The sequence below is a fragment of the Pterocles gutturalis genome, unplaced genomic scaffold, assembly GCF_000699245.1.
Source record: "Pterocles gutturalis isolate BGI_N339 unplaced genomic scaffold, ASM69924v1 scaffold17788, whole genome shotgun sequence".
Classification (NCBI taxonomy): domain Eukaryota; kingdom Metazoa; phylum Chordata; class Aves; order Pterocliformes; family Pteroclidae; genus Pterocles; species Pterocles gutturalis.
Window position 1 is genome coordinate 53,777 of NW_010126043.1, and position 51,903 is coordinate 105,679.

The following is a 51,903-nucleotide window of genomic DNA, read 5'->3' on the forward strand; positions in this document are numbered from 1 at the left end:
ACTCTGTCCTCATGTTGTAACACAGCACTCATTTTCCTCACTTTATTCTGCTTGCTAAATATCTTTGTTCGTTGAAGACAATGCTGTTAGCTTTCACAGAGAGTAAAACTGGAGAGATAAAAAGAGCCCATTTTCCTCCACTGTGGGCACAACAATAAAAGAGAAGATGGAGAGGGGAAAATAAGAAACAGCATCCAAAACAGAAGAATTGTATAAGCGGGATTAGTTTTTCTTTCATGGAGAGTATAAGAAAGCATTTTCAGGACCTACTGATAGCTATGTATGCTCTGCTGTAAAATCCCTTCAGCTGCAAAACCAACCCTCTGATACCCTTGGTTTCACGAAACCAACTGCTGCTTTTTAAGAAAGGGCAAAGAAGGTGGGATACAAGTTTAGTAAATGCTATACTGCACATGAAAGAATGATTTTTGAACAGCAGTTTCTGAAGCACTTTCAGCAACACCAGTCTGCACCCCCAGAAAACCTTCCTGCAACTGAACTGGTTCAGCCTCAGAAGGCAAATGGGCATGCAGTGGAGGCAGGCAAGTAAAGAGGAGTTTTTGGAGAAACCAACGTCCCAGGAAAGCAGCAGGGCAGGGAGGGAGGGAAATGAGAGAAGAGGCAATCTGTCTAGGGAAAAGCAGTTAACTTATTTTATGGCACGTTGTATCTTCCAAACACAATGTAAGTATTTAATTATGCTATCAGCCCATGAGTAGAGGGATGTATTGCATCCACCCACTCATTTTAGCGATAGCCAAACTGAATTAGAATGGCTGCTTGCTAATTCTCCATAACTAGAAGCTGAGCGGTCCTAGGTCGTACTACTTTGGGGCTTTTCTCACAAGCTTCGGAGATGCTGCTGAAACCCAGTGGAGTCCTGATCTGCAGTGTGAAGCGCTGGGTCTGTTTCAGAGTTGCCAGCTCAGCACACACATGGCTTGTCCCAGTCTGTGTAGCTTATTTGGCTGTTCAAGGTCTAGTGCCGATCAATCTAAACCTCCCTTTAGATATGGTGCTTTTGTATCTCTTGAAGAGAAGGCAAAAATACACTGCCACCGGCACATGGGGAATGTTGATCTATGTTTGTACAGGGAGTGATTTACTTATTACATTGTTGTCTATAAGGGAGCATGCACATCATGTGAAGTTACCATATAGCTTTGTCTGTGTCGGCCTAATTTTCCCGCGGATGTTTTGTTTTGTTGCGTGCCTCATCTTGTGAAGTCTGCATCAGAACTCCAGTTAGATTTCCACAACAGTGCTCCTTTGAGCTTACTTGCATGGCATGGCAAAAGGGGAGGCAAAAGAAACCACGCATAAGCATTTCAAGTGCTCCTCAGATGGTCTTTTAAACCCTTTCGTACGTTGTGGTCTGGCTGCATCACGTCTGACTTCTTTCTCTTTCAGCTGCAGTCAGTGTGCATGCTGCCCAGCAGCAGCCTGTGGTCTGGAGTGTGTTTTCTGCAGGAATAGCCCCGTATGCAGCAAAAGATGAGCCTCACTCTGGCATTTCAGATGACAGTTTCCATGTCTCTGAGCAGATCTACACGTCACCCCAGTCCCTTCAAGAAGAAAGGTCCTACAGAAAACTCTGACCCCAGTAATTAGACCCTAATTCAATAGGGGGAAGGGAATTTAAGTCCTTCATAAATAAATAAATGCTAATTCTTGTTTCTGTGTGGCACATAATACAGTGCGACTTGGGCAGTTGAAATTGCTGCTGCCATGCAGATGTCCCTTCCTTAGGTCAGCTCTGACCCTTTCTCAGGCTCGATCTCAATTCCTTTTCTGACTGAGATTCAGTTCTGTATGCAGCTGTGGCTCTGGGACTTTCCAAAGCTGCTCTCTGGGAATCTGGCATACCAGCAGAATGCAATTCACTGCATGTGACCTCTTGCTAAAACAGAAAAAGGGGTTGCCTATCTGTTAAAGAAGTAAAAACCAAAAACAAGACAAAGCGGTACAACTCTCCCAGGTTTCTTTTAGTGCTTGGTAGGAGGAGGGTAATCAGATCTCAGAGAATGATGTGCCAGGAAGGAAATTTCTTCCCATGCACAGCATACAATCAGCCAGGTGCAATATGAGGAAGGGAGGTTCGTCTTCCACTGAAGCATGAGGTATTAGCCCCTGCCAGAGGCTGCGTACCAGAAATCTGATCAGATACGGCAAATTTTATGTTCCTATGCACAGTGTGAAGCTTTAATTTCTATGCAACACATTGTAGCAAGTCAAACAATGAGTCATCCCACGAGGGGGAAAAGGAAAGAAAGCTTTTATGTCCCATTGGATTGGAGATAATCTCTCTACTTGGGTATAAACAGCTCTTCACTGTGCTGCCTTCTCTCCAGGGAAAGGAAGCTATTTTAAATTTGTCTGTAAAACAGACAAATCTGCACACCTCCCAAGCCTCTCTGCCTGGGCACATAAGGTAACAGGCCAAAGGTCTTTGACTTTCATGGCAACTTGGTTGGGCCTCTGTGAGTAAACACAGTAGTCTAGGCTGTGGATGCTATACAAGCTGGCTGGGAGAAAGGGAGTGCCGGATTCTCCTTGGAGCTCTGGAAAATCTGTGCCCAAACCAAACATACCTGCTATTTTACTATAAAATGGCATACCACCCTTATATGGACAGAGTTACACTGATAATATTTTATTGCTGTACAGGAAGCAGAAGCTCAAGCAGTGCTAAAGGTGCCACAGCCTCCGTGCTTATTTTCCTCTCCCGTGTGGGACTACCATCAGCTAGTGTGGCGGCATCTGCAGGAGGGGTGGGCCAGTCTGAATATACCTTTCTCAACCATAGCTGCACTGATAACCACTTATAGACACACTGTCACAGAAGCTGTGTGAAGCAGCCCTTCTTTACAGACCCCAGCCACCATGGTCATAGCTCTCTTTCATTTGTCTGCTTTTCGTTATTCTTGATTGATGACTTTACAAGAGGCATGAAGAGAGAGCACGCCTCTCTTCTGTGAAAGGATACACACCAAGGATGGATGAGGCCAAGGACTTTGCCTCCTGCCTGCTCTGTACCTCGGAAGAAACAGATGGAGGAAAATCCCATTTCACAGTGGAAATCAAATGAAATAACGTTCTAGAAGGTTTTTTCAGAATACTGAGGCATTTCTCAGCATGTCACAGATAAGCCAAGGTACCTAAGCTAATGAGGTATTTCACAGTCCAGTGCTTAGAGTAATTCTGCATCAACGTGACGTTCCTCTCCTATACCTTCCCGTGAGACTTTGCACATCATGGTGTGCAGAGAAAGGGGGACTCACTGATGTTTGCCTATATTCCTACGCCTTGTCTCAATTTGGTGACACAATCATGGTCTCTTCCTGCCACAGGTTTGCAGCCCGTTTACTGGAGCAGGGATGATGTGGCACAGTGGCTCAGGTGGGCGGAGAAGGAGTTTTCCTTGAGGCCGATTGAGAGCAACACTTTTGAGATGAACGGCAAGGCTCTGCTGCTCCTGACCAAAGAGGACTTTCGATACAGGTCTCCTCATTCAGGTGAGGATTGCTTACAGAAGCTGTGATTGAAAAGAGAGAGGGAGCTGTAGGAAAAAGAGAAGGCAGCAAGTCACATTTGTTGGGGTGGACTGGGCAAGAAAGAGAGGACAGAGACACTTGTATGAGGCAAGGACGAAAAGGACAAAGAGGGAATTAAATTCTGATAAACCTAAGTTGTAGGCAAATTTGAATGCAAATCAAAAGCCAAACCCAAACATCCAACTTGTTTCTAGTTAAAACTCCCTGCAGAACTCCCAGAAAGCAAGCTTCTCTGGCACCACTTCTTGACTTCCAGCTCTTCCCTGTAAAGACTTATCTTTTCACAGACCCAATTACAGTAGCAAGTTGATCAAGTGGTCCAGCGTCTCAAAAAGACCATATTAGTATTCTGCCTCACAGTTGGCTTGGCTGACATGCCACTAAAAGTGACTGCAAAACTTCTCCCTGGGGGACGTTTCCTCTATTTCAGAGCCCCTGTGGGCTTTGCTTGACTTTAACATATTCTCTCACGTGCTGGAGTCCAGCCCAAGGCACAGCACAGAAAAGTGTGTCAATCAGTCTGCCTATTGCTCAAATTATGTCTTCACTTATTCATAAAGAAGATTTAGAAAAGTGTATATTGCCTGCCTGTATTTATATCCCCTCTGGTGTGTCTGCTCCAGTTTTACAGTTGTAGTAAGCCTCTGCCCTCCTTTGTCAGGGATGTTTAACTAAATGTGAGTTACTGGTTCTAAATAAGAGTTGTTAGCTTTTCTTTTGTGACCATACAAGGTACTCCTGTTAAATATAAAGGATTGTAATTCAATCACCATAGGTGATCAAAGAGTTTGGACCAAGTGGTGACAGAATTGCTGTGAGTAGGCTTCCAGTGCAAGGCTCACCAGGTAGAGAAGTACAGCTGGTGCTGCTTGGATCCAGCTGTTAAACAAGCCGTGGCACTAATTCTGCGTCAAGCTTCTTGGCAACTCCCTTGAATGCACCCCCACAACTGTCCTCCTGAAGAATCTGCCGCACAAACTGTGGCTTGTGTTTAGTGTATACAAAGTTTTTTAAGCATGTGCTTCCAATCCAGGACTAATTTTATATGGAAGGAGATGCCAGACATTAATGTCTATTACCAGCATAATACAGTAGTGAAAACCAATGCCTAGAAATGTCTTTTTGTTAATTCCTGTACACCACTTTGAATCATTTAATTAAAAAATTAGCCCAGCTTAAGACAAAAGGAGTACTGAAAGTGGGGATGTGGACAAGGACCGTCAGGGACACCTTTGTGTGTCTTGTCTGCAACTCCCCTTCTTATCCCAATGCCTTGCTGCCTACATGTTGTGCCCCTGCTCTTCCCCTTGTGTTCTGTGAGGGCACTTGAAATGAGTAGGATTAAAATGTTTGTAGGAATAGAGATAGAATGTTCCCAAAGAAGAGCCTCTGGCTTGCGAATCCTCACTTTATGCAGAAGGTTAAGCTCTTACTTACCTACATTTGGGATTAAATAACCAAACTAAAGGCCTCCTCCCTCACTTTTTCTCTCCTTCTCTCAAGGCATTCCCCACTGATAATAAACATTTTAGAGGATAGCTGAGTCAGTCCCTAAAAATTTTGGTGATTGTAGGTAAAGGGACATTACCTCAGTATTGCCCAGAAATTAACTGTACGTGAAATCTAAGAACTATGAAATAACGTTTGCCATAGAGACATTAAGTTTTTCAAGAGTGTAGCTGCATAAAAGCTGTATCTGTTCCCCTCATGGTTAAACCAGGAGAACCACATCCACTCCCCCCAGCGGTCCGAGCAATAAAGTGAGCTCACAGCCCCACAGCTATTCTACTAAGGGCTGGCCAGGGAGGGGAGGCAGCAGAGGAGGGAGAGAGTGAAAAAACGCTTTCACCTTCTTAACTAGCATTACTGTGTCTGGGTGGTTGCAGAAGCATAACTGGTTTGTTAGGTAAAAAAAAAAAAAAAAAAAACCAAACCAACAACAAACCAAAAAACCAGCCAGCTTTATGGACATTTTCACTAGTCTGTCAGGCCAAATCAAAAGAGGTACAAATTTGCTACCTTATTGCTTGGAGTGTTACAGCACTAGTTATGATTATGCCGCTATCGCATTCCAAGATGCAAATGATATGGTAAAATCACTTTTTAGCCTTTGACATACTAAAGATGGAAAAGGTAACAGGGTTCTCAAGGCTTTGTTTTTAATTAGATTTTCAGGTATTGCAATCACCTTTTAAAAATGCCCTAAAGTCACTGCTGAGACAGTAAAAGAAGCCAAGATGCTAAAAATAAAGGAAGCAGAACGTGGAAAGCAGGATGACTTTAACTGTTTCACGCTAAGACACTAAACTTGCCCACAAATAGACCATTGGCAGTTTACAGAGACAAGGGACAAATGACATACAGCTTACAATCTCATAGAAAAAACTACTAGAAAAAACACACACACTTGAGAAAACTCTCCCAGAAAATCCAAAATTTCCTAAGTGAAACTTCACTAAGATCCTTTTCAGATAATATGTTACTGCTGCACCCTGTTCCTCTGCAATATGAGCAGTGACAAACAGAAGAAAGCAAGCAGAGGTAAAAGTCGAGAGACTTCCTACCTTGTGTTGTACATTTTCACTTTGAAATGTGCAACCAGTTACATCAGACAAAATGTCTTAAGTACCTAGGTGGTTCATGTAGATGTTCTTGGAGGAAGGGCATCAGTACAAGATGCAATACATAAAAAGACACAAAATAAGCAGTTAGTTCGTTCATTTCCTAGACATTGTGGTGATATGTTCCACCGAGGAAAGATATAACAATTCTGGTGCCAGGGAATAGGGGGAAAGGAAGGAACAGCCTGCCTACACTCCAAAAAGGAACGAGCATCTGGATCGATTCACACAAGAACGTGTCAGCTTGGTGCAGTCTAGTTCGCTGCAGACATTTTTGTGGAAGAGTGATACAATAGCAACTGACAGACTATATTCACCCATACAGAGCACCAAGTCCTTCACATTTTATTCCTTAGCCTGCACCACATCCGTGGTCTAATATTGCCTGTTAGAGTGAGCTCCATACAGATTCTAGTAGCTAGAAATAGCTACCTTTGGGATCCCATTTGGGCTTTTCAGGAGTCCAGCCTGTGACACCAAGAGTGATGTGCAGAAGTTCCTAAGGCACCTGTAGCACTTCAGTGTCTCCAGGAGTTGTCACTGCAGCAGTGTTCAGGGTAGTTAAATGTCTCAATTCTTTTCAAGTCTTTGAGTCCATCCCAAAGTAACTTCTCAAAGTGAGAGTTCTTCCTCCTGTGGATTTCCTAGAATGAAGTATCTCAGTAGCACCCTGCTACTGGCCTTGAGGCACAAGTCTTGCATGGAGGCACTTTACAGCATCTTCTATCTCCTGCCCCCATAAAAGCTTAAATTGTTCAGTAGTTAAAGAAGAGCAGCATCTTTGCTCCCAGCAACTCACTGCATAAATCATGGGCTCTACATTTAAGAATTCTGTGTCTTAAGGTGTCTGTCTAAAAAACTGAGGTTGTGATGAGAGAAGGTGGGACCACTGAACTACTGCTTGTAAGGTTTGGAGCTCTTGGATGGGCAGTCATGTAGCCTGAAAAAACTCTATATTGGGGTAATAAAAGCCATGTCTTGTCATTCTTGTCACTGATCTTTAAGGTCCTTTCCAGCCCTAACCATTCTGTGATTCTGTGATTCACCCATTTTTCTACAGTCACACACAGAGGCATGATGTGGAGCTTTTCTTCTTTTTTTTCCTTTCAGGAAAGAACCTTGCAAAATAGTGAAATGTAGGATTTCACTGCAAGTTTTTTTTGGTATGAAAATAGCACCCAGGAGCCATGAATTCATGCATCAGATGGCTAAATGAGTCTTCTCAGCAGTATGTAGGTTTTCATTTCCTTTTTCCTGCTGTTTGTATTTCAGGTGATGTTTTGTATGAACTCCTTCAGCATATCCTGAAGCAAAGGAAAGCTCGTATGCTCTTCACACCTTTCTTCCACCCTGGCAACTCTATCCATGCTCAGCCTGAGGTCATATTACACCAGAATCATGATGAAGGTAACTCTGTCTCATTCTTATGGGAGCTACCATTATAGAGGCAAGTAGGGTAAGGATGGTGAGGAATTATGTAATTTTCTTGCTCCAAAGTTACTTAAATAAAGCTACTCTCAACTGTCCATTCTGCATTTATCTTCTATTCTTTTGTCCTGTTTACAATGTGTGCTTAAAAGCTGTGCCAGATGCAGATTAAAAAAAAAATCAGAAAGTTTTATTGACCCTATCAATTCATTTTTCCTCACTCCCAATTGGGTAGATAAAGATGCTTCATGGACTTTTAGTATCCTGGAGATGCAACTAGTTGCAATTGTTTGCCGAGTAAGGGAGAAGGCAGCCTCAGAGAGGAACATCTAACTCAAAATCACTTCAACTGACAATCTGTCATCGCATCATACCAGAATTCCTAGCACTGTTGCTCAGCTTTTGAGCTGATTGAACAATTCATGTTGCAAGAAGGTTTTTTATGCAGGTTTTTTCTCATTTTTACTATCAGAATTACTTGCTTAGGTTATTAGTTAGCCTTCTAGTAGTGTCCACACATACCGTGCCTGTCAGAGGTGGTGAATAGAGAGTAGATAAGTTTGTGGAATTCTAGATTTGGGCTTCTTCTGAACATTGTTAGTACTGATCAAAATGTAAGTCTGCTTCCTTCAATGGAAAATTGAGGTTAGATTTTCTTTAAAAATATACACAGTAAAGTCCTTCTTGATTTTCTCCAATAACAGAAAAATATAAAGCCTAAGCCTTTTAAAAGGTCCCTTCCGTGAAAGTATGAGGCAGAATTCACTTTATCAATTTAAAAAAAAAATCTAGGAAAAAGTAGTGTTATTTCTTTTTTAAGTAAGCAGGAGAAGAGAACAGAAGTGAGTTAGGGTATCACCCTTGTCTCTGCTAACTGGAGAAAACATGAACAAACTCTTTCAAGATTTAATGTGGAATTGCAAGACAATATTCAGGGGTACTGTCAGACCTGTACAAGTTGCCCATGGCCAGCCTGAGCAAGCCAGAATTGAACAGCACTAGCAAAACTCTGACACTAAGCCAAGAACAGGACAGCAGCAGGTGGGATAAGGACACTGCAAAGTGTTTCCACACAGCTGTGTAAATATTTCAGTTTAGAAGAGGGTGCTACAAGTCAGGATGAGGTTGAATTGACAGAGTTGTGCAAGAGATAGTTGCCTAGTGTATTAAGATAGGCACTTTGCAGAGACCTTTATTAAGATCTCAAGTTTTTTCCTGAAGCTTAGCATTCATCCATAAGTGTTCCCTTTTAAAATTTCAAACAGAAATACTAATTGCACTTTCAGACACACCTACATTGAAGATATGGAGCAACTTTCGCTCTAGAGAGGATTTCACAGGGATGATGAATTGACCTTTCATGTGTGTCACTTAAAACATTAAGTCCTTTGCAATCCAGTCCAACTTCTGTCAGAGCATGGAATGATTAAGAAACAACTTTGATTTCTTCCTTACAATACCCTGGCTGCTGATGGTACCACTGTTTTTGCATGGAGAACTCTGTGCTATTACCTAAAACTTTTCTTTGTAATGACAAAAATTAGTTCTTGTTTTGCTGTGAGAGGAACTTCAAAACAAGCAAAAGAAACTACAGCTTGCTTGCCACAAGACTCCGAGCAATCAGAAAATCTCTATGCCAAGAACTTATAGGCAGATGAATTTCTTTATTTATTTATTTATTTTGACATTACTTCTTTCTTCTTCCTGTTTCACAGAGTCACTTAGGAGAAACTAGCACAATTAAGTTTGCCTTTTCCCTCAGCAGAATGCAACTTAGTGAAAAGGAGAATGAATGTGAAATGCAGAACTTAACCCTGCCTAACTCACAAACTGTAACAGGGGGGTCAAGTGTTACTTTGGCACAATTTTGAGTGGTTGAACTTCACAGATTATGGATCTTTTTTGGAATCCCTCCTTACTCCAGTGATCTTTTTCCATTTTCTTCTACTGGCTCTTTTTCCCATTTCCTAACAGATTATGTACTTATGATCCTGCTTCTGAATGCTTTCATATTAAATCAGTTAATCCAGAATCAGATGAGACCAATATTTACATCTAGTGGCTTTTTACTAGCTTAAGCAAAGTGGGTTTGAGGGTTTAAGTCAGTTGACAGTGATTCAGGATATCTCCAAGATGCATTAGCATTGGCTTGGAATCTGCCCTGTGGGCATTGGTCTCTGTCTCTGTAGAGGGATGAGCAATGGAAAGTGAAAAATTACCTACCTCTCCAGTGGTCCTTCTGACTCAGCACTGAGTCATTTGATGGGATGCCGGACAGGAAGCTTGCACTGTCATTCCCTGCACTTCTTCTATGGGTAAGCAAAGAGTTCCCATCTTTGGGATTGTCACACCAGCAATTGCTCACTCCCAGAGTGAGTGCAGCCTCACCCATCCCTATATGGATCAGATAGGTCAGCGATTTTCCTGGGAGCTGAATTCCCTTTCACAGCTTTCCCTTCAAGAAAAAAGTGTGGGTCACTCAGAATGAAGAGCCAGACTGATGAGTGAATCTATTCCTGCAGGAAATTATATACTGTATGTGCTCAGCTTATAGTCATCAGATGCCAAGGAATGAATGTGATGAGGATTTTATTCTGTTCAGGCTCATTCATGGCAGTGGAACTGCTTAGAGCTGAGTTTGAATTGTTTTATGGTAAACAGCAACTGCGGCCATGAGGGAATTCTTTAGTTATATATTTAAAGAGAAAGATCTTGGAGGAAAGTGAACACTAGTGTGTATCCATTTGTGGTTTTCCCTCTTGCTGCTTTTTAAACAGTTCCTTGGTCCCTAACTTCTCTCCACCCTGTCCTGGTTCAGGATCACCATGGTTCCGGAACAGACACATAGGTCTGCTTCTGTTTGGGGATTGTCAGAGCCAACTATGTTTGCAGAGAGTTTGGTGAAAAGCAGAGCAAGGCATTTCCATTGCTCCCCACAGCCAGGGCACTTTAAATAAGTAGGACAAACAATCCAGTATTCTGGTCTATATTTACACGCCAAGAATGAGCACAGTGCATTTGGTGATGGAGGTGGATGGTCTGTAGAAGATAGGATGCTGAGTAGAAACTGGGGGGTTGGTTTTCTTTCTGTTGTGTCGAAGAAAAGCTTTATGAAAAGACAGCCACAGAGGTAGGTACAGTTATAAATTAATTCCTCTTTGATCTTCATATCATTTGGGCTATCGCACATTAGCTGGCCACATTGTATTTAAAGCTATTTGGGTTTAAACAAGGACAATATATAGATCTGGAGTTTCATGTCCTCCAGCTGTTTCGTTGTGTGTACCTTAAATAGCTCTACGAATGCATTTTTTCTTGTCTGGGACCACAAGTGTGTGAAATAAGAACCATGTAGTTTCTGCCTAAAATTTCAGGTTTTCCTGTAGACTTTAGTGTCCTTGTATAGATGAACAGCCCATTGAGTAGGCAAAAGGGTTGGTGCTATGCCACTGCCTGCCACTGTATTTTCTCAGGACTAGAGCTCTTCCTGTTCAGGCCTTTCCCTGGGTAAGTGCTGATCCCTCTCCTGATGCCTGCCTGGGTTCCAGGGCAGCCGGAGCCCCTGGGTCTTCACCTCGATAGGGTCTTCACCTCGATAGGGTCTTCAGCGAATATCACTGACTTGATAAGAGAGCAAGAGAATCATTAAAGAGGATCCGAGCAAGTGGAGTAAACAGACAGCCACAAATAGGCAGATACTTGTTTCAGTTGTTGACAGGTACCCAGCAGTTTCCTTCTCTTATCATCCAAGGCTTTCAACAAGTGGCAGTGAAATTTGATCTTTGTTTTTCAGATAAAAACCTGTTAGTGACTGCGCTCTGGTGGTGTTTTCCTCTTTGTCAGTAATTTCCCAAATCAAAATTAATGTCCGTAGCTAAGCTGAAAGTTTGCACTGTTTATTTCAAGCATTTCATTTTGTGAGAGGATTGTTACTACGTAAAGACACTGACCTAGAGCCGTGATTTATCTCCCCCCTCCTGTTAACTGGGGAAGTATGCTCATGCAAAAGTGATGCTAAAAGTCCTCCTGATGAAGGAGTAAGTGCTTATATGGGACAAGCCATCAGTAGACAGCACAGACTAAATAAAACAAGATGAAAATACCCTTATAAAAATGTTACATGCTCTTAAAATCAAGGTAGGGATAAAGTTTAGCTAGTGATTCACAAGGAGCTTCCTACCAGTGGGCTTTTTTAGATAACCCAGTCTGTATTTCGAACTAAGATATTCTCTACCATGACCCAAGCCTCTACCATCTAAAACTTACTACCTAATATTTTCCCGGAGACATTTTCCCTCTTTATTTCTACCTTACGGAGCTCATCTTGGTACAATAACAGGAACCACATGTAGAGACATGACTGGCAGGAGATAAGTTTCAGAGCATTTGCACAGAAACACAGTTAGTACAGCTGAATCAGATCTTACTTTCTTCATGTGTGTTCCAGTCAGCTTCTCAAAATGGGATTTCTCTTAACACGTTTCCTCAGGAACTACAGTTACATGGTGGTGGAGGGAGATTGTTTTCATGGTGCTGATTTCGTTCTTTGTGGTAATAATTATCTTCGTTTATATGGTATTTTTCTGGACATCTGTGGGTCACACAAATAAAAAACATTTCCAAGCTGAGAGCAGTACCCAGTAAGCCCAGCTAGCAGTTTGACAGTTAGATCCTACACCTTGATCACTATATAAACAGTCTCTTTTTTTTCTCCACAGATAGCTTTGTCCAGAGACCTTCAAGACCATCCACAGAAACAGTCCACCACAACCCCCCAACCATTGAACTCTTGCATCGTTCTAGATCACCCATTACCAACAACCACCGTCCATCACCAGATCCCGATCAGCGGCCACTGAAGTCCCCTATGGACAACACTATCCGTCGCCTCTCCCCAGCTGACAGGGTGCCGGGGACAAGGCATCAGCAAGAGAACAACCACCAGGAGCCCTATCCTCTTTCAGTGTCCCCAGTAGAAAACAACCACTGCCCGCCTCCTTCTGAGGTGCTCCAGAAGCCCTCCAGTCCTCGCCAGGAGAACACCAGGGTCATCCAGCTGATGCCCAGCCCCATCATGCATCCTTTGATACTGAACCCCAGGCACTCCGATTTCAAACCACCAAGGTTGTCTGAGGATGGGCTGCACAGGGAGGTAAAGCCAATCAACCTGTCCCACCGAGAAGAGTTAGCTTATATGAACCACATCATGGTGTCTGTATCCCCTCCTGAGGACCATGCAATGCCAATTGGAAGAATAGCAGGTAAGTCACGTTCTCTAGGCTACACCAAAGCTGACACTCTTCATTCATAACTAATGATGCTGTGTATTAAGAGCTTCTCGTTTCCTTTTGCTACTCTGTGACCTCAAGAGTTTACTGGCATTCTGCAAGTTTCACCACATCTGTGGTTTAGACAGTTAAATATGATTAAGCCAGTTTCATGGCAGGTAAGCAAAGGTGCAGAGTGACTTGCTTGTGACCACAGAATGCGTAATTGGTATTGAAACATTTGTGTCCTGACACTCACTGCCTCTCTACCCGCTAGCAATCCATTTGTTTCCCAAGATCACAGAATCACAGAATCACAGATGCATATCTCCAAAGACTCGTTCTGCAAAGAGGTAATTTTCCAAGAGTTGTATTCACGTTAGTGTCCAGTCCTATGGAAAGGAAAAAACCCTCTGTCAGTGGCCTTTGAAATAATGCAGTGTCAAGCCTGCTATTAAGGAGGTGGCGGGACTAATGAAATACCACCTTGGAGTCCTACTTTGCAGGCTTTCCTGTGCTTCTCGCACTAGGATTGTCCCTTCTTACAGAAACAAGGTTGCCTTTGTCCCACGCAAACCACAGGCGTTGTCTCACTTTTGTTATCGTAAATAACTGACATCACAACAGCCGAATCAGGAAGCTGAGGTTAAAGAAAATGTTTTTTGTACTTGAAAGGGAACTGTAAATAGATAGGGAGAGAGGGAAGAGGAATACAACCACTTCAGAAATATGCTGAATGCCCCAGTAACCAATTTCTTTTGAGAGATGTAAATACACACCACACCCAAAAACATTCCATGTATTTATGTCAGAAGCGAGCTAACATGATACCCAGCTCCTGTGGGGTATTACACATGTCCACAGAGGTACGTTTTAAAACATCTTGTTCTTTTCTGTCCTTACATGCCTTAAATTTGTTACAGATGTGGTGCTGCCTCAACTTTGATGAGGAAGATTTTCTATTTTCTTAAGACTTACTACTTTAAATTTATAAGGTACATATCTCACCATCTAGTCAAACATCAAGCTCAACAAGGGCCATGATCCTTTCAGGGAATAGAGGGATGGGTTACAGAAATTAATCTTTTGACATTTTTGCCTTGCTGACATTTGTCTCTCTCCTTTTGATTTTTATTACCCACACTATTCTCCACAAGTTAAGAAATATGCTTAATGTTATGGCAGAGAAGATTGTATCAGTTTACTGGTTTGCATCACTGGAGATTTCCTTTCTATAAAGTACTATGGGAAGATTAGGGGGTTGTTGATTTTTATTTTTCAGAAGGAAACGTTCCCTAAGAATGAAGCCTAGACTGAAAAGAATATAAGAAAAAAATATGGGGAGTGGGTGGTGGTGTAATTTTTTAATTTAAACACAGGAGTTTTCTTATATAATTTGGGACTCTTTGGGTTCTGCACATTGTGAACTGGGTCCAGTGGCACCAGTCCTGTAACTAGTACTCCCACATCCTTTCCATCCCTATGTTGTTTGCAGGGCAACAGAGCCCAAGCCCATGGATATTTGGCCCTAATACGGTTGCTTGGCAAATATATGTGCCAGTTTAAAGTGTTATACACAGGCTATATTTGCATGCTTAGCTGCTTTCACTTGCAGTCTTGGGGCTTTGCTTAGACCCACCAGCATGGGTGGCATGTCTTAAAGAGCTGGTGAAGTATTTAATGCCAAAGAGACCTGTGGTCTGCTCAAGCATTCGGTTCAGATGAGGGCAGACCCTATAAAAGCCAAGGGTCAGGAATTACATAGCTGATGGTTGCTAGCATCTTAGATTTCTACTGATAAATTTGCCAGTGTACTGCCATCAGTATCCCATGTCCTTTAATTGTAAATGCCAACAAGCCTCACTTGCTCTACAGGCACAAGCTAGTGCTGTTCTGGTTGGGTTGTAATGGCTCCTGAACTGTAGCTGGATCTTGTAAAGGGCTCACAGCCAGTTTAAAGGTGACAAAACCCAGATAACTACCAAAAATATAGACAGCCCATGTTTCATACCTGAAGTCAACTTTATTGGTGCTACTGAATTCAATGGCAGCATACTTAGGCTCCCTAGAAAGAAAGTACACACCTTTCTACCTGCTTTCTCCCATCTCACAGCCCTCAGTTTAGAGCTCTTGCCATTAACGTATTTCATTTTAAGATAATTTCTTTTTTATGTGAGCATAAATCTGAGTGTCCTTATCTTCACTGACACTGCTGTAGTTAACATGGAGGCTTTTGACCAACCATGTCTCGCCACTTTGATTTGAGAGAGACCATGGAAATTATAACACTTGGCTCTTAAACTGCAAATATACATCAATACCGACGTATTGTTAAAAAGAGCTTTTTAAAAATCACTGGCATTATTTCCATTTTATGGATGAAGAAGACTGATGGGTTGGGTAATGAAAAAATTTAGCGATAGTCCAGTGCTAGAGCTAAGTACTTACCTGTTCACATAGGTGAGAAGAGAGACTTGACTTCATCCTGGCTTAACCCTTTTCATGCGGGTGATTTTCAGGGGAGATAGCGATGAAGAGCGGCTACCAGGGAAGCCCCGTGGGCTGCTGACTAAAACATTGGGCTGAGCTCCAAAACATGTTCTATTCCCAGCTCAGATATTTTCAATTGTTAAAGGAATTCTTCCTGGACTTAAGATACCTCACAGTCTCATAAACCTGTTTACTGGTAGATAGAGTCTGTTTTTAAATGCAGAGTGCAATTACTTGGTGCTGAGAAAGAAAACAATGTTTTTACTTGCTGCTATCCACAAATACTCTGTTTTCAGGAGGTCGATCAATAGAGCTCTGGACTTCCTGTCAGACAAAATAATGACCTCTACTCACTGACTGACTAATCTTTCCTACTGTTTTATGTAATATCATTTCTCAAAATATTAATTTTACTGGTAAAGCACTTTCCCTTTTACAGCAAAGAATTTCAAGTTGAAGGTCTTATTCTCTTTTCCTCTAAGGCCATTTTACACTTTTCTAGCAAAGAAAGAGGCATAAAGTATCTTTATGTTACTCATTAAGGTCCCATATATTATTCATTAGTGGCTAAAGTTGATTTTTAAAATTATGTTTAGCTATCTTCTCAACACAGTGTGCATGAGTCTTTTCTGTCCCTTTGTCAGAACTAGAGGTCATTGTGTTGGGATGATGCAAAGGCAAACTTGCATCACCTGTAAATACACCAGGCAAGGGTTAAGCTAACTGACTCAGGCGTCAGAAACTATCTAGCTATGACAGCACTTAAAATATTAAAAATACCTCAGAAGGGGAGTTTAGCAGAGCAGTGGAATGGACAGTTTTCCCCACTGGATCTGCTAATTCAAAGCAGCAACAGTGTTTGTTGGTAGTCAGCTCCTAACTTGGACTCTAGCAAGCATGCAGTCTATCTGGCTTACTTTTAGCTATGAATTTTTTCAATAGTCCATCTTGGTTCCCCCCAAATAATCTCCAAGGATTTCACTCTGTGGGGGAAAAACACATACTTTTTTTTTTTTTTTTTAAACACAGTTGCAGTTTCAATCAGGAGAGGCGCCTGAAATTAGCTCTTCTGCAGAATGGAAATTCCACTCCCCATACACCTCTGACTGGGAGGGTTTTGTTATCAAACATTTTAGGACTTTGATATCACATAAAAGGTACTTCCCAAGGTACAAGGAGAGGCAGGGGTTATTGCATTGGCAGGCATTTGTAGTGTGTCGCGGCTGAGGCGGGCACTGCAGCCCTGGTGGAAGGTTGGCTTAGAAACATCCAAATTAATCTAATGACATGCTGGTATTTACCTCACTTTTGATTCAGTCACTTAAAACACACTAATACAATTCTGGATGTTTCTGGTGAAGGGAAATACATTGCTGAGCAGTTTCCTGAGCCTTCCAGCTCCTAGTGTCTTTTTCTGTACTGGCTCTCTGAGACTGAAAGGTTTGTTCACTAACCTGCAGCAACCACTGGCCCTGAAACTTTGGGACAGATTGTGCTACCCCCTTTACTCGAGCACTGCCCAGTACAGATACTAACCAAACAACTGCATGGGTGTGAAAGGCAAGGTGCCGGAGAGCAGCGGTAGGTGCAGCTGGACTCCCTGCCAAGGGCTCCCTGTCCTGTTGTCGTTAGGACCCACTAAAACCCATTGGGCTCCAGGTTCAGTCTGTGCGTGTCTGAGGCAGACCTGTTCCATTTGTACGAGGAGCTTAGAAGGATGAGCATTGCTGCTTCTCTACAGAGCCCCACCCTGCTTATTGATTTTGATTTTGCTCTGCATTTGATGGGGGCTGAAATCTAAAGGAAGGTGAGTCTTGTGCCTGTTGTTGTCTATTAGTATGCTATTCTTATCCTAGGTTACCTTAGCAACTGGGCTGTATTTGACTTTATGAGCTACTAGATTTGTTTCTTCGCCTTCAGGATTCTGAGGAAAACCCAGGTAATGTTTAAACCATTCAGAGGCACATCGTCTACCACTGTATTGGTTTGGCCCCTAAAACTATCGACTGCTCTTGGAATGAGGGCAGGCAAGATTCCTACCCTGCCAAAGTCATGAAAAGAGATCTACCTCCAGCTTTGCTTCTGACTTGCCTCAGCCCCTCAGTGTGCCACATATCCGGAGAGTACAAGGGCATAGCATGAACCCTGCAGATTTGTAGCAAGCCACATATAAGCAACTTCTCAATAAAAAGTCTGAAGGCCAAAACTGAGAATGTAGTCCCCTGTTAAGAGCACATCAGGTCTGAATGACTCACATTCTACTAAAATCTACAAAACATCTATGCAATCTGCACTTATAATGGGCATAGGCTATGTGCTAGCTCTGAGCATGGGGAGGTCTTCCACCCAAAGCTCTGTAAGGATAGTAGTTTGGTTGTTTTTTGTGGGGGGAGAGGTTGGAGGGAGAACAAGACCAGGGATTATCCTCCTGCTTAAAAAAATCTTAAAAATCATTAAAAAATGCTTAAAACTTAATCACTTCTCATAAACTTGTGTGGGAGGGGAAAAGACAGGAGGAGTTAGTTCAGTGAATCTTTCACAAACACAGTGTTTAAAAAGCTGCTAGTCATCTGATACTTTTTTTTTTTTACTTTGGAGTTGAGTTGGAAAGTGTCTTTCAAAGGAGGATAAGAAAAACAAACTCAGCTATTTGAGCTATTAGATTCATAACACTACACTTTCAGAACTTAAACATCACAAGTCACAGCACTTCAAAACATGGCACCTTGGTCATCAGTGTCTCCTCAACTTATCAACTAGGACCAGAGCCCCAGAGCCCACATTTGCTCCAGGTGTGTCGATGTGACATTTACAACTTTGTCAAGTTGTAGGATGATCTTTTTTTTTTTTTAACTGATATGCCAGCAAAATCATTTGTGCAAATGCAGTTACACCACAGTAGTTTATTTTCCTTTCTGTACAAAACAGCTGTTTAGGCACCGTTACTATGCAATAGCATGTGCTCGGGGGTAGGGAGGGAGGGTGGGAAAGGAGGCAAAGAAGAGTTATGCCTGTAATAGTTAAGGGGGTAAAAACAACAGCTAAGCACAACTTTGGAGTTAAAAGTTTTGCAGCAGCTAATACTGTTCGCCCTCACATAAAGGATGCAGCTTCCTCTACCATTTGATTTTTAGTGTTTGCAATGCACTAGTATCTATGGGCTCTGTTGTGCTACAGTCCCAGCCCCAAAGAGTTTACTATCCAAACAGGCAAGGTAAATATAAAGAAAGGAAGGGTACACAAAGGTGAAAGGTGTTTTCTAGACTTGTGACAATGGTCAGAAGCAGGGCTGGAAAGAGAGAGCTATATGACATAGCAGAATAAGATTAGAGCATTACAATGTATCACTAGACACTATCTGACCAGTCCCCCACTCAAAATTGTAGGTTATATTTACTTCCAGATTCTTATGACTAGTAGCACCTATTGGTATGCTACAATGCCTCACATTTACAGGTTCCAATTTGTTAAAAAAATGTATTATCCGATTTAAAATTGGAACAACCAATACTCTGCAATACTGGTCAGTCTGGTTTTTGTTCTTCACTAGACATTTCATCATGACAGCAACTGGAGCTACCCATAAACTAGAGAGGCCAGGTACTTAACTTACACCCGAGCTATCTGCTGCTGCTTTTGTCTGTTGCAGCATTTAAAGCTAATGTTTCTGTGATGCAGTCACTTCTGTGTTGATGTTGCAGTCACATGTTGAGCACAACAAGTGTTAGTAGTAAAAGCTTGAACTTAATTCCCTCATGTAACATTTGGTTGTGGTAGGTGACTTTATTCCAGAATGACAATACTGCTTTGCAAGTAAAAACCTTCTTGTAGAAGAAGGTCACTTAAGTGGACAGACATGTCCACACAGACCTGCTGTGGTGCTTCATATTAGGAACAACCTACACTAGTCGGGTTCTCTGTGTACACCAGCCCTCAAGCTTGCTATCCATCCTGGAGTGTGCATTGCTGTTTCATTCATTGCTATCCATCCTTCCAAAGTTGGGTCATGAGCTTCACTGTGGTGAATTCTTATCTAAACTTCAATTTATTGCTTCATCCTCCTTTGTAGAGGATGAGTGCTGACAAACCAAGCTGTAGAGACTTAGCTTTTCTTGTGTGCTTCCTTAGAGGTATTCTCATTTTTTAAGACGGCAGCTATCATTGCTAATGCCGTAGGAGCCTGTCTGTATGCGTGCCTGAGACTGCCAAGGTTATCTTCATCACTGTCATGAGGCATGATCCCAGCAGGGTATGACAGCGTATAGTACTGACTGGTGGGCTTTGTGAAGCACAGACTTTGAGGGCAACTGTGATAAGACAGTCTCAGTAGCTGAGACTAACCTGGCAAACTGCAGGCCCACTGAAACAGTGGTTCACTTTAGCATACTAAGTTGTAAGTGGTGGGGGTTCAGTGCCTGCTTTCCAGGCAGCTGGCCCTCCTTACTGAAGGGCAGCAGCTCATACAGACAGATGAAAAGCCTTGAAAGAACCTGGGAATCTTGGTGTAGGCAGGGTCTGTCACTCCCATTTGGATATGACAATGATAATGCCACTAGCCTTGTTTGATCACTTGCCCTTGCAGTCATGTACACTTTTAAATTTGCAGTATATGCCACATCTATTTCGAGCCCCCTGTGGAAAGCGAGAGTACTATAAAGAGACTGAAGTATAGATGAGAGTCAAGCTCATAGAGTTCATATTAATAGGAGAAGTTTTCATTATAACCTTGAGAATCATCTTAACGTGGCATTAACAATTAATTTCAGCATGAAAGTGTGCCTTCCCTGCCAATTTAACTAATGACACTCAAGCAATAGCTGAATTACAGTAGCTTGGATAGATGGTTGCAGATTTTCTATGAAGTGGCTTGCTTTATAGCCTCCTCCATTCTTAATGAACAGGTACAGGAGCGGGTATTGCAGTAAGGGCGTGTTCAGGTCTGCTCAGAAGCCAGGACTGACCAAGCCATAGGACAGTTCAGGCATTCAGATTAATCCTTCTCATTACTGTACAGCATCTACATGCCACAGCTAGATGAATGTGATGAGTTCAGAGTACCCTCAGCCTCCATTGGGGTCATCAGGATGTTAAGCACTTTTTTAAGAAACTTGCCTTTGAAAGAAAATATGCCCCTTATTTTTCCTGTATATTGCACACTTTCTTCAGGTTAAAGTTGTGTCAGTAATTCAGATTTTCGTCTAGAAAGCAAACTTGCATCACTTTGAACCCTCTTAATTAAACCAGGAAAATACACTGTGGTGTTGACAGTGTTGACAATACCCTTCACTCTCTTCAGATACAGGCGTATTTAAGTCTGGTTTTAATACTTATCAGTTAGAACTGGCCTTCAAAAGTTTACATCAGTTTATGTTAATTCAAATGCACACCTTTGAACTGGTAAGACCAGTTGAGGGAAGGGAAGGAAAAGAGAGTTTGGCTATGGATGCATGTGGAGATTTAACTCCAAGAAAGGGAGGTCACTTTTCAGTTTTCTGAAAGGGGCCTGTCAGAAGTGGGAAGTGGCAAGTTTACACCTTATTAAGAAGCCTCTTCAGGAGGGGCTTCCTGGGAACACATGAGAAGCCAAGTCCTCCAGCCACACTCACACCTCTGAGAGAGCTTTGGGCTTTCTGGTGGAACACAGAAGTGAGGTTCTTGGGCAGCAGTCTCCTACAAACAGTGATTTTCTGCTGTTGGAAAAAACTAAAACAGCTCAGATAGCCCAGAAGACTAAACCTGAGGGTAAAAAACTGAACTTGTGACAGAAGATACTGAGGATTCTCACATTGTGAAGTCAAAAATTATTACTCTTGTTGGGAATGACTTTACTGTAGTTAAGTTATTCCTGCTTTTGCTCACTTCTCTAAAGTAGAATTCAGAAGATGAGGCGTCATTCTTAATTCTTCAATTCCCATCCCTAAAGTGTTTGGCCAGTTTTCTGATGTCAAGGTAGGTGATTGTGAGGTGTTTGTAGGATGTGCATGTGAACAGGCAGAGGTTGAATTTCTTTCCCTTTTCCTACTCATTATCCTTTGTGAGCAGTAAAGGTGAGGAAACACCATAGGAGGATCAGAGGCAGGTTTCTTTAGCAGCATAAATGGAAGAGTGATTTCTATGATTGTAGTAGAGCAGGAAAAGAACAAGAGTTGAAACTGATACTGGAAATACCTGCCTGTTTAGTGGGGATGGGGAGGATAGAGTGGGAGAAAAGGGCAGGGAAAAAGGGAAAGAAAAAAAAAAAAAGACATTCTTTAATACAACAGACTTTAGCTTGCAAAGTCTTCATCTATCAGACTGTCTCTGGCCCATCCGTTACATATTCCTTGTGATTTGAGTGATCTTTTCTACAACTACATGAGGAATGTGAACCTTTTGGGTCCTCCTTCCCCTTAAATGTTTTCATTGCCAAAGACAAAGCTTGGCCTCATCTTGCTGTGTTGCTTTTACAACTTCACAGCATGACTGTCTCAGGTTTCTGCTCTCCTTCTGCCTGATCTCCCACTTGGTGTTTGGGTACAAGACAGAAGCAACATACAACTGTTGTATTGTGTGATCTGGCAACCTCTTTCCTCAGCCCCAGCTTGAATTTACTGAGCTGAACAAACAGTTGTCTGTCAAGAGGTTTCTCCACATGGAAGGATTGGCTTTACTGCACCAGCTTACCATCCTGCTTCCAACAGCAGCCAACTTTTGTGGAAAGAAAACCCTTTTCCCCCAGTAACCTGGGCATGGATTACAATATAGGGAAGGGCAGGACTGCTTGCATCTCGGGATCAATCCTCCTTCAGTCCTCAGAGCCATTTAACCCCTTAATCATGGACTTGGTTACTTTTTTCTTTTAGCTTTGTCTGCTAAAATAAGTGTGTCATGGAATTAGATAGATGTTGAGGATGGATTGTGTCTCAACACAGCAGTAATCCTACTGTAGCACGTCTTTCTTTCTCAGTGTGCTGTCTTTTGGTTTCTCTCTCTTTTTTTTTTTTTTTTTTTTTTTGCCATGGAAAAGGTTTTCAGCAATAATACAGGTGCTGATTTGATAAGGTCCAGGCATATGTCTTTCCTCCCCTTTGCACCAGCTTTATTTTTCCTCCCTCTACATTTGTGTGATGAGAGCAAGTTCACTGAGTAGTTCTCACCGTAATCCTGAAACACATTACAGTATCAGCCAGCCTAATTAACTTCATGCGCCAGTTAGATAGCCCAAAGGTCTATTTGACTTGTCCAGAAATCTCTGCCTGTTGCACCGTTTAAGATGTGGTTGAGATGCAATTAGAGCTCTTCCCCATGGCAAGCCTAAACCAAGTCAGGACTGAGGAGTTCTCTCCCAATCTTTTTTCTTTTCCATACAAGTGAACAGCCATTAACTTTTGTGATTTCTTGGTTCTGGCTATAAGTTTAAACAAATCCAGATGCCCCAAAATAGCATTGTCTTCTCAGAGACTTAGTATCTCAGGCAACGGGCATGATCACAGACAGTAGGCTGAAGGTCTATGGGACTTTCTGGGCCTCTCCCTCTTTCCTCCCTGTCCTTGTAGTCTTTGTGCTGGCTTTAGCATTCACTAGATCTTCTTGCATACAGATTTAGCTCTCAAATAGCAGAAAGCTGGCTGGTATTTTTTGCAGGGTTTGTTTTCTTCTGCTTTAAGTGATATAAGTCGGCTCATGGAGAAATTAACAACAGAGCTAGCACAAGGAGGAAGGGAAGATAAAATGGAAGGGAGATCAGGACCTTCTTCTCACAGCAGCTATGGCCAGCTGAATTTTAACAGTTCATCATTTTGGTACCATGAGCATCACTAGGGTAGCTGTTCTAACCATGCTTCAGGCGTGGTTACGGAAACCAGAGTACCAGAGAACTTCTAGCGAAGTTCTGTTCGTTAGTCTCAGTTGTGAACAGCCGTTGTTTGCTTCACTGTGAACAAATGCAGCTGAAGCACAAATCACCTTGTGAAATAAAGGGGCCTGAGCTTGGGAGAGCTCTTCAGCTGGTAGAAATCACAGAACCATTTAAGTCAAATGATATCATGCTGGAGAAATTCTAGTCTAACCTACTCAGCAAGGGGTAAGACCTCAGCTGATGTCAGAGGGAGTATGACAACGTTAATTTGGCATGATCTCTTCCTCTGTGAAGCCATGTTAGTTTCCAAGTCAGTCATCAGCCAGACCAAATGCATTTTATATAATGATCTTCAGTGCAAGATGTGGGTGGGTCTCGCACAACATTTCTGTGGTTAAGGGAGGGTTTTGGTAGTTGATACATGAAGAGGGCCAGCTCTGCTTCTGCACTGTGGGCCTCACTTAAACAACAGGGGTCTCAGAGGCAGTGTGTGCTTTAGGAAATACTGCAGGGCAGGGGAATGTCATCTGCTGAACAAAAGAGATCTTTAGCATTTATAGGCCTATACTGTTAACAGCATTATTTAGTCTAAGGGAGCACAGATGTAAGACCTCTCACTACTGCAACATCAAGACTACCTTGGCCAAATGACACTAGAGAAGTTATTCCTAATGGCTGGACGAGTGTCGAAACACTAGGAACCTAAAGTCTGTAATGTTTAATTTATAGAGCATTCTGAGATGGTATTTCAGTTCTAAGGGATATATGTGTTACTATCATATAGCCATTAGGAAGTATTTATATGCCAGTTTTCCTTTAGGTGTATATTCAGAAAACTGTGCCTATAAGACCTAAAGGATATTTGAAGTGAAGAATCTATAATACATGCTTCCACTCACAGAGTGTCTATTTGACTGTCACAGGGGATTCTTAATGCCAATAGTACAGTCTCTCCTTTTCTGTATCATTACCGAAGCAGTGCTGTAAACGTGGGCAGTAAACAGAGCTTTTCAGCCAGACAAGAGAAACTGAGTTTTACTATGATAAGGAGGAGTGGCTGAAGTTTGGGCACTTATCATAGAATCATCACTTCTGCCACATGAAAGGAAGGGTTAAAACTAGACCGAGAAGTCAAGCTTGCTGCTATCCGTGGGGTTTGAAGCCAGCAATGGCTGTTTATGGGAGAGATTTCTTCCTACTCCTTAAACCCCAAGTGCTCTGTCTCCTCTCTCCCGCCCTCTCCAGGGCTGCAGAGCTGCCTATTTTGCTTGTGCCTAGCTAGTGTCAATCCTGGCAGCCAAACAGCAGCCAGGAGACTGAGTGGGCAGGCAGTTCCCAAGGCTTTACTCTAGCTCTGCTGACCTTGGGACTGTACAGTAAATGGCTGTTATTAGCAGGAGTGTGAAACTGCTGCTTCTTGCACATGTAGGGCAGTGCTTATGGGGGACATTTTGAGAGCCAGCTAAGTACTCTACACCTTATCACTACCTTGTGTATAACTGTAAAAATCCCTCTAGAAGCATTAACTGCAGGAAGAAAGTTGTAGCCATGCCTCTCCATTTGAAGGTACAGTTTGCCCTAATTCCCAGCTAATTACATAGTTCAGTCTTGCCCCGTAGTACAGCTGAGAAAATGGTGGGACATGGAAATGCCAGTTTTCAGGAGCTCTGCCATATTGCTGGGAGCCATTCACCACCTTTCCACTTTGGCTAGGTTGTTTGATACCACGTTGCCTTAAAGCCTCTCAGTCCTAGCTCACTCCACAGCTAAATCCCTGTACCTTCAGATTGTACAAAGTTCAACCATCTGAGCTCATTAAAAAAAAAAAAAAAGTACATGTGTGTGTTAGGGGGAAATGATGTTTCCTTGTGCTACATAGTTACTTTCTAAGTAAGCTTATTTTAGCCAAAAGGCAGGAAATTGCAGCATGCCCAAACAATTTAGGTACCAGCCCTGAATCAACTCCCCTAGTGAATCTCCCACACTTGTAAACTTGATGGGCGTCAGCCACATTTGTGTGCTTTCTTGCCATCAGTCACTAGCCAACACACTCTCCCTGTGGAGAGTTCCCCCATGTGACTGCTCCTTTGGAGGCCTTCTGACAACCAAGGAAATGGTTTAGCCTTCATGGAGTCATTCACGCCATCCAGACTTTCCTCAAACAAGTGATTTACACTTACAAAACAACCATCCACATACAAGTCCCTCTCTCAGTTTCTCCATCCTTCCTGAAAATACATGGAACAGTTTTGACCTTCTTGAAGGATGCTACTTCCAATATTGCCTTCACCAGCCTTTTGTGGAGGTGTCTTTTCTGAGTGGAGAAGCTTGTTTTAATAGCATTTTCTAGCATTGCCTCTTCTTGGGTTTTCAGCAGTTTCATAGGCTGCAGTTTACTCCAGATGGGCTCTACCATACTCCAGATTCATTACACTCACTAAGAGTTATCAGGTAGTCTTTGACCTGTAGTCTCTATTGTCCTATTAAAGATGGTCTCTATTTTTTTTATAGAGAGGTTTTTACCTCATATTTTTTTTATCATGCAATCTGTGGAGAAAGATACCCAGGATGTAATAATTTGTGATGAAAAACAACAAAAAAAACCCAACCCCTGAGTGCCTATGCTCAAATTCTTAAAGGTCTCCCATCTGAAACTTGAAAGAAGGCAAACTGATTTAGGTACTCAGCAAACAGAGCTCATACATTTAGCTAAATTGTACTGCCAAGCATCAGCTGCTCCGTGATAACTTACAGTGTGTACACTCATAGCTCTCAGCAGAGGTGAGAGGAAATGCAGTGAGCCTAAATAGTTTCTACTGGTGTTTAAAGCTAATGCTTTTTATTTCCCATTTGCAGTGTCTTGAGACACAGTTGCCACAGTTGCGTTGATGCATGCCAGCTCATTAAATTATCGCAACTCACTCATATATCTAAATTTGCTGATAGACAAGTGCAGCTTTTGAAGGTGCACTTTTAAGGGGTTGTAGGAGCCAAGCAGAATTTTCAAGAATTTTCAGTTTTCTTGTTGAAGCAAACAGAGATTTAGAGGTTTAAGATGCTTGGGTGGTTGGGTTTTTTTGCAAATTCCACCAGCCTACTAAATACCTCTGCAAGTCTGAGCAGCTCAGTCAGTTTAGAATATGGGATGGAGCCCTTGATCACTTGGGACTTTTCTTGTGAAGATCTCAAGATGCAGATCTGAGTTCTTCTCATTTGAGGAATATTTATATTCAAGCTTAGCCTGAATCCATTCTAAAAATTAAGTGAACAACAAAAAACAAATCTGTGCTTGAATCCCACCTCTTCTCAGAGTCTGAAGCTCTGTTGTTAATCCAATAATTTGCCACCCAGATATCTTTGGCTGAATTTTTTTATACTTGTTTTTGTGAAGGAGGGGGGCACTGTGTGTGTGTGGCGGGGGGGGGGAGGAATGACAGCTAATGGAAAATAATCAAAGTTCAACTACAGTTTACCTGCTAGCTGCACTGAGGTGAATGTGCAGCCCTGGCACAGTGTGATGTACATTGCATGTGCAATTCCAGTCAGCTGTCAAGGAGCCAGCAGCTCCTTGAAACTCTTCCAGGGGCCACTGTAGAGACGATATTAGGGATCTGCCATCCCTATCAGTAAGAGTTGTATTTATACACTTGGAAATTTTCTAGAGTTTTTGTTGTTTTGTTTTTTGTTTTTTTTTTAATTACGATTCTTGCACTAAAAAATCATTTTCTATACAGCCCTTCATTGAAAGACTATGGGAATGAATTGCACGTGCGTCAAGGAACCATTTACAAGGCCCTTACTACCCTGTTATCTGAGCACCTCCCACATTATTAAAAGGCATAAATCAGTAGAGCAATATAATCTCCCTTCCCTTGTTCCTTACAAATAAGTCTAGAAAAAAAGTTTTTTTCTAATATGTGCATGTCTAAGAGACTCTCTGTGTGTGCATGAAAAGTTATTGATGGAAAGGTGATGGAAGAACCGGGTTTTGTGAATTTGTGAAAGATGACAGAAATTAAAGAGGTAGCCTGAGACTTTCAATGTCCCGCTCTTCTACAGACCTCCTGTGTAGTCCAGGGGAAGTCACCTGTGCCCAGAACCACACAAGGGTTTGGCATTGCAGTGTCTAATTGCAGCCAGCTGCCTGCTTGGTATCTGCAGCCATGAGGGAGGTGGTTGAGCTACGTATGTGACTTGGGGTGGAGGGACAGGGAAAGGAAGGCTCCTCTGCATCCACTTTCCAAGAAGGGACCAGTCTAGGCTGCTCATTGGCAAATGCATGGGGAGAATTAATTTTTGTCCTGGTCCCAGCTGCAGGTACCTTATTCTCGGTGAGAGGGAGGAAGCTATCACTGAACAACAATTGCATCCGTGAATGAAAAAAATAGAAATTGGTTTCATTTTTTAAATTACAACCCAGAAAAATTTCAAATGGGAATGGACATTTTTCTGTGAAAAATGTTAATGAAAATAAGGTTTTTCCAACTGAAGAATCTGTCTCTCTCCTTTCACATTCCTCTTGTAGATGTCACCGATGAGGTGACTATCGGGGTAAGTTTCAGCTAGAATGGAAACGCCAGATGTCATCTCTTCACAACGCACTGCTTTGTTCTCTGTAGGACTGGTAGCGTGAGTCTATAGTAAGGGCACTGGCAAACTAAGCTCTGGTTCTAGAGACAGTAAAGGTTTCAGAGATACTCTTTAGAGTTCGAAAATGGGAAATACCATCAGTAATGTTAATATCTCTAACCTTTTCAGGTGTGCTCATTAAATGTGTTATTCATATTCCTTTTCAAAAAGCATTTTATATTCTCATACTGAACATGTCATCATCCTCATTGTAACACATACCAACCCCAGACAGACAGGAGTAAAGAGGCAGGCTGACAAGAATCCATTTAGCACCTAGAAGCTAGGTGCCTTTGGTTGCCTGCCCTTTAACCGCTCTAACAAGTCATCTCTCAGAGGCTGGCTTTGCTTTCAAAGTAAAATGCAACTACGTGACCATCTGAGGGGCCTAGACAGTTGGGCTATAAAAACCCTGTTGTTTCTGACAGCAGCAGAACCCACAGCTCTGTGCAATTCACTTTCCATATTTCATAGCTGCCAGTTATTATGCTGTGCTGTGCACACACACGTTGCAAGCAGGAAGTAGGAGCAGCTCAGCTCTTGGCTTCCCCAGTCTCAAGAGACTGCCATGAAACTGAAAAACACTAAACTAAAACCTAAGTATCTGTTAGACCTTTAATTAGCGACCTAAGGAGTATTTGCCAAGAGGAAATTTGAATTCAATTATCCAAATAGAAAGTATTTAACCTCTCAATAGCACTCAAGTAATTATAATACTTGGAGTTTTTTCCAGGAACCTTAAAAAAAATAAAAAACAAATTCAAAAATGATAGAAGGTGTCAGGTTTATATCACATGGAGTATACAAAGGAAAGCTGTAACATTGCCCATGCTTCAGACCCCCCATGTTAGCACAGAAAGGGCAGCCTCAAGCAGGGAGAGCAGGTTGCAGGATTCTTGATTTCCCCACTGAAGCAGCCAGCAACCATATCAAGGCCAACAGTGGTAGTTTTATGTGCATCAGCACAACAATAAACACACAACCGAGATCAGCAGGTCAACTCACACAGCTTTTAATGTGATAAAGATGCTCAGTCAATGTCAGAAGGACTAAGACACATCAGAAGCAGCTGTATATCCCAGTACATTTTGCAAACGTTAGTCGATACCAACCAAGCTGTTTGCATTTCAGATTACAGCAGCTGTTTCAGCCCTGATCCCAACTGTCCTTTCACTACACATCCACCCAAAGTTTCCAGAATTAATCCCAAGGAAAAAAAGTCAATATTTTTTTGCTCCTCTCTTCACAGACTGTAGGTTGCTTTGGGATTATGTTTATCAGCTGCTTTCTGACAGCCGGTACGAAAATTTCATCCGATGGGAAGATAAGGAATCCAAAATATTTCGGATAGTGGATCCCAACGGGCTGGCCCGGCTGTGGGGAAACCACAAGGTAAGGAAGCAACGAGATTTTCCTCTTACGGCGCTTCACCTCTTGTAACATCATGGGATTAATTTATAAATGAGAAAAAAGAAGAAAGCATGTGCATATGAACTACTGCTGGAAAGTTTTAATCCTTTATTCTGCGCACATTAGAAATACAAAGCATCCAGCCTCAAGCACTGAAACCTATCCTTCATGTAGAGAACCTGTTGATTTGTCTTAAAGGCATTTAGTTATGAATGCATTTAATTATAAAATTACAAGGAGCGCAACAATTAACGGTCCTTCTCTCTCAAGGCATCTCATTCCTTCCTGGAACCTGATGCTAAGGATGTTCTGGTTAGATGTGGTCTACAAGGAGCTGTATACTGCATCTCAGCGGGATCCTTCTGTCTGTCTGCCTGTTTGCACCAACATTCAGATTTCATATGTCCTGTGACAGATATCAAATGCTGCAGGATTATGTATTTCCTTTTAAGAGGGTAATTCTGCTTTGGTCTCTGGAAAGCAGTTACAGATTTTCGTAGTTTGGGGCTGAGCATGTATAGATGTATCTATGTGACTATACACATATGAGTGTATTTATATGAGTAGTCCGCATGGATTTGCACAAGGGAAATCATGCTTGACCACCCTGATATCCATGTACGGTGAAATTATTAGCTCAATGGATGCAGGGAGGACAGTGGATGTAGTTTATCTTGACTTTGGAAAGGCTTTTGAGACTATCTCCCATAATATCCTCATAGACAAACTAATTAAGTGTGACCTAGACAAGAATATAGTGAGATAAACTGAAAACTGGCTGAACTGCTGGGCTGAAAAGTTTGTGATCAATGTCACAAAATCCACTCACTAGTGATGTTACCCCAGGGATTGATTCTGAGGCCAATACTGTTTAATGTGGTCGTTAATGACCTCGACAATGGGACAGAGCGCACCCTCAGCAAGTTCTCAGACAACAAAAAAGTGAGTGGAGTGGCTGATATACCAGAGGGTTGTGCTGCCATCCAGAGGGACTGGGACGTGGTGGAGAAATGAGCTAATGGGAATTTTCATTAAACTTAACTTAAAGGGCAATGTGAAGTGCCCACCTGGGGAGGAATGACCTGGGGAGATGAGGGACTGTACATTTCCCCTTGTTACATTTCATAAGACCCTAGGTATGGGACTGTTTTACTAGGAGAGTGGTCAGACACTGGAGCAGGTTGCCCAGAGGAGACTCTGAAGTCTCCATTCTTGGAGATGTTCAAGCCCAACTGGACACAGACCTGAGCAACCATCTCTGGTTGACTCTGAGTAGCGGGAGTGGACTAGCTGATCTTCAGAGGTGCCTTCCAACCCCATTTATTCTGTGATTCTGTATATGAGTATACATAGCCTATAGTCTTGATAAGGTCAATATTTTCTCATGTGACTCATGGCTTACAAGAATATCTGTCTTAGAGGTCTTGGGCTGCGACGCTGGGAATGGAGAGTTCTGCCTTTACCCCACTGCCATGCTGATAATCAGACCTTGCCATCATGTCTTATGTTGGATGTCTAAAACTGAAACTACTTCAGACTACTAGCCGCTTGGCAAACACAGTGGCCTTTTAGCATGTAGGAAATGGAAAAAACACACATGGTATTTCAGGGGTCTTCCCAATGAGCGGGGTCTAGATTTTCCAGGGAAAACATTGCTGTTGTTCATGTTTAATTGCCACAGGAGCTCTTTATATGGCCTCCCTCAGCAGAGCTGTTGTGGTCAGAGCAAGCAGAGGAGGTCTGCTCTTAGGAGCCATTTTAGACAGGTGGATCAGCCTGATTTAATAACGCCAGGTCAACACTACAGAGTTCTGCCTGTTCTTGGACTGACAGAGCTGTGCCAAGCCAAACTCCTAACATGGAGGCTCACAGAGGAAAAGCATGCTTCTACTAGTTTGGCGTGTTTTGCCCATGGCAAGGCGGCTGCTTTATACTCATGCAAACACGGCTTTGCCAGTGGAGTTGCCTCTCTGCTGGAAGTTTCTTTGCCAGCATGGTAACCAGCTCTCCTTGTACCAGAAAAATGGTCTTCATATAGATGTAGCCCAAGGGCCTGATCCTGCTATCCCAAGTCGGTACTATGGGGGCTGCCCATATACAGCTCTGCCAGCGCCTATCACTTCTGCCTTGTGACACTCCGCTTCAGCAAGGCCATACCTCAGTCACCCTGCAGTGCTCTGGGTATGGCCTTTGCATCAGCAGCTCCCACAATGAAGGGGAGGCTCTGTTACAGAAGCAGATGTATAACCTAATGGGCTTCTTGATTTACACCTGTATAACAAGAGGAAAAACAAGCTCTCAATCTTCACAGTGCTTTGTAAGCATTAACTAGTTAATGGAGGGGAATCCCAGAGGAACAACACTCTTAGAAGGGATTGATGACAGATTCAGTCATTAGCCACTGTTCTTAGGTTTTTACAAAAGGTGGTTTCATTAAGAACAGGCCTGTCACATCCCACTTGACATGAGCATCTCCCTCCATCTAATGGTTCCTCTTGTGGTTGATGAAGCCTTTTGTTATCTGTGATCCAAGAAACTGTAGAAAAACCTCACTTGACATTTTTGTTAGACTTTCTTTCTTAAATTTCCCTGAATGAAAGGAGACACATAAAAATTTGGTGATCGGGGCTGGAGGGACACAATGGGCCTGCCAACAGCAGAAGAGCAGAACATGTAGTTTCTTGAACTGGCTTGGTTACTTTAGCTAGCTGTGAGAGTTCTGCAACTCCTTTTGGGGCTTAGAAAGGTTTTGATGAATCATCTCACTATGTTTTTCCATTTTCTTTTGAAAAAAACAGAACAGAACAAATATGACTTACGAGAAAATGTCCAGAGCCCTACGCCACTACTACAAACTAAATATTATCCGGAAGGAGCCAGGACAAAGGCTTTTGTTCAGGTAACTTTTTCTTTTCTTTGCCATTCCTTTCTACAGACAATTAGTTTTTGAAGATGGAGGATGGAATTGTGTGTGGAATACTTCATTGCCACAGCTATAACACAGGTGACAATGGGCATATATTTGTAAAAGCTGTCTAGACCAGCTTTCAAGGAAACTGCACCAATTTACGAAAATATTTGCTGTTTCAGTGATCAGTGGAGTCAATAGACGTCTTTTCACTCACTTCAAGCAGGCTGCACCATTGTTTAAGACCTTAGTTAAAGGATTCATAATCTTAGCCAAACTGCTGGAAAATCCACTCCAAATTCACTTTCAAACACAGCTGCCAGTGAAAGCTAAGCAGGGATCAGGCATTTCCTCAAGCACACCAGCATCTCAGAAGAGAAGTGCTGATGATCATGTCTTCAGCGGTGCTGCCTTCAAGGAAGAGAGGGACCTGCAAGAGCTGTTCATAAAACCGAATGCATCGGATTGGATGACACAACCAAGAATTTAGGAAATACTGCCCGGAACAGCATTAAAGCAGGGAGTTACTTGTGCAAACTTGAGTGGGGCTGGCAGAGAGTGAGAGGACTCCAGTTCTCTTCAGACAAGACCAGCAAATCCTGGTGCGTACATCAGACCCACAGAGCACTGAACTCAGACCAAAGACTGCTTCGATGTCAGTGGTCTGGATCTAGTAATGTGCTTGGAAATGATATCAATAGGAAGGCAGTCTTGGAGTTTATTTTCTTAAATAGCTAACAGAACTGCATTAGCACTCAAACTATTTACTGCTGAAAAGGTTTCTGTGGAATGTCTTCTTTATGTCAGCTCTTAGAAGGAGACATAGATGGGGGAAGGAGAGTGAAGGGAAGAAGTAATCACAGGCAAAATCAACTGTGTGATTTTAACTTTTTTTTGCGGAAAGTTATGACACGGTTGTTCCATCAGCAGCAGTACCAAGTGAGACCAGATTGCTATGGCTTGTGTGAAGATCGCGCTGCTCGGGAGATGGTGTTGAATAGTGAATGTGCTTATCTCGGAGCCTCTCCTCTGGTGGGGGCACAAACAAAACAGGCATCCATCTCTTCTCAACCAGGCTGCCTATTTTTTCAAAACTGTAGAAACCTAATACCCTTGGAGACCTCGGTTCCTGTGTCAGACTTGTCCAAAATTGACCAACAGATTCAAAGGTCACCAAGGAGCATAAAACATGCGTGTATAAACCTCATTTCCTTCGGAAACTGGAAAAAAAACCAACAAAGCATTTCTTGCACAATTCCCAATAAAAACTTATTGGTGTTGTTTTCTTAGACCTATTTATATCTGAAGAGAAAAAGAAGAACAGCTGCAAAAAATCAAGCCATTAATGTGCCTTTCTTGGCTGTCTCTTGCAAGCACAGAAATAATGGGAAATGTGACTTTATAAGTAATGTGCACGCAGTTGTCATCTGCAGATATCTGTACAGAGCTTTAAGTAAAATGGAGTCAGAGAAGGATTTCCAATAGGTTGCCTGAGTGTCTTCTGCAGCAAAAGAGGTCAGAGATACTGTTTTCTCATTAGCTTATAGTTCTGGGTTGGTTTTTTTAAGTTTAATCAAATGCTATTACAAATACCCACAGTTTGAGTTCCTTGACATGACTTCAAACACAGACCAGAAAGAATACCCAAAATACTGCGGTACAGTTCACATCAGTCTGTTTCCCACATGGTTTAGGATACAGCACAGACAATAGGTAGGGAGGGCAGTGGGATCACTCTCTGTTTTGATTTCACCCTCATGCAAGATCAACAAGACAAGCACAGGGTTTAAATCAGGGCACAGTCTGGCCCGTAGGCTTTGGTGCATTTTCACTGTGTAGCCGGGGACTGATTCACCACTACTTTATGCTAGTTTTTCACCACCATAACACCATTTCTATCAGCAGCCTTCTTCAGCATACAAATGGGAATGACACAGCAGTGAGTCACAGCCCTTTTTTTTCCCCCTAAATGCATATGTCCACATGATTTCCAAAATTAGAAGCAGTGGCAAAAGGTTAGTTCCAGGCTGCACTATGCGTTTGCTGAGAGACTCCAGATTTTTCAGACGGAAAGCCCTCAGCTTTGTAACCTCAGAAGAAGGAGAGGAGGCAAGCCTTGCCCATTAGCTTCAGCAGTAATTTTTCTGGGTCAGTGATAATAACGAGGCTCCTGTCAGTTGGTTTTGTTTTCACTGGGGCAAGGATACTGAGCATATCATCAACCTGAAATAAAATCAGCTCCTCTGATTAACACATTTTGTACTGCTGAACGTTAGCCAGTACATCGTTAGTGAAAGACTGTGAAATTTTGTAACACTTCCAGCATAAACATCTCTCATCCTAATTTATCCAGAAGTACTTATGAGTTAGGAAAGTGATTTGTGTTTAAACTAGGATTTCATCCTTCCTGTGCCACTCTCTCTTCCTACGCCATAAAGTTCAGAAAGAAAAAGCAGAGCTTTTCCGTGCCATCTCTGTGCAGTAGTACACAAAAGCATCCTGGCGAAGATCAAGACTGCAGACTTGATCTGCAGGCTGGTGGATGTCCTTTCCCATTTCCTACTGCTGCCATGCCTCCCCAGAGGCAGTTTCTGTTTCTAGCCCCCTGCAGACTTACTGCATCAAGACATTAGTGCTGGGAGCCATGGCATTCATTTACAGAGGATACTGCTTCATTACAATTAGGCTTGCTACAGTCACACAGGAAGAGACTGTCTTTGCTCACAGTGCCCTAGCCCCAAAGCTTTTTCTTTCAGGGCTTTTTCCATTTCCCAGAACTTGTTCTGACTTGGACCTTGGCTTTTTCCACTACTGTTCCTTTGGTGTTTCGTATTCCTCTTCGTTCACCTACACACAAGCCTGCAGAAACCAGTAACCCTCTGCCTCTCCACTCCAAGCATGTGCTATTGCTTTGAAATGTGCTGGCCACAAAAGTCTTTAGTGTTTCTGTCACTAGACACGGTAAATGAGTGTACCTGTGGTGTACTATCATCTTACATGACAACAGCAAACAATATGAGGGAGAACAAGTAAATATCATTCTTTGGAAAAGACTATGGAGTTTATTTCAAATTTGGACTTCAAAGGAGCAGGGGCTGAGGAGAAGCTGGGAAGTACTAAGTGATTGGGAGGATACAGCAAAGATGATTTTGGGAGCTGTAGAGCTCAGGGGGCTCAACGTCTTGAAGGTAAAAGCTGAGACCACTGGGAAATACACTTGTTTCTCTGTTTTGCAGGTTCATGAAGACCCCAGATGAGATTATGAGTGGCCGAACAGACCGCCTTGAGCACCTTGAATCCCAGGAACTGGATGAACAAATATACCAAGAAGATGAGTGCTGAAGGGAACTGGTGCACCACTTCTGTGGGTCCATGGGAGAAACATCTGCCTGGATGGCTGGCACAGTTTGAGAGGGGAAGAAACAACACAGAAGCAGTACTTGGGGTCACTGTTTAGTTTGAAGACCACACAGGACCTGAAGCACCTTAACAAAACAAACAGGCAGAAAGTGGTGCTGTCAGAAAAGTAAAGGGGAGAAAGCCTGGACTTATGCACTACTTCACTGTTCCTGCAGTCTCCCTTGAGTTCTTTCTTTCTTTTTGGTTTGTTTCAGTTTTGGGGTTTTTTGTTGGTTTTTTTTCCCTAATAAACGTGCAGTTTGACTTTCCTTATCTCACATAGGACAAGACGTCAGATTATCCTTTTTTTTTTTTTTTTTGGAAGGCTTTCCTATGGAAATAGAGCGCTCTTATTTTCTGTGCAAGTCTCATGACATAACACTGCATAAAACAATAGCAACACAGAAGGGATTTGATTTGCTCAAGGGTTACAGTTTGCTCGGATCAATTTACATGTGCTGCCACTTGGAAATGCGTTGAAGCTACCAAAAGAATTTACCACACATACTTGTCAAATGAAGAGGAGTCACCCTTCATGTGTAGGCTGGGATATCATCCTGGCATAGCTTGGGCTCCCAACAAGTCCCGCAAGTGGCTATTAACTGCTGGAATATGGACCAAAACCAATCACCTAAGTGCTCAAAAAAAAATAAATGTGACAAACCTCTGCAATAGACTGATATTGACGTTTTCCCTCCCTCTAGCAAAGAAGTGATAGAATGGAGCTGGGGGGAGGGAAGGTGGGGACAAATACATATATATATATGTGTATATATAGAAACCTTTTTTATATATGTATATATATGTAACCCCCACTATATATCCACAATGCAGAATTTCAGCTCAAAGCTTTCTATAAAAAAGTGAAGGCTGAAGCATCTGTAATTACAAAAGGGAGAGGTGTTTCTTATACCTGCTAGCAATTTTGGGGTGAAAGGTGAAGGACTGTTCCTTACATCGTAGGGAGAAAGCAGAGAGACCATCACATGGTTTGTATTACTCAGAAACCTCTCCAGGATCATTTTGTGCTGCTGGAGAGGTAGATGATTCACAAATCTGAAAACTGATGGTAGAGAACTAGAGACCAAATAGCTGTACTTATATCTTGTAATTGATTTTGGCTTTGCTTTGGGATTTGTTTTTTTTATGCCTCCCACTACCCTCCCCCACCCCACAGCTCTGCCATCAAGGGCACTTGTCTCAGCTTGCCCATTTTTAACATGATTTAAAAGACAAGAAAAAAAGAAACCTGACAGCCGTGTTCCTTTCTTGGTTTTTGGTTTCGTTCTGGTTGCAGGGTGCCCCATTTTCTTACACACCTGATTGGGTTTGCAGCACTGAGGGTGCTTTGCATGAGGTGAAGAGCTATGCCTACTTTGGTCACAGGAAGCTCAGTGGTCCTTGATGCCCAGTACAAGAGAAACTACTGGCCTTTTTCATTTCACGTTGCTTGGACCACCATAATAGGAAAGTCAGTGGTGTCCAGGTGTCCAGCGATCCATCATCAGTGGTTCTTTCGATGGAAGGAGGATCTAGTAGCAGAAACGATGCTTGCAAAGGGAGAAGATGTGCAGGAATCTTATGGTGTCTGGAAGAAAGCACATCCACACCAGTTCATTAAAAACAGAAAGCCTCTTTTATGGGAACATGCGTACCAGAAATTGAAAAAATCAATGGACTAATCTAGTCCGTTTCAACCAAAAAACAAGGTACATCCCCATGATAGAGCTTTTATTAGCTATTAAACCAACACAACATTTGATCTTACCACATATTTAACAAGAGGGTTAATCTGTCCAGGAAAAAATGGCAGTTGGCAATGAATAGTGTCCCCTACATTTAAACAGAGATAGCCCAATCTCACAAAAGGTGTAATATTGAGTCACAGGTTGTAGAAGGAGCGGCTTTGTTAAAGGGAGGTTGTGGTTTGACCCTGGCTAGTAGCAAACCACCACAACAACCCCTCACTCACCCTTCCCCCTCCCCAGCGGAAGGATTAAAGGGGTAAAGGGAAAAGAGACTCGTGGGTTGCAATAAGAACAATTTAATAACTAGACTACAATAAAATTTTAAATAATAATAAGAATGGTAATATATACAAATGTACACAAGTGGTTCACAGTGCAGCTGCTTACCACGCAATGACCAAGGCTCAGCCTCTTCCCAGCTATCAATCCCAGAGCAGAGAGAGTCCTGAAACTGCAGTCCCAGAAAAGAGGTAAGGGCCCGAGCATTTGAGACCGAGAGCTGACTGAGAGAGTGAGATGACCCTGAGAGAGGGGTGACTCAGAGGGAGAGAGAGTGGACACTTCTGGACATATCTTCATTTATAGACTGGGCATAACGTGCATAATATGGAATAGACTATTGGCCAACTTGGGTCTCAGTCCTAAACTTGAGGTCGAATCCTAGGCTAGTAACTGGGGCTGTGCTCCCTCCCAGCTTCTCCTGCCCCTGCAGACATGGGCACAGCAGAGAAGCTGAAAAGCCCTTGACTGCCCTGGTAGCAACTGTAAACATCAGTATGTTATCAGCCGCTTTCTCAGCACAAATCCAAAACACAGCCTCTCACTAGCTACTGTGAAGAAAGCCAACTCTATCCCAGCCAAAACCAGGACAAGTGTATAGACAAGCATCATACAACAAGGAGAGATTTTTCAGAGCCAGTATCGGATGAGAAATGACAGTCCCTAGACTTTTCCCAGCCACATTTTTTTATTATATCATAGTCAATACGTTACAAGTCCCAGCACATCACATACTTGACTTTTTCTGCCTCAAAAGAAAATATGTTGGAGTGTGTATCACAAAGAGTGTGTATCAGAAATATGAGCAGACAACCTGTTACCTGTCTCTGCTGTGACTCTGAAGTCCCTGGAGTTCATGAGGTTTCAGATTGGGTGACACTGAGGGACTTCATTGGTCACAGATGTGAAATTAAAGCTCCCTTTGAAACCAAGGGGCCAAGGAGTTACTCTGCTCCATCACCCTACTCAAGGGCACCCAAGTTGCGGCTGTGTCTCAGGAGCTGGGATTAAGAGGGTGGACTGAAAAGGTGAATATGAATGACAGATGAAGTGTGATCAGAAGTATCAATGTAAAGAAAGGCTCTTGTTGGTTTTTTATGTTCCTTAGGGTGTTCAGTGGTAGAAAGAAGCAAAGTTTGTGCTGAGAACGATTCATATCCTTCACTGCTTGGCTGTGACAACTCCATAACTGCATTATTTTCTTTTGCCTGCTGCAGCTGCTGTTGCGAGATAGTGAGAGGAAAAAAAAAAATATTAGGACCTTCTTGGGACCATCTATATAAAGCACTATGATGAGCCACAGGTTTTTGTCATGGCCAAGGTGCACACTGCAAAATACAGAAAATGAGAGACAATCCACGAGTATAAGCCCATATGCTCACTGTGTATGCTAGCAAACAAAGTTCATCCTCAGCACTGGGTAAGACAGGAAAAAGCAAGGAATCCTGAAGTCACACATGTTGACTTTTCTAGGGGAAATTTTGTAGAGGAAGTGTTCACCTCCACCAAAAATGCAATCACTTTCACCTGCAGAATCTAAGTCAAAGGGAAAACAATATATTTGGTGGCTGTTGGAAACTCTTCCAATTACACATAAAGGACATCTCAAGGCAACTTCTTCACTGCAATCACAGAGAAGTTCACTCAAGGCTGATGCTAGTTGGAATGAAAATAGCCTTTGAACGTGGAGCAGGCTGATCCCACAGAGGCACTTCCTGGCTGGTGCTGTCCCCTGCCTCTTACCAGGTCTGTGTGGTGCAGCAGTGAGTGGCACAGGTGACACTGTAGCTGCCAGAACTGCAGGGTCTTGGGACATGTTGTGTGAACTGCAGGATTTGAACTGCTCTCGGGGGCTTGGAAGCAAGTTTACCAGCTATGACTTAAAAACGAACAAACAGACAAACTGAAAAAACAAACCCAAAACCAAAACAGGCTAGAGTAGACAGATTCCGATCTACCTCACATCCAGATGGCAGATACATGGAGCGCAAACGCAGCATTAATGTGCTGAGCTACAGGAACACTTGGCTGCCCATCTGGGCTAGCAAAGGTAACACTGTCTTTCTACTGACCCTGACACCCGCCTTCCCTCCCCATTTGCTGATTTCCCGGTGTAGAATTTGCCAGCAGCAAAGCAGACAAACTTTCTGCCTTTGGCACCAAAGAAAGTTGGAAAAGGGAGAAAGAGTCTCATCCTTGGGAGACACACAAGAGCCATCCGGAGATGGTCCTGGGCAACTGGCCCTAGGTGGCCCTGCTTGAGTGGGGGCAGGGGGTGGACCAGATGACCTCCAGAGGTCCCTGCCAACCTCAACATTCAACAAAGGATCTTCACATCATGCAGTTAAGTGGGACCTTCATTGCTGTCAGCTTGCTACAAGTCTGAACAAGCCCCAAGTCAATCAGGTAGGACACGTTGCAGTTCCACAGCAGAACATTTTCTTGATTTGTTTGAAACCTTTTGACTGCCTCTCCATGCAAAGAACACTACTGGGGCCCTTTCTGCGAACACTAAGTTGCTGCCACCCTTCCCAGATTTCAAACTCCATGCATGCATTCTCCAGATCTCTTTGTCAGACTGCAACCCTGTGCAAATCCAGAATGCATCAGTTCAAGGTCTTTTTTTTTTTTTTTTTAAGTAAAAGTCTAGTCTGTTTTTATTGATTATGGCTTTTTGGTTTTTTAAGGTGTGGGGCTAAGGGACTGAATCAAATGAATGTAACAAAACAAAAACAAACAAGCCTATTCTCAGGGCCAGTGAATTGCAAATAATTTTTAAAATGCCTGTAATTACATCATCTCAATAAAGAAATTTAGTATAAAAGTGGCAATGCTAAATTTTTTTGGTGCAATCATTGCTACAAGGTCCTTTCTTTTTAAAAACTATGGTACACAAGTATCTACAGCACGTAGTAGCTGGTTTCAATCAGGAAATGAAAGTTGCAGGCTTCCCATGCCCAAACATGTATGAACAGTGCCTGATTCTTCCCTGGGAAGGACTGTTTGGAAAAGTTAAGGCTGTCCCTTGGAGTATTTACTTTGCTGCTTGCCCTTAGAGATTAGCAGAGCACGCCACTGGTGCCTAGATGGGAGTGCCTGCTTCTCCTTCCTTCTCCTGGAGAGGATATAGAAGCAAAATCCAAAAATGAGGTGGTGGGGTGACTGTTGCGTCTTTTTTATCCTGCTAAACAGGACAGGTCAAGGAGTTTGAGAGCAGGAAGTTTTTCTGTAGTATTCATCTTTGCAAACCAGTCTAGAAACGCTGCTGCTAATATGCTGCCCTACCAGCACATAGGAACTTTTTTTTCCTGTCTTCACCCCTAACCAGGCAAGGCAGAGCGACATCAGTGCCAGCAGGTGCTTAAGGGACAGCAAGGTGCGGTGACACAAACTGCTCACAGCTGTCCATCACTGCCTACGGCAGTCTTTGGCTCCTCATTTGGATCCCAGCTACGGCTCTGGATGACCCCATGATAATCTGTCTGATCTGTGGGTTATCCACTCAGCTGCTCCTTGCTCAGCATTTGTTCTTGGTTTTCTTTCACTATTTTTTTTAAACCACAAGGCAAAGGAGTAAGCACTAAACAAACCCCTCTCTGAACCAAGACATCAAGCAAGAAGAAAACAAAGTGTGTTGCTCCCTAATTCAGTCCCTTCGGGCCATTTCCCTTAATTTTAGAAGAGGAAATAGACATATCCTACATGGTCTCACAGCTTTCTGTGCCCTCTGAACAATAGCAAAACCTCCATATAGAAGTCATACAGAGGAAATCTGTGGTGGTTTTTGCTATCGCTCCAGTGAGGATTAGTCTCAGTTCAAGAACTGGTCTTGAGCCCAGAGATGTTAGAGAACATCCTTTGGAGGCTTCACTACCAAAGAGGCCCAGCAGTGCATGCCAAACTCATCTTCCTCTCCCATTTTCAAGATTAATTCAGCTGTAAAGGAAAGCTACCAAGCCAACACCAGCGTGGGGATCGTGGATGATGCATAGGGCATGATGGTGCACACTTCCTCCGTAACGCTCCCCAGCACTGACCAAGAGAGATTTTTGCAAGGGTGTCAAAGACTTCAATGACTGTCCATGCACCCCTGGGACTTCCAGAGACTGCCAGTGTGATACTGACAGCAGCATTTTTTAATGGTGTAGAAAACCATTTTAAAGTAATACTTAGCAGAAAGGTTTTCACTTCTCCCAGATGAGACTCCGCCTGTGAGGCATGAGCAAACAAGCACGTGCTATTTTTCCCCTCAAAGACTTACAGTGATTCAGACAATCCTGACTTCAGTTTGAAAGCCAAGCAGCTTCAAGAAAAGAGCAGGAAAAAGTGCAGGAAGAGCCACCTATGAAAGTGTGAGGGCACAAGGAAAGAGAGGATGCACTACCATGGTATGAAGCCAGAAAACAAGTGTGCTTCGTTAAACACCTGAAAGAAAGGATTGGTGTGTCGGTGTAAATGTTCTAATAGCACAGGACCAGGTGGATCTATCACACGTCAGCTCTCTCCGTACGGGATTCCCACGCACCTTGGGATCTGCCGGCCGCACTGGATTCACGTTGGGCCCCACCTCACCCAGTGCTGCTGCAGACAGCAGCATCCCTTCTCACCCCATGCAAAGCCCAGCAGAACTGGAAGTCATGCCGAATTATACCCACCTGATAGGAGAAAGGTGCCCCACTTTATGAGCTGCTTCAGAAGAAGCAGCTGGACGCATGCTGCCATCCCACCAGGCCCAGCAAGGAGAAGGAGGAGGCGGCTGGGGAGGAAAGGAAGGGATACAGCGCAGTTCAAGCGTTCCTCTCACTGGACAGCCTCCTAAAAGCCCAGAAGAGACCTGGGCAATGCTGGAGGATGAGCTTCCCAGCACCAGCTTCCAAAAGACGCAAGGACATGAGGTGCCAAGAAATTAATGCCAGGGCAGCTGCAACTCCAGCGCAAAATTTAAGACATGACTGCACTTACTGGTGAACAAAATCACATCAGTTTCTTCATTCTAGTTGCTCCTACCTGTTTTCCCCAACCAACTCAAAAATTATGTTATTTTGCAGCCAAGGCAGAAAAAGAAGGGCAAGAGCCTCTCTTCCCACCTTCATCCCTCCAGTCCACTCTTTCTTCACCTTGCTGCCTCAAAAGGGGAGGGAGATGTGGGCACTCAGCAGCCAGCTGTCCCCTGCATAGAGACACATCAGTGTGCCATGCCATGCACAGCAGCGTGTGCCTCGTGCCAAGCACAAGGAGACCTGCTTCACGCAAGCTCCCTTGCTCAGCCTGAGCTGGGTCCAATGGTGGCAATGTCATCAGCGAATGAAACGGCCTTTTTCCTCCTCCCTTGTGGCAGTGATGTTGTATCCCTGCTGTAACAGCCCTCATCTGCTCAAAGGGACAGCACTGAAAGTGCTTAACGACTGTCTTCCACAGTTGATCATCATAAGCCAGGCAACCTGTTTGCTTGTTTTCCATCCCTCTGCCCGCCCCATGCCCATGGTTAGATTGCCCACTGAAGGCTAAGGTTTAGGTTGTGTGTAATGGTTCACTCTGCAGGACATCAGTTTCTTCTTGTGATTCTTGTAAGGCTGAGGCAGGCTAAACATACACATGGTAAATAAAATAATCTGGCAATTGCTATAGAGAATTGGAGCAGTGCACACATTTGCTTCAGTGTTGTCTATTTGTCAACAGAAGCGAGTGCGTGCATCTCTGCCAGCCTCAGTAGAGCATCATAGGAACCAGACTGAGACACCAATTTAACACCAGGCAGACCCTCTTTCAGTGACTGCACCAAGCTGGCTCCCACAAACTACAACCAACATTTAGGGGAAAAAAGAAAACATGTTGCCCTCCAGTAAGACAATAGAGGTCGTTATGACCGATATGATCAGCTGGAAAACCTGCAGGGACACATCGATCTTTCTGCCTCCTGCAAACACCTGTGCATAAAGTTTTTCAGCATCTCAAACTACTGGAGAACAGCCACAACAGGAAGAACAAAAACTGTACAGGAATTAGAATTGATCTCCTGCCGCCTGATAAACAATGTTAGCCTGGGGTTGTTGACTTGAAGCCAAGCTCTGCTAAATGGACAAAGTTTTCAAGTCAACCCTTCCTGGTGTTTGACAAGGTAAAGGGAAGGAACTGGAGTGAAGACAGCTCAAACAAAGCAGGTATTGTTTCCCTTGGGCTCCGTAAAGATGTGAGCACATGACCCAGCAGAAGAAAGTGAGGAAAAGAAGCAGAGATGGCATGAAAGCTGAGGCAAGTAACGAGTCAGTTTGGATGATCACGAAGATGAAAGCTGGGAGTGTTCACCACATGCCTTTGACTTTCCTTGCCAAGGGCTGGGTCAAGGTCAGTAACTTTCACTTGGCTGTTGCACCCTTGCAGGATATGAACCAGTCTCAATTCAAAGACCTGCAGAATGAGGACTCCACCTCCTCTGTACCAAAGGTTAATCATCCCCTGCATTAAAAACTGTCCCTTCCTTTCCGTTTAACTGTATCTTAATTCCACTTCCATTCATTAGCTCTCATTATGCTTTTCTTCACTAAATTCCTGTGAACTGTAGCTTTCCCACCCATACACGAAGGTCCTTACTGACTGCAATCACTGCAATTCATACTCTTGGGGTTTTTTTTTCAACTAAATAAGCAGAATTCAAGGGAGGAACTGAAGCTCCATGGTACAACAGCCTCCTGGAGGGGCTGCTCCCAGCTTGGAGAGTGGCAGGACACAGCAACACTTGTTTCTTGGGGTGCTATCTGGGACACTACTGCAGGAAAGGCTCCAGAGAGCACATCAGTGCTCCTGGGTACTGGCTGATGTGAAACAGAAAGTGGAAAGGAAGAAATCCACATCAAGATGCCAGTTCAGTCCAATGAAAGCCCAGGTAACCCAACAGCTATGTGTCTTCCAAACCTCCAGCTAGGGAGGGAGGTTTTCCCCCACCTGGGGACAATCCTGGGGAGATTGCCTGCAAATACAGCAGTAAATACATCAACAAAAGAGGCTGCCTGTTTCCTTATTTCTTTTCAAAATGTTCTTAGTGTTGATGAATGCTCCTAGGAACATGCTGTCTCACAAATGAAGGTTTCTTCCTCTTCACATTCCTCATCACATTACTGTTTGCTCCTAAAAATTCAGTGAAACCAGCAAGCAAGAATAATTAACAGGCAACCAAATTTCACATGGACAGGACTTCACCCAGCATTCAATTCACATAGTCACCCACTGGTGACATTTCCTCAACACTACACAGAACAGGAAGAAAATGGGCCAGACAGATTCTCCACTCCAGCACTAACAATTTCATGTATGAAGCTATATCTTTGGTCTGCTAAAGCCAATGGAAATTAGGGCTGTGTAAAATCTGTGCAAAACAGAGACCTGAGTGGTGGCCACAGAAAATATCCTACCCAGGAAGAACTGAGGGTTTGCTGCCAAAATAAAACTTAAACCCTACAACAACCTCCCCAACCAAGCCAATTCCCACCCTGGAGTGAAAAACATGACAATTTGTTTTGATGGTACTTTGTAGAGACCTGGATTCAGTTCTGACATCCATCAGCTCCCAACACAGATGAACTGACAGCACAAAATCAGCCTCAGACACAGTTATCAAGGACTTAGGTGTCCAGGGTTGTCGAGTCATGTGTGTTTTCCAGTTAGAAGAGTTTCATTAGAAATGTTTTCACACTGAAGGATAAGTCTGGTGTGCAAAAAAGGGAAGGCTTCATAAAATTAAGCCATGTCCATCTCAAGACATAAGAACATACAGCCCAATTTCCAAAAGGAGTGATTAATCCACAGTTTTCACTGAAGTCAACAGAAATTTGGCATTTCATTTGGAAACTGGACTGCTCCTTTGGGCTCCTACATCCATAGATTCTTCATTTCTGCACACTATTAAGGGGCCCTTGCATTGTTCTTTCTAAATGGCTCAGGTCTAGCAGCTTTACACAGTTTTCCTTGCCTAATGTCTAGCCCCGCCACATCTGCAGGCTTTGCAGGAGCCAGGCTTGGGGAGTGGTGCTCAGCAGTGGACAAGGGCTTGGGTAAGCGACTCCCCTTGGAAAACCTCAGCACAAGGGCTGGTCTCCGCAGAAGGAGGACAGGAGCAAACCACAGGTGCCACCCGAGATACCCAAGATATCTTCACAGGCCTGGTGGGACGTGCAGACATACATCCTTCTGGTCTCACAAATGCTTCTGGTTTGGGAAGCATGGGTGACAAGACACACTAGCAAGGGAGGATAAAGCCACTCTTTCACCTTCATGACAGGTGACCCAACAGAGGTGGTTAGGTGATGTCTGAGAGAAGAAACGGTGAGTTGCCTTGGGCTGAACTTGGCTCTCATGCTCCAGGCCATCAGCAAAAGGTTTGGAGGGTCCCCTAAGTGCAGCATCTGTGGCTGAAGAGGACGTGCACAGCATGGGAAGGGACAGAGGGAGAGATGGCCGGTCCCTGCTGAAAAGCAAACAACAGAGCATGGCCACGGGTGTGAGACGCTGGTTGGAAAAGGGTAAATATTTATCCAAGAGAATTTTAGAAAGAAGGAAACATTTTTCATTTAGTCGTAAGTCTTTCAGGAAATTATTCATTTTTCCAGTGACAACATTTTCTTTAAATTCAAAACAACTGTTTTTCTCCCAGCTTTTGTTTACAAAAGAAGGAAGAGTTTCAGCTCTGCCCTTTCTCATGCAGCCCCCACAAAATGTCAACCAAGCCTCATGTCTTGGGTTGAGAAGTCATTTTTCAGAAAGTAAAGAAGAAAAAAAAAAAAAGTGTTGTGAGGCTTTGCTGAGCCGCTCTAGCTGCTGCTGAGGAGAGGAGGGCAGAGGGATCCTACCCACCTGTGGAAGATGGGCGCAAGTTTATTTGTAATGAGCTCGTTCGAGCCAAAGGCTGACTGCCAGAAGAGCAAAGGGGAAAAACAATTGATTCACCTCTTCAAGAGCCATTTAAGCAGTCCTACTCAGAAAATGAGCAACTTCTGTCTCTAGTTCACTCCTACTTTTTCCACTTTCACAATTTTTATTTTAGACAGATGGCTCTTGGGGGTTCCAGCCACACAGGCTTTGTATGCAATGAGAGAGCAATTTACAGCCTACAAAGTAACTGTCCTGTCATCTTTTGGTCTTTTATCTCCCATTTCATAGCAGTGTTGCCAGCATCCTTAGGAAGCCACAAAAAAAATTTACAGGCCTTGTCCTATGACTGAGAGCCAGTAACCTGCTCTGTTGCTAAGCCCAGCTTCCACAAGGAGTTCATTCCTCAGAGGTGAGGCCCCTACCCTCCACTGGGACTCAAACCAAGAGGTGTTACCTCCAGCTTCACAGATTATCTCAGCTCTTGTGGTAATAACATGACCAAACAAGACAAACTAATTGGTTGCAATTTAAATCTTATGAATTCTGAAATCGTGTACATCACAGGCCATGGACACAGGACCTGGCCCTAAGCATACAGGGCACCTTTTGCCTCTGCAAACATTAACTGTGTCTTCATGTGGAACCAAACTGAGCATATGTCATGGCAAATCCATCAGAATAGAGGAATGAATGTGCCTGTGTGGGAAAGAAGAGGTGTCAGCCCACCAGCAAGCATGAGTAGTTGCAAACCAGCAGGAGACAAAGCAATGCTTCCAGCCACAGCTGCAGGAACAAGAGGCACACGCAGCTGTGACTGAGGCTAACAAGGGGAAAAAAAGGACAAAAATATGGTAGAGAACCAGCTTCCCAGCTCTCACCGCTCCTGTGACCCATCCTCTGGAGCAGCAAGCACAACCTGGCTTACCCTAATTGACAGCAAGGAGCCTCTCTCCCACATCTTCAGCCACAAGTGTCAGTCTGGTAAACCCAGGTCCTCCCGCGTGTTCCCACCACCCTCCTGGTGCCAGCACCAGCCCTTCAGCAGCCACCCTGCAAACTGACCTAGGCAAAAATAACCTGGACAGAAAGAAGAGGTTGGTTTTCTGACACTTCAGCTCCATGATCTGACTCACTGCCCAACTGTGCAAACAGCAATACTGCTGTGAGGTGGACAGTGGGAAGATGGATCCCAAAGTGGGGAGAGGAGAAGACTTCAGTCTGCTTAAAGCAATTGGGAAACTGCAGCCCAGCTAGATCCCTGCTTGGGCCAGCTCCCTGTAGCCATCTGCTTCCCATGGAGCTCCATGCTGCCATTTTCTTTTTTTTTTTTTTTGTCTCATCTAACCACCCATCCCTACACAACACAGCTCCACAGAAATTCACTTTCCGGCAAGCCGGCCAGGAAAACTGAATTCCCAGGGCATGGCCCAGTTTTTGCACACTAGCAAAGCTAGCGGCTGTCTTGCTATCTGAGCAGGTGCAGGCAGCTGGCTGGTGTGCTTCAAAAGAGCTTGTACGTGCACAAATCTCTGAGGCTTTCAGCTGCAGCCCTCACCATTTATTTTCTCCCTTTCAGCTGAGTCCCCCCACAATTGTTCTTTGCAACCATCTGAGAGCAGCCAACAAACCCAACAGGTCTGCTTCAAAAGAGACTATAGTTACTCTGTCCAGGGGTTAATGCCTTTTGTGGTTGGACAGAGGAACGTGACTGGGGCAGAGGAACATCAAAGACACACACAGCAGCGCAGGGCGGTCCCATGGTTCATACGGGAAGCCCCAGTTCCCATGGCCAGACCCTGCCCTCTTTCAAAGGCACTGCCCCTTTACTCACCAGGGAGCACCACATCTCCCAGACAAAACTGTTGCCCTTCACCGGTGGTTTCCTGTGGCAAGACCACCCTAGGTGTAGGCTTCAGAGAGAAGCTCCATCCTTTTCAAGATAAAAATCCACCAGGGAGTTCACTTCAGTACAAGTTACATCTGATTATCCCGAACATCACAATCTCCCGGCTGCTTCCTTGGCACTGCGACACGCACTTCCTGAACCCTCCAAAAACCACCCCTTTTGTCTTGGATCTGGGGTTGGCTACAGAAGGAACCACCTGCACACAAGATTGCTGTAATTCCCAGGCTCTGAAATCTCCAGGATATTCACTTGCCAGCTCCCACCACTGTTTTGATCTTCACAGGCTAAGTAAAGATGAGCTGGGGGAAGATGCTGGGTGTTGCAAGCTAGGCGGGTGTTGCTCTGCTCACAGAGGCAGCGGGTACTTTCCTCATGTCCCTGATTGCCCCTGAGCAACTCCCCCTTCCCTGGAACCCTTCTGGTCTTTTGCTGAGTGGTGAAGTCCAAGAAAAACACTGAGGGGATTTTGCGGGGGGGGTCAGTTTTGTTGTTTAGCATCGTGTGAGGAGCTCCCGTTGCCAGAACCTCATGTGGCAGATGCCTCCAGAAATCCCCTAAGCGTGACTACTCGCTCGTGCAGGCAGCAGGCAGGCAGCAGAGCCACGCCATGCTGAAACCTCCGGCCTGAGCATTTCTCCTGGTGTGCACCCCAGCACTTATTCAAGCACACGATGAATCACTTTGCCAAGCCAACAGTCTTGGCTCCTCATCCCTCCACTCTGTTTCCATCCCTTAATGTATCACGTTCATTAATTTAATTTGACCCTGCAGGCTGCTTAGGTTTTTTTAACCCTTTGCACAGATACTACACTAGGTGTGCAGCCCTTCGGTTGCGTTTATAGTCAACAGCTCCACCTCTGAGCCCTACAGAAAAACACAAACACTTGCCAAAGACAAATTGTTTTTGTTCTCTTCCCTCCCCCTACAAGGAGGTGAGAAGGATATTGCAATAGGTATTGGACTCCCCACCCACATTTTTTCTCACTGCCAAACACATTGCATCAGGAGCAATCAGGAAATTTTTCTTTGTGTGGGGCCTTAGACTTTTTCGTCTGAAAGACCAAACCAAGCAAAAAAACACCTCCTGCATGATCTTTAGACTAGCTTTCAGGGAACTGGTTCAGCTGATAAGGTGAAGAACCCTACTAATATGATAGCTACAGCCACAGATGCAGAGCTGATCTCCCAACCTTAGGAAGCGAGAAAAGGATGCTCAGGGCCTGCTTATTCTATCAAGGAGACAAAGATACAAGGAGAAAGAGCTTTTTGAAACTTACAGCTGCATGCACTCACCACAGAAGGAGATTGCAGAAAATACAGCCTAGGTCTGCAACAACTTCTGCTTCTGCTGGAGCTGGCACATTGCTCCCCAAAGCTTCCCAGGAAGCAGGGCCCTGTAACTCAGTGTGATAAACTGGCACAGCAGAGTGAAACTAGGTTGACATCCATCAAACACCTGACCCGAGAAGGGAACCATTACCACTATTGCATGCAGAAGCACTAGCTCAGCAGACATAAGCATGAGAGCACAGCTAAGATCAGTGCGTGGCACTTGTCAAACAGACTGGAAGTAGCAAGTGACAGTTCATATTCAGACATTCAGGCAGGTGCAGGCAGTGTCCTTCCAAAGCAACATCCTCGGCTAGAAGAGGTACTTTATCTGTGATCTGAGCTGTGCCTTGGGATCTATGGCCCAGACAAAGAGAGAGCATGCATAATCTTCCGTAAGCTGTTGCAGCAAATATTTCAAACAGTAGCTTAATTTTGTCTCATGCAGTCATACTTTAATGCTGGTTAGTACTTGGACCTGTCCTACACACCTACATCAAGCATACATAGCTCCCACTGCCACCCTGTCCCCATACAGCAGGACTTCGCAGGAGTTGGAGCTAAAAGCAGCTGAATGGCCAGGCTGGAAGCTCATAGTCTTGCGGTCTAAGTGGAGTCAGTAACTCCAGTGGCATGGGACCATGGGCTGTGTGTGGACTGCCAGGAACTGCAAGGGGAGTGAGATGCACTGGCAAGGTCCACCTGGAGGTGAGGCCAGAGGGACAAAGTTTAGCCCCAGTTCTGCATCTAGGACCCTCAGGACATTTGTACCCGGTGTCCTGACCAAAGTCAGGTTCTGTTCATGATCAAATATACACAAGATCATAGAATCATAGAATCATAGAATCATTAAGGTTGGAAAAGACCTCAAGGATCATCAAGTCCAACCCAACACCACCTAACTCACTAAACCATGTCCCTAAGCACCACATCTACACGTTTCTTGAACACCTCCAGGGATGGTGACTCCACCACTTCCCTGGGCAGTCTGTTTTAAAACCTTTTGATTTGCAAGTAGAAAAAATATGCCCATGAAAAAGACACAAACCTCTAAAATATGAACTTAATAAGTTCATATTCTAAGAAATCATTTATACATTAGATCCAATGCATAATATCAGAACATAATAGTTACAATAAAAAAGCTCAGATAGCTATATTATTGTGGATTTCTGTATATTCTCCGTTGCATTGGTTTAAGTCAGGGCTATTGCCAATGAAGTCAATGTAATGGGAGTGTAACTAGACCAGATTAAGCAAGTTAAGAGAAGAGAAGGCTCCGAGGGGACCTAATAGCAGACCTCCAGCACCCAGCACCCCCAGCACAGATCTTCATTCCAGAACTGCGGCTGTGATGAGGTGGAGCTGAGCAGCACAGAAGCCCTTGCTCGCTGCTTGTGCGCCTCCATCTCCAGCCCCCAGCCTAGGGCTGAGCCCGGTAGCCTCCACCCCCGAGCTGCTGTGCCCATGCCAGACCATCTTCCCTTTGCCAAGGGGCCTCAGGGGTCCCACACTTCTCCAGCTCCAACAAGCCCCAAACCAAGCACTGCTGGCAGCAGCAGCCGTGGCTCCAGCGAGCAGCAGAAACCCTTCTACCACACTGGGTTATCGCTTTCTCTCCTCTGACACAAAGCAAAACGCTCCCCACCTTGCTGCCAGCAACCCTAACCACATCACAAACAAGGAGGAATCTACAGAAGCATTCAAAACATCTGGATGTTGTGCCACCACGGCAATTAAATCCACACTCACTTTCTCACACAGTGCCTGGAGGGAAACCAACGGCATGGCGGGGCAGAAGAGGACATGCCGTGGTAATCTTGGCTTCCTCATAGCCCAGCTCCATGTTGCAACCTCCGAAACCATCCTTAGCACCAGGCCTTACCCCGGGAGCCCAGTCCATCCTCTCCAGGATGGGCTCCCTCTCTTTGGAGGACAAGCCATACCAGAAACGGCCCTGTGCCCCCCAGAGCCTGCAGTGCCCAGGGCTGCCCTGCCTCTCCCTACCTGCCTTTAGCTGCTTTTTTGGAGCTGAGCTGAAGCAGCAACTGAGCAGGGCCTGGGAAGGGCAACGTCTTCCTGAGCACGACCAGCAGGTTCATGCTTTGGAAGATGTCTGTGCTGTGCTGGGCTCCTCTCCCCTGTCCATCTGAGCCCCTGCTCCAGAGCTGCGGCTGCTGCCTCCCGCATGGGGAGGAGGCTCTCACCCCGGGTGAGTGAAGACATTGGTGCA

At 43.8% G+C, this 51,903-nt stretch overlaps 1 protein-coding gene across 1 annotated transcript; it reads left to right on the plus strand.

The window, feature by feature from the left end:
• The first annotated feature begins 3,283 nt into the window (after positions 1-3,283).
• On the plus strand, positions 3,284-35,827 carry ETV6 (ets variant 6). The gene is made up of 6 exons (XM_010078827.1): positions 3,284-3,515; positions 7,448-7,582; positions 12,322-12,864; positions 29,076-29,218; positions 32,035-32,135; positions 35,381-35,827. The coding sequence occupies exons 1-6, from the start codon at positions 3,284-3,286 to the stop codon at positions 35,484-35,486; spliced, it is 1,260 nt and encodes a 419-aa protein (XP_010077129.1). The 3' UTR covers positions 35,487-35,827.
• The last annotated feature ends 16,076 nt before the right edge of the window (positions 35,828-51,903 follow it).

What these genes read in the sequence shown, in the direction of transcription:
- ETV6 (XM_010078827.1), top strand. Translation starts at nt 3,284, where the DNA reads ATGTTTGCCTATATTCCTACGCCTTGTCTCAATTTGGTGACACAATCA. An exon ending in GCCAATTGGAAGAATAGCAG is followed by an intron (nt 12,865 to 29,075) that starts GTAAGTCACGTT and finishes CTCTCTTCACAG; the next exon opens with ACTGTAGGTTGCTTTGGGAT. An exon ending in GGACAAAGGCTTTTGTTCAG is followed by an intron (nt 32,136 to 35,380) that starts GTAACTTTTTCT and finishes TCTGTTTTGCAG; the next exon opens with GTTCATGAAGACCCCAGATG.